At 36.6% G+C, this 70,000-nt stretch overlaps 1 protein-coding gene across 1 annotated transcript; it reads left to right on the top strand.

Annotated features, from left to right (window-relative positions):
* The first annotated feature begins 18,574 nt into the window (after nucleotides 1–18,574).
* On the top strand, nucleotides 18,575–60,974 carry LOC135222546 (uncharacterized). The gene is made up of 5 exons (XM_064260633.1): nucleotides 18,575–18,676; nucleotides 57,924–57,930; nucleotides 58,457–58,593; nucleotides 59,347–59,560; nucleotides 60,849–60,974. Exons 1-5 carry the CDS (start codon nucleotides 18,575–18,577, stop codon nucleotides 60,863–60,865), a joined length of 477 nt encoding a protein of 158 aa, XP_064116703.1. The 3' UTR covers nucleotides 60,866–60,974.
* Nucleotides 60,975–70,000: the final 9,026 nt, after the last annotated feature.

Genomic DNA, 70,000 nt, shown 5'->3' with positions numbered 1-70,000 from the left:
ACTGACTATGAGATTGGGTATATTAGTTGATGACAGATTCGTGTATTAAAGCAAGACTTTACTTATTCTAAGATCATGTAGACTTTTCAAATATGGACACACAATGACTTTAGAGAATTCCCAACTTCACGTGAGGGTGACGAAGTAAACAACTTAGGATCTTCAACGCCAGAGGTCAGATCTTCACATGGGCGACGATGTTACGGATCGCCTTTGCATGGACGAGATGTCGTCAGTGGATCGTCTCACGATACATTCTGGGAAAAAACAAACCAGGAATCTACAATCTTCTACGAGGTGGGTGCAAGACACACTTGCATGGGAGTCACGGGATATTTCAAGTTGACAACGAGGGGGCGGTTACGATTCCTTCATTGGAAGATGTCGAATCATACATTTCAGCAACGAGGGTGTTATGGTTACACCTACAAGGGGTCACAGACGCTTAATAATGGTGCATGCTGAGTCGTTTCGAGATGGTTCACAGGCTCAGCCGGGATCTACAATTATTAAAACAAAGTATTCGTGAAACACTTACATGTGACCACGAGGTGGTTCAAGTTCCGCTACACAGGAGACGGTTACGGTTCCACCGCTTGAGGATAACGATGGGAATGAATCCTTTTTCGACGAACGCTACACAGTTCCAGTGACCGCAGTTATAATAGCTATAATGATAGTCAAAATATGTGTTATAGGGGGTATCTTGCAAATATTATGAACTAGTATATACCAGTAGCCAATGTGGTGTGCGAGAGGGGTGCACGAAAGACATAGGTAGTTGAGCCATCTTAAAGGTACAGTAATCGGGTTGTTAACCTTAGCTCTTGCTGGTTAGTTAAGACAAGTGCAAAACGCTGGATTCCTCGAAGATGCTGAAATGAAAAAAACACACAGGATAGCTTACCAGTGCACCTTGTTTGTGGTCAGAGACACGCTTCGAAGATCATGAGTTTTCATGCTGAAGCATGCATACCTATTGTGTGCCAATCGGTGTGTGTATGTGTGTTCGTAACAAACTGAAAATGACATATTATCTGAAGAACAGTTGCAAAGGGGGGACTCACTGATTTTTGATTGACAGAGTGTGGAACACGCCTGGAAGAGGTGTTGCAGGTCCATCGGACAAGGTGGATTCGAAGTCACCAATGGGTTTATTCTTTGACTGGTTTTTGACTATTAATAAACTATTAATGTTTGGACACTTTGGGAAGAATGGTACTTACTTAAATATATTTTGAGAGGAATATGAGAGTTTAACGTTTCTTTTGAGTCAGAGTTTAATTAATTTTCTTCCATTTTAATGTGAGGTATTTTCGGGAAATAAGAAGTCTATTTTTGTAACCATGAGTTTATCTTTGCCTAGTTTGACTTTCAACCAACTCCAAAGACGGCATGCAACGGAACAAGGGTAGGTTAAGTTGCCAGTTAAATGTTTTGCTTCATTTGTTTGAACGAGTGTCATTTGACCTCAAATCCCTAATATATATATATATATATATATATATATATATATATATATATATTATATATATATATATATATAGCATAATATTGTCTATCTAAATCATTCTATTAGCCTGGGGTTGTTTTTTTTTATAGTTAGGGGCACCGGGTTGCATCCTGTCTCCTTATGAGCATATCACATCACTTTTCCTACTATGTGCTCTGTTTCCAGGAGCGCACTCTTCTGCATGAGTCCATGGAGCTACTTCAGCCTCTAGTTTTTCCAGATTCCTTTTCAGGAAACCTTGGTTGTGCCTAGAGTTCCTGATTATGGGTACAATTTCCACTGTCATATCCCATATCCTTTCTTATTTCTGTTTCAGATCTTGATGCTTATCTATTTTTTTCCCTCCTTTCTCTCAACTCTGTTGTCCCCATGGTTTTGTGACATCGATGAGTGATACTTCATGATTTTGTCAATTATCATCTAGTCCGGTCTATTTGCACGTATCACTCTGTCTGTTCTGATACCATAGTTCTAGAGGATCTTTGGCTGATCATTTTCTATCACTACCTCAGGTTGGTGCTCGTACCACTTATTAGTGCAGGTAGCAGGTGTTTCTTGCACACATTTGAGTGGAGGGCTTTTTGCTACTGAATCATGCCTCTTTGTACTGGTTTCTGTGCAAGTGCCAGACATTCACTGCTATGTGGTTTATGGACTCGTTTTTCATATTGCACTGCCTGCATATGGGTGAGATGTTATTTCCATCTATCGTTCTTTGAATATATCTGGTTCTTAGGGCCTCATCTTGTTCCACTGTTAGCATTCCTTCTGTTACCTTCTTGAGTTTCTCTCAGTAGCCATTGCCTTGTTTTCATTGCTGGCCAGTTCTTTATCCTGTCTCTGTACTGTCTGTGTATTGGTTTGTTCTGCCATTCTTCCATGCTGTTTGTCATTCTCCTGTGTCTGTATATTTTCTGGTTCGTTGTCTACTTTTATCAGTCCTACTTCCCATGCACTGCTGGGCCACTTGTTTTTCACTGGTTTCAGATATTGCCCCAGTGCTCAGTTCTCGATGTTGACGCAGTCTTCTATGCTTAGTAGCTCTCTCCCCCGCTTCCTTTTCATGCTATGTATAATCTATCTGCATTTGCTCTGCTCTTGGGTTGTAGTGCTTTGTTTTATTGTCAGTGTTTCCTTGTTTTCTGGTCTATGCTGCGGTGTTCAGCTTTCTTCCTCTCCACTACTCCTGTGCTGTATCTGATTACTGGTAACTGCCTATGTGTTTACGGCATTGTTTATGACTTGAGTATCAGCTTAAGTCTCTGCATATATTCTTCCCTGATTGTTTTCTAACATCTTGGTGTTTTATATCCTCTCCTATTATTCCCAGGTATTTGTATCCTGTTTTGTCATCTGTTGTGTGTGTGATGTTATTCCATCTGGTAGCTTTATCCCTTCAGTCCTTGTCGCTTTGCCTGTTTGTATGTTGACCAAGACACATATTCTATTCCAAACTCCATCCTGATGTCCCCCAGATACCATCCTTACAGTCTGGATTAGGGTATCTACTTCCTTGATGCTCTTACCACACAGCTTGATGTCGTCCATGAACATCCATCTTCTGTAGTGCTTTTGTCATGGGAATCATGACTACCACGAAGAGTAGGGGGTTGTAAGAATTGCATTCCAGTTGCACATTTTATTTTTTAGGAAGCTGATGGTGTTTGCCTCTGCCCCATACATTTTCAAGGCATTCTATTAGTCGTATGTGGTATCATGTCGAAGGCTTTCTTATAGTCAACTCATTTCATGCTTAAGTTAGTTTTCCTTCTCTTACTGTGTCCTTCATTACCATTTTGTCTAAACAGGAGCTAGTCTTTTGTGCACCCCATACACTTCCACCTGCAGCTTTCTGTTGGAGGGGAATGGTGTTGTATCCTCTAGGTAGTTGCATAGCCTTTCACTGAAGATACCTGTTAGTAACTTCCACATAATAGGTAGGCAGGTGATAGGCCTGTAGTTGCTTGCTATAATCCCTTGTTCTTGTCTTTCTGTACTAAGGATGTTTCCCTGTGGTCAATCATTTGGGTATATGGTAGTTTGTGATACAATGCTGGAGTTTGCTCTGCTATTCGTGGGTGTAGGGCCTTGAAGTTTTTGAGCCAGTATACATGGACTTCTTCGGTACCTGGGCTTTCCAGTTGGGCATTTTCTTTTTAGTTAGTGTCTGATTGTGGCTGTCGTGATCTCGGTGAATCTTCGTTTTATTCTCCCAATTTCTTCTGCCTTGACTTCCTGGAGCCATGTTGCATGTTTGTTGTATGATACCAGTTTGCTCCATATGTTTTCCCAGTCTCTAACTTGGTTCAGATTCATGAATTCCCTGGTGGTTGTCTTCCCTTCTTAGTTGGTTGTATAGTCTTTTCTGGTTGGTTCTGAATAGTTTGTTCCTTTGGTATTCTTAATTCCTGTTTCATGTACCGTTATACGACTATTATAGCCTGTACTTGATATTTTTTAGATACTATATTGCAGCTATCAGCAGTCTTATTATGCATTAACCTGAAGTAACCTGTACATAATACTTAATGTTTAACTTAAGAAATTTACCTAAAGATGCATCCGTCTGAAGTGGTGCATGTCAAAGTGTATTGTTTTTCTATGAAGCAAGATTAATTTTATCAATTATTACGCTGGTTTTCTTCTTTTAGATCCATACCTTATCTTGTTCCTGTCCAGAAGAATGTATCTGCAGACGTCACTTAGACAAGGGAAGTGGATGCTGTAAGTAATTAGTAATGAATTTGTGTGGAAAAATTACTTTTTCTAATTGTAATTTACTTTTATTATTTATGAGAGTTCGAGACTGTATTACATTCGTCAACTTCTCCTTTGGTTGTTAATATTCAAAAAAATTGTTCAGTTATATGAGGACTTTGTTTTTCTCAAAGATTTTTCACTTTTTAAATTCTGAACAACAATTTTTAGTTTTCTGTTAAAGAAAACTATTGATTGCCTTTCTTTGTCCGTCCGCACTTTTTCTGTCTGCCCTCAGATCTTGAAAACTACTGAGACTAGAGAGCTGTAAATTGGTATGTTGACCATACACCCTCCAATCATAAACGTACCAAATTGCAACCCTTTAGCTTCAGAAGCTTTTATTTTATTTAAAGTTAAATTTAGCCATGATCGTGCATGTGGCACCACTATAGGTGCCAGCTCATCGGTTACAGCTGTGAATTTCATAGAGTGTAGCTGAAAAATCTTTTATAGCATTATACGCTGTACAGAAAACTCAACTGTGCTGGAGACACCAGCACTCTTTTTACTTGTTTATATATGTATGTATCTGGATGACTAAGTTGTTACTATTTCGTTTATTGTTTCACCTGTAAAGGCTTAATTTGAGATGGACCCCTCATGATTGGCATTAATTAAGCTTAATGGCCTCCTAAGTAAGGATTTGTCCCCATAGAGGTGTAGTGCCATCAGTGCACCTCAATGTATTACTCGTAGGCATTTCTTAAGGTTATTTGCAGTAATCCCTTCTGCCCTTCTCTGCTGCAATGCCTTTTCGTTCCTTTTATTGTACCTCCATTCATACTCTCTTCCTTCGTTCTTCATTTCCTTCACCTCCTTGAAAACCTTCTCGTTCCTCACAGGTTTCCTTTCAGTGCTGAATGACCTCACAGATCCTAGCACATCGGGCCTTTTAGCCTCAAATCTATATTACCATTCCATTCCTAAGGAATAGTCGGAAGAGCTGTTGGTTAAGGGTGTTCAAAGAGAAAGCCACAGGAGGACTTACGCTGAGAGAGTGAGATCCACAAGCTGCTCTGTAACTCTTGTTGTCCCTGAGGATGAGCTGTTTGGGTCCCAGGAGGACCTTTGACCTGTCTCGTCATAAGAGAAAGAATCGCAGTTGGCAATTCAGAAGGCCTTCATATCAAATGATATTTTCCACACCCTGACGCATTCTGGGGCTGTTCTGGAAAAGATGGCGCTCATTCTCCAGACTGTGAATTTCTCCGGAAAAAGTGCTGAGATCAGAGGAACTTAATGTGCAGTCAGTGTGCTTCCCTGTGGAACTTCTCCAAAGCTCCAGAGGTCCTTAGTTCCTCACACCATTGCCTGTGGAACAGTCTCCCGACTGATACGTAGTCCATGGGAAATAAGTGAAAAAAGTGGGTATAAAAATAGATTGCAGTAATAGTTGTTTTATGCATGAAAATGTTATATAGACACATAGTAACATCATATCCAAAATGGGACAAATTCTGCCTTTTTAATTCTGCCCTTTTAAAATTGTGTAATTCCCACTTTTCTAACATTTTCGGTGGTGGATTTTTTCATATTTTTTTTTACCAGTGTTAAAATATAATTTTGTCTATCATTTGCTTCACTACCTTATAAACTACTAATTTCACACTAGAGTGTTTATAGAATTTTGGCATTTTTTTCTTTACATGCTAATATTTCTTTCGTAAAAGAGATGCTAAAACGAGAAAATATAGTACACAATTTCACTACCATGCAAAGTAGGAGAAAGTGTGGGTCTATCAAATCATATTACGTAGTTTGTTCTATTGCTTGAATGTGTTATTGCGTTCCCCACTTGAAAACGGAGGACAGTTTTCATTGTTCATTGTAGGGGCTGGAATCTCCTAAAAATTCAATTTTTTAATATTTGAATATACTGATTGCATATTAATAGTAACATATTTAGAATTGGTCCATTTCAAACACCTGCATTCACCTGGATCAAATGGAGCTGCACTTAATATTTAGAAAAAAAAAAATCCTGAAATTGACTTGTGGATTACATGTCTGTAAAAGATACAAGATAACCTAAAATGACAAACAGCTCCTTGCAGTGATTTATCAGCTCCTTGCAATAATAGAAATATAAAAGAAAAATAAAAGATGCAATTATTTGGCTCAAAGTGCCTCCACAAACTAAATTAGTAAAGTGCAGTGTCTTCATCTATTGATATGTTAACACAAGTGCCAGCTTGACACTCCTCACAAAAATCTGTCCTGGGTATAGCCCATCCTTTACAGAAGCCTTTAAAGGCATTTGCATCTGATTATACTTTCAGTAAGACATCAGGAGCAGGCTGTTATCCATTCCATCGTGCAAGGAACCGAGTTTTTTTTCCATTTCTCTTCCATCGTAATCATCGGGTTTAAAATCCGTATTTCCTAGCCAATTTGTGTTTGATAATAAACACGAAATGAGTAATATTAGCTGTTCACGTCCTAGGCGGCAAGTCCTTTTAACATCAACAGTTCTCGAACTCTTGATGACTTTGCCCCAGAACTTTTTCTCAGTTCATCAAGAGACGCACAATCCGTGCTAGAACTGAAGATCTGAATAATTGCTATTTTCTTACCTTTTTGATTTCTCAGGAATGGCACTGCATTCTTGAAGAGAACACTTTGTTTTTTCAAGACAACTCCTTTCCTGTGGTATTTAATCTTGATGTGGTAATCTCATCCACACAGAGCATGCGTAAATGCCAAACGCCTGCCACTTCTTCAGAGTCGCATACTAGTTTTTCTCCAATGTTCCAAATGGGGTGCATCATATTGGATTTCTGTGATACTAGCAACAGGGCTGCCTGTAAGGCCTCGTGTGATGACAGAGAGAACCAATGTCAGATCCTCTGCTGTGACATATGTTATTTGAATAAGAAAAACCCACAAAATTACTGTGATAATGTGTTTAATTACAAATATTTACATTTTATTTTACTCCACACTCGAGTACTTTCAGGCCCTATCTGTGGCTCTTTTTCAAGAGATGTGTAGGTTATTAGCCTGGAACTTCTTGTTGAGCCATCATTTTATATTGATGGCTGTTCTGATTTCCTTGAGAGTTGCTAATCCCCTCTTGTCGCTCTGATATCCTGAGCTTGATTGTCAATTGGATTAACCTTTGTGTAAGGGAGAGGTCACCACAGTCTGCAGGACATAAAACCTAATCTCCATGTCACAAGGGTCAGTCATATCTTCCTTTGGTATCAAAGCTCGGCTTATGGGATCATCTGAGGTAAAACCTTAGTTTCCTTCCATCACTTTTAATCTCTCTGATGCGTGCTTCTTCTACTACTCTCCTGTGACTAATTTCTATGGGATGTGTTTGAGTCCGTGTTTTTTAGGGGGGCTGGGACTTTATTTTGGGGTGGATCAGCCCCATAGCTCCCCCTTGATACGCCACTGCTTAGGCTATTTGGTCTGCTATATAAGACAATAACTTTCTTCTGAGGTGAAACCTTTGTTTCCTTCTATCACTTTAATCTCTCTGATGCGTGCTCCTTCTTCTACCCTGCTATGACTGATTTTTTATTGCTTTTGTATATAAGCCTACTGATTTTGAAATCTATCCCATGGTCATTTTCCCAACATTGCCTAACTACAGCACTCCCTCCCCTGAGAGTTGAGCTGTGCTGCCTTTCTGTGTTCTTGGATTTTAGTCCTTATTCCCTTACCTGATTCCCCCACATATGTGTCTCCACAATTACTGCAACTGATTATGTATAACCACTTACTACATCATTTGTATTACTATCTTCTCCTTCCAATTCATTTTTAGATACTTTGTTTTTGAGGTCTTTTTTTATATTATAAATGAAATATTTCGTACAATCTAAAGAAAAATTAGTTTCTATCCTTTCCAAAGAAGAAGAATACAGGTCGCGCCTTGCTTCAGACACCGAAACAGAATACACTTTTAAGATTTAAATAATCTTACTTTTATTTTTAAGAGACTAAAATCTTATCGAAACTAACTCACTGACCTAGAATATTTAACATTTTTTTTTTATCTTATCATACATTCCAGGTAATAATTATTTCTTGGCCCAAAAAATCACTCCATTATCTGAATGCTTCTGTATGAAATGAACTTACCGTTTTTTATTTTTTTTTAAACCAAAGAATGCTCTTTTTTTTACACACACACACACACAACACACACTTAAGACATCTTGCAGACACATCTATAAACGCACGAAAAATAATGTATAAAGTATCTGTTGTGTGGGGATATTCGCCTTAAAACCATCCCTTTTTCGTAACCAATTCCGGACAGACTATACAGACAGCATAAATAAGTCTCCTTGCAGACAATACATCTCTTCGACTCTTGAGAAATGTCTCTTCGACGACGACACAAATATCCGAATTTCCATTATCAGTCCGTTCGAGGATCCTGACAACACTATGTTTTGCTTCTGGCTTGTTGGTATGAAGCTTCTAGGTGTCATCCTGAAATTTTACTATGAATTTTTATGTAGTCTGTCCTAAATTGGATACGAAAAAGAGATTGTTTTTTTAAGGCAAACATTCCCCACAACAGATATCTATGCATTATTTGCCTTTTGTTTATATATATAATATATATATATATATATATATATATATATATATATATATATATATATATATGTATGTATATATTTATATATATTGGTGCCATAGGTCTTATTTCTTACTTTGACTTCTATCAGTGCTTTCACAGAAGCGCAATCTACTTGGATATATAAAAGGTCCTTCAATGATGGAAAATTTGCCTTAGACAGAATATCCAGACCACTTCTGTTTTGGCCACTGGAAAGGTTTTCAGTTAGGACAGTCGTTTGAATGTGGATTGGACTGTAAACAGAATAATTATCAAAATTTCTGTCACTTCAGTAAACTGGAGACCTCTTCATATTATCATGTACACAAAGCTAAAACAAATTATGTAAAATCTAGTATAAATAAAAGTGTGAAGAGATGCCTCGTGAAACAGTTACTTGAAGTCTAAAGAATAGGGATGAAATCACAAAGAGCTGCTTTGCATGCTAAATTTATTTGCAGAATATTCATGAAAACATATTTCAGAAATAACAAGTCTTCAATTTGCGATTATGATGAAAAAGAATAGTTCACTCAATTTGGAATCAGTCCTCTCGTTGCAAAGTTAGCCATTGAAGTTTGGCGGTCGGTCTGATCATCTCGATTCCTCTCCTGAAAAGATAGATCAAAGGCTTCAAAAACATGAAGTTAAAGAACGAGAAAAATTGAGGTAGTATTCTCAAAATAGGCATCATTCATCACCACTGTATGATTCTTTGATTGGGACTCTTAGAGGGATTTCTATATGATGATACTTACCTATCAAGTTTGATAACAATCAGCTGAAAAAAGGAAAAGAGATTATAAAAAGTATGGCAATAACAACAATACAAATGACCTAGCGTCCCAAGCATATGGTAACGACCCAAGAGGGGATCTCAGATGAACAGCCATGAGAAGAAAGGTCCCATGACCAGCAGCTGAATAAAGTATTGCTTCTTTTCATTTCAAGGCCTAATGGAAAGAGCAGAATAAAAGGGGAGGGATAAAGACTGGGATTTAAACCTGGAGGAAGTGGGGAAGAAAGGATAGAAGCCTAACGGGTGGGGAAAATGGGAAGCAGTATTAAATACCTAGGATATTAAAAAAAAAAAAAAAAAAGTTCCCTTCCCCAAATATGCATTCCAAGTTCTGTTCATTTACACCCAGTAAACGTGTGTAGCGGAGGTTTGTTGAGAAGAGGGTGATACTCTCGAGTCTAAGAGAATGGATGCTGCCAATGAGTTTACTTTATAGACAAACTGAAAATAAGGCCACTCTGCAATAAAGGAGAGCAAGATTTGGAGAAAGGCTGACCCAAGGTAGAAAGTAGGGCCTAGAGGACGGATGACAAGGATAATAGGTCCTTCAGAAAAAGTCGCAAAAGAAAGCGGGTACTATAGAAGATGTAACAAATGAAAGTTTTCCTCAAGAAGAGGTGACAATGGAAAATAAAGCCTAGAAACGACCTGAGGTAAGACCAGTAATCAGATGAGCTACCTTTCATTCAATCACGTTGAGAGGAGGAACTAAAGGATGAAGTTCTTGAAAGAAGGTACCATGACGATGACCGCTAACAGCGATTAGAGTGGAGATGTTGCATTTTCAATCTCAATAAAATAGTAAATTGTTAAGTAACTATCAACAGAACATGGAGTGTCTCTATTATTATTCAAAAGATGAAGAAGACCGCTATTCAAATGGAACAAGCCCCCACCACAAGGTCCATTGACTTGAAATTCAAGCTTGTAATATTCTGGTGTTTATTAGGAAGAAGTAAGAGGTAAATCAAGGGGAATATGGATAAAAGGAGATCCTATTTACTAAAAAAATGAATAAAGATGAAATTAAACAGGTAAACAGACAAAAACCCTATGCAGTCACACAGATGAACAGCATCAAATCAAGGAAATGAAACTCTTTCTTACCATTACCGACCGTTCCCGTTCCCGTTCCCGTTACCGTTGCCATTGCCGTTGCCGTTACCATACCCGTTACCGTTGCCATGCCCGTGAGGATCCACGCAACAGAGACAGTCCCTCTGACCACAGAATTTGAAGACCTTCCCGGGACACACGTGGGGACCACCGTCTTTTCGGAAGCAGTAGCCTCCAGCACCTGTGCACCTGACCGTCTCGTCGCAACCTTTGATCGTCGACGAAAAAAACAATATTCGCCAGTATTATTATCATTATTATTATTATTATTATTATTATATTATTATATTATTATTATTATATTATTATTATTATTAAAAAGATGAAGAACCCTGTACAAGGCAGTTAAAGGGGCCAGTGACTTGAAATTTAAGCTTCCAAAGAATATGGTCCTCATTAGGAAGTAAAGGGAAGTACAGGAAGAGGGGATCTCACTTATTAAGAGAAAAAATACATAAATACATTAATGAATAGATAAAAAGGCATTGAAATTCAAGGAAAATAACATTAGGGTAATGATGCATGCATCTTCTTGGCTGGAACTTCTGAAGAAGTTCCAATTGCACGACATCCTCAGTAAGGAGAACTGTTCCTCTGTCCAGTGGTGAGGAATAAAAGACCTCTACAATTGTCATAGGTATATTATATATATATATAATAAATATATATATATATATATATATATATATATATATATATATATATATATATTGGAGGGTGACTAATGTAAAGAGCAATATGGTATCCCATCTTAGCCAGGTCGGAAGAAAAAGGAAAGGAATGGAAGAAGAGGTTGAGTGTTCTATCAGTCAGGAAAAACAGAAGCAGGGGAGAATCCTAAAGTTTGGCGGTAGAAAGTAGTAAATGGAAAATATTCCACAAACAGATTTTGGGATCTAATCTTACCATTGAAGAAGAGGATTATTCACTCACCTCCCTTGCAACAGGAGCAGCTGTCTCCTACGCAACCATTGGGGTCGAGAACACCTGTGCAGTTGCCTGATTCAGAAGAAGCAATGCACAACCCTCCAACATCTCCGCAGGCAGGTAATGTGTCACAAGTAGAAGTATCTGAAAAGATGAATGACTTAATATTAGTTGTTGTAGTACTCAGAGGATGAAGACAAAGAACCTATTCGTATGGAACAAGCCCAACAAAGGGGTCGTTGACTCGGAATTCCAGCTTCCCCAAAGAATATTAAGGTGTTCATTAGGAAAACAGTTAAGAGCAGGTAGAGGGAAATAGACAAAAAGAGGAAAGATCTTACTTACTAATGAAGAAATAATAGATATCAGATGATACAGACAGACACCAATAGGAGCAACCTTTAAGAGCCGATGACATCATCATAACTAGACCTCACAGTGCTGGGACTGGGCCGGAATTAAATGTTTCACTTAATATATTCATTATTCTAAGCACTATGAGCATTGAATGAAACTTCACCTGTGTTCCTACAATAATCAAAAGAAACGTGATTTGAAGAGAAGGCCTCATCATAAGGACGAAGAGAGTCGGCCACACCAGAGAGAGACTGAAAAGTTTCATTGATTCAACTTACAATTTTGTCTTCGGGTTTTAGTGATGTCCTTAACACCAGATGTACTTACCTGTAGTCTGAAATAGAAGCAAAAATAAAACTAATAAAAAACATTAACATCACCTGGTATTGAGAGTTATTGCCTCAAACTAAATGGACAGGAAAATAAAGGTACAAATTATATACAATATTGGACACAATTATATTGTCAGCATCTTTTGATATGAAACTAAAAAATGATACAGAAGATGAGGAAACCTCTTCATATGGAAAAACCTACCAAAGAATATTAACGTGTTCAGTAGGAAGAATTAAGAGGTAAGGGGAAATACAGAAGGAAGAAATCTCGCTTATTAAAAAAGAAGAGAAAAAATGAATTAATTAATAGATGAAAGAGTATTACCAAACAAGGAGAATAGTATTAGGCTAATAATGCCAATTAAAGTGTGACAAAGACAGAGGAGAAGAAACTGGACGTATCAAAGATGTCTGACGTAACAAGGGAGGATGCTACGATTAGGAATGATGGTATCAGAGGGTCAACAAAGGTGGTTGGTTGAAATATCGAAGAGACAAGTGCAGGAAGGAGGAACTCACTGAGAAGGTACGACGGACACCTTCAACTGAGGGAGGGAGGATGACCATTCTGGAACGCATAGATCCTATGGAGATGGAAGTAATACAGGGCAAAGAAGGAAGGCGAGGAGGAAGAACCAAGCAAGAGATGGATGGAGAGATTGTGTGTGTGTGTGGAGAGAGAGAGAGAGAGTGTGTGAGAGAAGGGACTTGATGAAGCAGAAGAGCACTACAGAGGTCGAAGAAAAGAACGAGGCGTATCCAAAACAGCGAACCCCACTGGTCTAAACTGAGAAGAAGGAGAATAAGAAGAAGAACAAGAAGAAGAAGAAGAAGAAGAACAAGAATAAAAAGTGAAGAAGAGGTGAAAGCTTTTTGCTTGTTTAAAGTGAATGAGTAACCCATATTCAGTTATACATTATATAAAGACAATATCATATTATATTTTTAAACACAGCAAATGTAAACAATATCTACATTTCTTTCATAATGGTCGAAGTATGGAGTGTCTGTGAAAAAAATCTTATGCTTAAAAGCAACGCTTTCAAGATTGAGAGAGAGAGAGAGAGAGAGCGAGAGAGAGAGAGAGAGAGCGAGAGAGAGAGAGAGAGAGAGAGAGAAGAGAGAAGAGAGGAGAGAGAGGGTTGCTTTCGCTATCCGCTAGATCTTATTTCTTGTGTTTTGTGGTCTAAAGTAAAGATATTTGCCTCAATTTTATTTTCCTCTCATTAAAATTCGAGCTAAGTCGCAGGGAAAGATCTGAAAATGGAAATAAATCGTTGATGAAAAAATTATTCATACGACAAATTATTTTCTCTTTAGAATTTTTCCATCGACTGAGTTAAACTTTAACTGGGAGAAACATTAAAGGCCAATTTCCTCAGCTTTCTTAAACTACGCAGACAAGAATAAGTAGAGTTCATTGAGAAATAAGTTATTCAAGTCTCTCTCTCTCTCTCTCTCTCTCTCTCTCTCTCTCTCTTCAAAGTGTTAATTTAGAGCTTAAGATTATTCCACAAAAGCTTATTTTGGCCTGTTATCAAAACAAACGTAGTAAGCATCTTATGAATTTACACATTTTAGAATCAACATTTTTTGTGGTTTTCTGGATACAGAACTGAACATTAAGCGAGAAGAAGAAGAGTTCTTGACTAAAACTGACAGACAGACAAACAAAAATACTACCTGGCAGACACAGCAAGAAATGAGCAGGGTCGCAAAGACCACACAAACGCTCGAAATATTCATCGTTGGACCGGAAAAGAAGAAGAAGAAGAAATGCTTGGATGATCCGGTTGAACTCAGAGAGAACTTCGGTTCTTCGTCGATTCTTCTTCGGCTCTTTGGTTCTCTGGAGAAGGCGAGAAATCACTCTCGACTGACGACGGTGTGCCCTCTCCTCTAGTTTTTTATAGCCCCTCTGCACCGTCCCGCCTGGGTTGGTTGACATACAGAATTGTGGCCCTGGTGAAGCCACGTGTGACGTGTGATGGCTGATTAGCATTACATTTTTAGGTCGCGTGAGGGCGTTGGGGGAAACTTGTGGGCGTTATAAGTACAGAATCATTATTTTGAGCGAGTACCATTAGGCTTGAAACGAACACCAAAAACTCCCCTCCCTCCAAAGCTGAAAAAGTTTAAAGCAAACAGAATTACAGACTTATTTGTTGGTATTTTTAAACTTACTATTTCATACTACCATATTTAACGAATACAAACGGAACACGTTAACTTTAAAAAAAAATTTAAATGCTTCTATTGAGTTTTTGAGATATCCCAAAAATAAGTATTTTGCACTCAAAATGGAATCAACTCAAAAAAAATAAAAAATAAAAAAAATGTAGTTTTATCTAAATTTCAAAGAATTTTAAGATCAAGGGTCAACTGAGCCATTTTGAGATGATTTTTGTACGGTTGTAACCTTGAGTATAACCGTAAAATCTGTTAGGGCGACCTAGTTGGAACTTAGGATTGGGCTAAACGTATCAGGGCGTCTGAAAAGACTCAGGGTGTCTCAGAAGACTCAGTGTCTGAAAAGACTCAGATTTGTCCATGTAACATATTTTTTCTTTGTCCCTAAAGAAATTTGGACGAACCACAACCTACTGGTTTACATCGAGCGCATGAAAGGAAATAACTAGAGAATTTTACGTTGGGCTCTACAATTGCAAGAATTCTCTCATGTGATAGAACACGTTAAGGATCAGAGAATCGAATTCCCAATCCCCTTTCTCGGATAAAGACTTGATCACTTTCTCCTCTCCCCTCGCCCTTGTCGTCTCTTCAATGGGTTTGCATGGATTTTTTTTTCCTGTAGGAAGTTGTAGTTTAAAGAGATGTGAGGATGAGTATGATGTGTATTTAGCTTGGAGTTTGGTTTATTAGCTGCTAGGTAGTCTTCTTAGTTTGGAATTTAAGGTTTTTGTCGATTATTTTCTTTTGACCCAGGGATAACCTGTAGTGACCTAAATACGAGCGGTCAAAACAAGTAGGCGATATGGTAGGGTCCTGTTTTGTCTAGATTCACTGTTATTGGCTGAATTGGAGACATTCATTGTCTCTGGTGATAACTATTTTGTGTACCAGTGTGAGTTCTGGTTTATTTTGGTTTGGTCTTCTCTGTTGGGTAGACTGGCAAGGTATCTTTGTGTGACAATTCGGTTTTTGATATTAGTATGCTTGCTTTATGTGGTGTTAATTAGAAATTTTATTTCAGGTTTCAGGATCGATACTTTCCTTTTTCCTACCTATGTATATGTTTGGTGTTGACTTTAGAGTAATGTGTTAATCCTTTTTTTACAGGATTCCTATTTTGCATAGTTTTTTAAAGAAAATGAATTTTATTGGAATATTTTTGTTTGTTTTTGGGGGAGGAAGGTATTAAAAAGGCTTAACTATTTTTATTTACCTTTTGTAAATTAGATCAGCCTTGTTTTCTAGGTTCAATAACTACTTTTAACAAAAGCCATTGGGTGGCAGGATAGCCATCGTTTGTTGCCAGTGTTTAACTAAATCAAGTTGTCTTTGTCCGTAGATTAAATTTTGAGTAAGTGAAAAAAGCTTTGTCTAATTCATTTTATATACGTTTATTTTATGCTCCTTAGACTTCAAAGTTTTGGTTTCATCTTCATTTTACTTACTCATTGTCATTTGCGCAAAATACGACAATGGCTTGTGCAATACTGTGTTGACGCTATTTATACTTCAAACCTTAGAAGATGAAGTCTTCCTTATCTTCTGAATAGAAAACGATCGAGCAATTTTCCAGAAGTTGTATTTCAACAGAGATCTTTCACATTCTCAGTTGATCCCTGATCCCCTCCTGCCGAGAGAGAAAGAGAGAGACGAGAGAGAGAGAGAGAGAGAGAGCAGCCAGATTTGCTGAACAGCAGAAGCACCACATATGCTGTCAATGTTTTACCTCCTTCGCTGTCGAACTTCTTCAAAGTTCCGAGGTCCTTTACTCCTCCTCCTCCTCCTGACACCGTTGCATGGGGGGGGGGGGGGGGGGGGGGGGGGGGGGGGGGCTGTGGAGGAACAGTCTGTCTCCTCTGAGGAAGTTGAGGAGTTGCTTCCTCAACAGTTCAAGCGAAGATGCATTGCATTACTACCCTAACACTATTCTCCTTGTCGTTTGATATTTTTGTATCTATTTATTTATCTATTATTATTATTATTATTATTATTATTATTATTATTATTATTATTATTATTATTATTATTATTTTATATAAACGAGATTTCTTTCTGCATTTCCCTTTACTTCGTCTAACTCCAACTTTTTCCTCGTGAACACCATATTCTTTTGTAGCTAAAATATTTGTGTTGGACTTGTTCCATACGAATAGGGTTCTTCATCTCTGAATAATAAAAATTATGATGATGATGATGATGATGATGATGATAAAGACTTCAGTCATGAATTACGTTGATGTAAACTAACTCATTAAAAATGTTCTACACTCTAAATCACATGCCTGTGAACTTCCGTGATCAGTCATTTCCAGTTATAATTATTTCGTCGAGGTTAGAGCTGGCAAGCTTTCATAAGCGCACACATCTATACAAATTTGAATGCATATGTTTTTCAAACCATTTCCCGGCACGTCCGTCGAATGTGATTAAAATCCAAAGACTGACATTAGCAGGACATCTGTGGAATACATCAAGTAGATCCGCTTCTTCCCACACACCTACATTACATTCACGTCCAATAACTAGGACTCAATCCGTTTTATATATATATATATATATATATATATTAATAAATATATATATATAATATATATATATATATATATATGTATATGTATATAAGGAGGCTACAGGATAGTCAGAAGACGTGGTAATATTCCAGACATATATATACATACATACATATACATGTATACAAATATGTGTATATATACATTTTTGTGTGTGAGTATCCAAATGGATACAAATACAAACACAGTTGAATATGTTACATACCGTGAAACTTGCAAGCATCTTAGATCAAAATCTGAAACACGAGGAATTTCCTCATTTTCAGTGTTGGTTTTAATATCATTTACAGACGAATCAGTAAAAATCTGTCAATGTTTAAAGGTCTTGAAAAACCAATTTGACAAATAAGGAGATGTATGTGACATGAGCTTTATTCCTCGGTAATTTTCACAACACTGAATGTCCTCTTTCTCTTTGAATATTGGGATTAATATACTTTCTCTCCATTTTTCGGCTATCGTCTCACTTTCCATAATCTGTTTTCATTAACTGCCACAGTATGTCAATTCCTTCCTCATCAAGAGCCTTCCAGGCTTCTGCAGGTATGCCATCCGATTCCATCGCTTTACTATTTTTCATCTTTCCCAGTGCCATTCTAACCTCAGCTTTTGTTATTCTATGACTGGTCCACAATTTGTGTGTCCATCTCCTCTTAAAAATATTTAATTTTCTTCATTGAGTAAGGCATCAAAATATTCTTCCTATCTCCTTATTATGTCTCTCTCATTTCTCAGTACATATCCATCCTTATCCTTAATCTGTCTTATGTGTATTATATATTTGGTACTCTTATTTTTCATTTGAGCTAGTTTAACGATCTTTCCTTGCCCTTCCTTGGTATCTAGCTATTCGTAAAGCTGATCATATGCTCTATCCTCAGCAATTGCTACAGTTTTCTTTGCTAATTTATTTGCTTCCTTATAAGCCATCCAGTCCTCTTCCATTTGGGTCCTCTCCCACCTTTTCTTTGCTTCTCTCTTTGGCTTTGTTTCATCCTTCACTTCTTCATTGAAACCACCACGCTTCCCTTATTTTCTAACATCTGTCATTACTTTCACCCGATATTTCTCTAGCAACTCTTAGTATATTTCCATCGTTCCGTTCCTCCCTTGATCGACATCTTCAATTTCATGTGTTATTTCTGCTAAAACGTTTTCTTTAAACTGCCTACAAAGTTCAATCTCTTTCAGCTTAAACCATTTAATCCTTTTTGGCCCCTGCATTTTTCTCTTTCTTATTTGTTCAATTTCCATAACCAGTCCATCAGTACCAAACGATGATGCGGACTCACATGGTCTCCTGGTATGACCTTACAATCTTTTACCTTACGCAAATCTTTCCTCTTATACATAAAGTAATCTATCTGGTTGGACCTTCCACCGCTTTTGTACTTAACTAGATGTTCTTGCAGCTTGGTGAAAATGTGTTCACAGCAGCATGCAGGTCGAGGACAAATCGACGACTCATTCGAGGCCGCTCCAACATGCGCTTCTTCATACGATTGTCGAGAATTTACCCTATGGGTTAGTTCTTTACATACGGTCGCTGACTTGTTTTCTACATGTTCGTGATATGTATGAGATAAGTGGCCGACGTGTATCTGACATGTTTCTATGCAATGTGGACGCTCCCTTCCAATTATGTCAATAGTTAGAATAAGATGAAAACAATTCTCCGTTACGCATTTGCGGTCGGTCGTTGTCTTGTTACCAACCTGTTGGTGATATTTATGTGATAAGTGCAGACATCCATTTTACATGTTTCAATGTAAGGTTGCTGAAAAAAAAAAAAAAATTTTTTCTACCTGAATAAAACAGCGTATGTTCTTCCCAGACTTCTTCTGCCAGTGACAGAGCGTCTTCGCTTTGGAATTTAATTGGACCAAAGTTTGTCTATGATAAGGCTTCCTTCGGCTCTTTGGTGCAGCAGACAGTAAAGCCTAAATCGGGAAACTTCTTTCCAGTTCACATTTCGCTTTGGCTCGTGTTATTCTTTCTGCTTTATTTGCTCATTCATTTCTTTATTCAGTTGCCCAATCATTACCACTGGGACAAAAATACTGTTCTCTTGAATGAAATAAACTGTTGTTGAAAGACAAGTGCCAATGTTGCAGACGAATCTGATGCGATTATGTGGGAATATTTCCTTGTAAGTCTTCCTCGTAAATCAGCAACTTGATGTTTGCATGCGCAATCGTCTGTCTGTCTGTTTGTCTGTCTTTCGTGTCCGAGAATGTTATTCGGTAAAAACGGATTTCAATCTCATGTTTTTGTTTTTGGAGAGAGAGAGAGAGGAGCAAGCGAGAGAGAGTGAGAGAGAGAGCGAGAGATCGAGAGAGAGAGAGAGAAAGAGAGACAGAGAGACAGAGACGAGAGCGAGAGCGAGAGATCGAGAGAGAGAGAGAGAGCGAGAGCGAGAGAGAGAGAGAGCAAGAGAGAGGGGACAGATTGAGAGAGGCAGAGAGAGAGAGAGAACGAGAGAGAGAGCGAAGGAGAGAGAGAGAGTGAGAACGAGAGCGAGAGCGAGAGAGTGAGAGCGAGAGGTCGCGAGAGAGAGAGAGAGAGAGAGACAGAGAGACAGACAGACAGACAGACCAGACAGAGACAGAGAGAGAGAGTGAGAGCGAGAGCGAGAGAGAGAGAGAGAGAGAGAGAGAGAGAGAGAGAGAGAGAGGCAAAGAGAGAGAGAGTGAGAGCGAGAGCGAGTGATCGAGAGAGAGAGAGCGAGAGAGAGAGTGACAGAGAGAGAGAGAGAGAGAGAGAGAGAGAGAGAGACAGGCAGACCTTACAGACCTTACAGACCTTAAATTCGTTCGGGTTTGCCCCAGGTCCCTCAGTATGAGGCACCTCTAATGTCTACCAGAGAGTTGCTAGTACATCTTCTTTTTCCGGTATATTTTGCATCTTCCAATCTTGGATGGTCTGGGATGCAGTTTAGATATTTGTCGAGCTTATTCTTAACACATCTATGCTCACTCCTGATATATTCCTCAGATGAACTGGCAACGCATTGAATAGACACTGCATTATCGATGCTGGTGCGTAGTGGCATTAATGTCCTGTGTGCTTTCCTTATTTTTCTTGGTATAGTTTTGGGCACTATTAATCTACCTCTGCTTTCTCTTTCTGATATTTTTAGTTCCATGATATTTTCTGTTATTCCTTCTATCTGTTTCCATGCCTGAATTATCATGTAGCGTTCTCTTCTCCTTTCTAGACTATAATTTTAATTTTAAATGATTGTAGTCTTTCCCAGTAGTCAAGGTCCTTAACTTCTTCTCTCTAGCTGTAAAGGACCTTTGTACACTCTCTATTTGTGCAATATCCTTTTGACGTGTGGGTACCATATCATATTGCAATATTCAAGTGGACTACGAACATATGTTTTATAAAGCATATCATGTGTTCAGCTTTTCTTGTTTTGAAGTGCCGTAACAACATTCCCACTTTTGCTTTACATTGCCATTAGAATTGCTATTTGATCATTGCATAACATATTCCTATTCATCATCACACCAAGGTCTTTAACTGCTTCCTTATTTGTGATTGTCTCATTATTAGGTCCCCTATATGCATATAGCTTTCCTTCTCGGTCTTCATAATTTATTGATTCAAATTTATCAGAGTTAAATACCATCCTATTTACCTCTGCCCAATCATATACTTTGTTAAGGTCTCTTCGTAGCGCGTTCCTATCTTCATCACAAGTAATTTCTCTACTTATTCTTGTGTCATCGGCGAAACTACTCACTACCGAGTCCTTAACATTACTGTCCTATTCTGCAATCAATAATAACAAGCAGTAAAGCAGCTAACACTGTACCTTGTGGCACACCGGATATTACCTTAGCTTCATCCGATTTCTCATCGTTTGCAATAACTATCTGTTTTCTGTTGTGTAAAAATTCTTTAACCATCTTCCTACTTTATCCACTATATTAGGTTTTCTAATTTTCTTCGAATCTAAATATTATGGTCTACCTTGTCAAAAGCTTTTGCAAAGTCTAAATAAACCACATCTGTTTCATTTCCGCTTTTCATATTCTTTTATATGTTCTCACGGAGGACTAACAGTTGGGTTTGTGTACTTTTTCCAGGTACAAAACCATGTTGTCCTATATTAAACAAATTATTTTTTATTAAATATTTCATAATATTTTTCTTCATTAACCCTTTCATGCCACTTTCATAACATGTGATGTTAGACTCACAGGCCTATAGTTACTTGCCTCTAGTCTTGATCCACTTTTGAAAGTAGGGGTAATATATGCAAATTTGTGCTCATCATAAATCTTGCCAGTATCGACACTTTGTCTTAATAATATTGCAAGTGGCTTTGCGATAGAATGAAGTACTTTCTTTAACAAAATAGCGGAGGGACAGCATCAGGACCTGCAGCAGCTCCATTTTTAATTTCATTAATAGGCTGCACATATCAGCTTCATTAATATCTATGTCAGCTAAATATTCTCTATTTTCGTCCCTTACTTCTATATCATTATCTTCATTATCAATTCTGGGGTGAATTCTCTCTTATATCGTTCTGCCAATATGTTGCATATTTCCTTTTTTTCATTCGGTAATCTCCCTTCCATTCTTAGAGGCCCTATTTCTATTCTTCTTTTATTCATCTTTTTTGCGTACGAGTATAATAGTTGGGGTTTTGCTTGATATTTACTAGGGTTTTTTTCTTCCAAGTCTCGTTTTTCATTTTCTTTTGATTGCATAATCTTTTGTTCTGCATTTTTCTATCTTACTTTTTTAGTTCTATAACTTTCCATGCATTTTTTTCTTTTGCAAGACCTTTTTTCCACTTCTGATTTTCTGGAACAAGATCCTTCTGTCTCTTGGTATGCATGACTGATGTTTACTTTTCTTCTTCAGTATATATTTTATCCACTATTTTGTTTCTCTAATATTTTATATATCTCCGTATTTACCCTTATGTCATCACTTACGAAAATGTTATCCCAATCTTTGTTTAATTCTTAATTTATTTCTGACCATTTTATATTTTTAACTGTAGAAGTTGTATTTTCCATATCCTTCCCACTTTTTTATTTCTTGCTTATCTCTGTTTTCACTTGCTTTGGAATGGACTGTTAATTCTACGACATTATGGTCTGAAATATTCGCATTATAAACTATTATTTCTTTAACATAATTCACCTCGTTCACAAATACTAGGTCTAAAGTATTTTCCTTTCTTGTTGGCAGGTGATTTATTTGTTGAATGTTGTATTCTAGTAGCCTATCTAATAGCTTTTTCGAATTGCCTCTTATCTTCTGCACTACTATTACTCTCTTTTTTATATGTATAAATACAACCACAATCTCCTATTCGTTCTTTCCAGTCTACGAAAGGAAAGTTTAAAGTCTCCAGATAGGAGAATAGTCCAGTCCACCTTGTGATTTCTACATATATCATCCAATTTTTCTATTATTATGTCAAACTTTTTAGTACTAGGGGGTCTATATTATTACTATGTTCATTAATATTTCAGATTCAAATTCTACCGCTATTAGTTCACATTCTGAGTTACTATATTTCTCATATATTTTTCCTTGTTTTTGTCTTTCCCATATATTGCGGTTCCCCCTTGATTCCTATTTTTTCTATCTGATCTATAAGTTTGGAACCCTTTTATTTGATCATCATTCCCAGTCTCTTGGGAATACCAGGTTTCACTTATATTCATTATATCTATTTCCTTTTTCATTTGGGTTAGTTCTTCTAAGTACTCTATTTTTCTTTTTGAGTTACTCATAACTAAACCCTGCGCATTCATCACTATGATGGTTTGCGTGTTTTCTCCTTCATTTAATATGGGTAATAATAAGGATTTTCCCATGTCTCTATCCTGTTCTGGTATGTTGTTCTTTTCTTCATTTCCAGAAATTCTGACATTAAAAAATCCAACTTTTCCATAATATTTGATCTTCCTTCATCATAATTATTCATTTTGTGTCTGAATCTGCAGTTTTCTCCATATCAGCAATATCCTCTTGCATCATAAATACAGTTTTTATCTCTTGAGTTGTATCTTGGAGCTGATGGTTGGAAATATTTTGGTGACCCACAATATCGCGGTGATGGCTTGGTTTTTTCTTTCACCTGATATTCTTTGTTCCTCTCTTTATTTGTTTTATTTCTTATTTTGGATTTTATTATTTGATTGATTATTTATTTGATTTTGATTCATGGCTACAGGGTGCATATATTTACCTTTTTTGTCGAACTTACATCCTTTTCCTTCTTCTAGGTTTTTGCATATTTTTTGGATGTAGATCTCTGCAATCATCCTCATAGCCGTCTAGGTATGCACATTTACCATATATTTCATAGTTGTGACATACCTTAGGATGTTTGTAGTAACATCTTTCTCCGAATCTGCAATTGCCTCTTTTCAAAAGGTTTGCAGACTTTGTCTTTCTTGTCTATTTTTTCCTCTTTCCCATCAATTGTTCAAATCTGGGTTGAGAATCTTTGCGGGATTTTCTTTTGTGTTGTCATGACGTAATTTATTTCTTCGTATGTACACTGCTTGATTGCCTCATATGTAGTATCAATGAGTATATCTGCATCCAATACTTTATCTTGTTCTTTGTTTCCATTCCTTATTTTTTTTCTGTCCATTTCAGTTTTTGTTTATTTCTCTTCCGTTTTCCTCTTCTTCTTCTTCCTTTTCCTCTTCTTCTTCATCCTCAATTATTTGTACATTTAATCTTGATTCAATAACATTGTCTATCCATGATAGACATGTTGAGCAAAATATTCTGGTATCTTTTCTCATATCTTGCATTACCTCAGCACATTGCGGATGCGTCGGAATGTTGCATACAGCACATTTTCTGATCAGGTTTTGTGGATTAACTATGCTATACCACACCTCACACAGTTTGCATGCATTTGGCATTCTTTTTCCTATGCATCAATTAGGATGTTCACAATGTTCACCTTATTCATTTTCTTTGTCGGAATATGTTGATTTATGTATATTTTCTTTATGAGTCTCTTGACCACTTGGATTTTATTTGGAACTTCTTCAATTATTTTCAAGATGTTTTCTGTTGGTTTGTTCCGGTTTGAAGGATCATATCCTTCTAATATATCTATGAATGCTTTTGTATCTTTTTGGTTAGGGCTGTTGCTGATTCTCATAGATGAGAAATGCTAGCTCCCTTCCTGCTACCATCATCGTATTGCGAATCGCTAAACACGCTAAATTTCGCCATTTCTTACCACAGTTGGAACTTACTGCCATCTTGATCTGATTTACAGTATTTCACTTGATAAACTAACTTAGTAGACGCTTTTATCCTACTATTTTTACGCTAACCTTATCACCGACAGTTCACGAACACTTCTAGATACTTCTCAAATTCTAGACGTATGTTAAACGCGTGATATCTGTTGATTAATCAGACTGTGCGCACGGGAACGTCTCACCAAGCAAAATGGCTACTGAGAGTGAGAGTGAGAGCGAGAGAGAGCGAGAGCGAGAGAGAGCGAGAGCAGAGAGAGAAAGTGAGAGCGAGAGTGAGAGAGAGAGAGAGAGCGAGAGTGAGAGAGAGGGAGAGAGTGAGAGAGAGAGCGAGTGAGAGAGAGTGAGAAAGAGAGAGACAGAAAGAGAGAGACAGCAAGAGAGAGAGAGAGAAAGAGATCGAGAGAGAGAGAGAGAAAGTGAGAGAGAGAGAGAGAAAGTGAGAGATCGAGAGAGTGAGAGAGAGAGAGAGAGGGAAAGTGAGAGAGAGAGAGAGAGAGTGAGAGAGAGAGAAGAGAGAGAGAGGAGAGAGTTTCAATTAGTTTTTTTTATAGCAAAATAGTTGATGGTAAGTAGAATAATTTTGATAAAAAATCAAATGGGAATAATGAGGAAATAATAAAGATATATGAGTCGAAATAGATCAGAATCATAGATAAAAATATTTGAAATAATGTCAATTCCATTTTTTCCAGGAATTTCCTGGTGGACTATTTTAAATTTTATTCCAATAACTTTATGTTTAATAAAATCAAGTGAGTAAAAAAAAAATAAGTATAATTCTAAAATTAATAAAAATGAAGGAAATTAAAATCAAAATTCAAAAAAAATATAAAAGAGACGTCCATAATAAAAACAGAATTATAATTCTTATATTGAGATGAAAACAGAAATAGAAATAATTCTAATAAAATAATATTCTAGAAATAAGTAATAATAATAATAATAATAATAATAATAATAATAATAATAATAATAATAATAATAATAATTGTGGTGATCAGTTGCTGGATGACGAACCTCCAAGTACCTGACCTTCAATTGGGTTGAATACCAGGTTGCCGGACGAAGCTCCTCTGTTGCCATAGGTTCCATTTACGTCGTTGTCGTTTATTCCTTCATTTCTTTCCATCATTGCTGAGTTTTGCTATTTAAACCCATAGCTGGACCCTACCCCATTCAGGGATAGGTACTCATACAGCTGCGTAGACTGAGTAGACTGGAGGAAAAAAAAAAAAAAATTATGGTAAAGATCCTTTCCAAGGAATCAACGCCGAGGAGAGCGGTCACCCATCCAACGACTGACCAGCCACTATGTTGCTTAACTTGACTTTAGTCTGTTGACGACCTACCCACTCCTCCACGGCTCCACATTCATCCTAGAACGGCACACATAGTAAGAAAAGTGGAGGGACTCCTAAGGAGGCAGGATGCAACCCGGAACCCCACACTATAAATACCACCCAGTCGAATTGGAGGACTGTGATAGAGCAAAAAAATAAATAAATAATAATAATAATAATACTTTTCGTCTCAGAAACATCATCCGGTTCACAAAGAACAAATCGTTGGGGACTCCATCATCCATTATTCACACAGAGTTCCATGATGAACCAAAGGGCTTCTTTCAGGAACGCTGATATAGTGCCATTGTTCTTCACAGCAGAGTCTCTCTCGTTGGACCTGAAGTCTGCGTCGCAATATAGAAAACCACAGGTGATGATTATTCGGTGATCGAAAGGGGGTTTTGTGGGGGTCGGGGGGGAGTTATAGGGGGTTAGTATAACGACTGTTTGTCATGCGATTTGGGCATACTGCAGCTTATGGAAACGAGTTAGATTAGCCACAAAGTACGAAGGTTAAATTGACGTCAATATTTCGGTAAAGCTAGCGAAAGTTTCATTAATTACTCCGGCTCAGGTAGACCTAAGCCTGAGAGACCCCACAACCGCCCCCCCCCCCCCCCCCCCCCCCCCCCCCCCACCTCCCTTGTAAAATTTCTAGGTCAGTAACTTCTAGATGTCTGGGAGCCCTGGTCTTCCCAGTACCTTCCGAACTTTGTGTAGTCATGCAGGGGGTGAGGGAGTTACTTCAAGGCCTCTCTCCATTTTGTCAGTAGAAGGGTGTTTGGGTCCGTGAGACTCCCCACCTCCGCGTGTTACCTTTATGTGAAAATATATATCAATGTTGTGTATATGAGTATTAGTGGATGATCATAATTCTAGTGCAATAGTTGTCATTCCAACTAATCTAAATACATTCAGGTATAAAATTATATCACTGAAAATAATTGCATTTTCACATATCCAGAGTGGGTTCATTTACATTCATATTGATTGTTTTCATTGTCCGTCTACTTAGCTTTTTTAAATTTTTTCCCAAGGCATATAAAAATGTGAAAAATATCTACAAATTTGTTACACAAACTTTGTCGTCTCTGATTTCTGAGTAGAATGCAGGATCTGGCATCCCATAGCCAAGTCCTATCCAAGACTGAGGTTTAGGACCTCTCAAAGCATTATTGATGATTTATTTTGTTTGTTCATAATACCTTGAAAATAATTCCTATTTTTCATTTTTATTTTTTCACAAACATTCGTTTGTAGGAGAAAAAAAGGGGGTAATAAGAAGAAGCATAGAATTACTAGAGTCAAAAGATAATCAACCCCTCTTTCCCCTATTTTTATGGCCTCCCAAAACTCATAAAGATGGGATTCCTCTACACCCCATGATATCTAGCAGGGACTCTTTCATGTATATAATATCCAAATGGCTTGCAGACCTGTTATCACCCTTTTTCTAGGAACATTCCCATCCTCCTACGTTAAACATAGCGAGGATTTTATACAAAAATTTAATAATTACAATTCATTATCTTGGTAAAATTAATTATGATTTATATATTTATTAAGACATCGCCTTCCTTAGCTTTTCCCCCGCCAAGTGATACCACGTTAATGTAATGATTACAAGTTATTTCATTTCAACAGACCAGAACCAATTTTCTTCCTAATTCCAATTCAAAATCATAGTTAACAAATTTAACAGTTGAAATATCCCAGCAAATAATATCAAATTGCTCAGCCTTGACGTCGAATCATTATTTACCAAAGTCCCGATCGTCGACGTGTTGTCCTCTCTAAAGAGGAAGTTACAACCATATGAAGAACATTTTCCTCTTGGAATTGACAAAACAATAAAACTAATCAACCTCTGTGTAACTAACAACATGTTCTCTCTTTCAACGGTAATTTTTATAAACACAAAAATTTGGTTGTAGCATGGGCAGTCCCCTATCCCCCCTTCTAGCAAACCTATACATGGAATATTTCGAAACAGAAATTTTGTCCTCTATCAAAACCCGCAAAATGGTCTGGCTTAGATACGTAGATGATATTTTTACTTACTGGGATGATAGCTGGTGAGATTTCAATTAATTTTTCAATCAACTAAATTCGCCAGTTCAGACTATAAGATTTAAAACAGAATGGGAAAACGGATGGAAATTGCTGTTCCCAGAAATACTAATCATAAGAGAGCAGTATAGATGTGCGTTCACAGTATACAGGAAACTCACTTTCGCTGTTGCATATATTCATTTCCTAAGTTACCACAATGTATCCGTAAATATCATAAATGGATACGTATATAAAAAAAATTCGTGACGATCCGCCAACTCCTAATGCAACTGCTTTACCCACCACCATCCATTATCGAGAAGGCTATAAATAAATGAATATACATTATACTATAGAGGTCCCACTCACAATAGACAAATAGACTTTAGCAAAAAATAAAAATTCCATACGATGAAAACATCCAAAAAGCCACGGAACACCTCAGCTCTAATAATCCTTAATATTTCCATTATCCCAAATCCATCGGGAGTTCGTTCATTAACGTATACCTAAATAAAAGAGGAAAAGAAGCATGAGTTTACAAATTACCGTGTAGCAGTTGTGATGAGATTTACGTGGGGAAACCGGTAGATCCATCTCGCAAAGATTAGCAAAACATAAAAGGTCAGTGTGATATGCATCAGAGAACTCGGGGATTTTCCTACATATTGGGACAAAGGCCATACTATGAACTAAGAGTGGGGCGGAGCTGACTTTCAAAAGTAGCTTTCCTTACAAAAAGAGAATGCTGGCATCTGCTTTCATCATTCAAACCATCAATATGAACCTGTCAGGAGAACATTGGAGATCGGACGATATTGACATACTAAATCCTAAGGCCGCTCCTCAAGCAGGTGTCCAAGAACATCCGACCACCGGAAGAGTCGCCAGACGGCATTAAGTTAATGAGGCCAGAAATCACCAGGGAATAGTTTAATTTCCACCCTTCCTGGGTCATCAACAGAGACTTATTGCCACACTATACATATGTTTTTGTATATATACTCTTGTAAGACATCCTAGGTCCATATTTTACCAGTGATCAAGGAGCACAGTAAATAAATGGTTGCAATGTTAAAATAGGGTTTTATTGGCCTTTTATCTTCATATGCATATATATATATATATATATATATATATATATATATATATATATATATATATATACACATATATATATATATATATATATATATATATATATATATATATATATATATATATATATATATGTGTATATATATATATATATATATAGTATATATATATATATATATATATATATATATATATATATATATATATATATATATGTATATATATGTAATTGTAAATATATATATATATATATATATATATATATATATATATACTATATATATATATATATATATATATATGCGTGTGTGTATATGTATAATTATTATCAAATGGAGGATTTATATGAAATATATTTTGAGACACTGACGCATGACTCCCACACACAAATAATTAGTTTAAATATTTTGGTTAAATTTCGATAAATTTATTTGAATTCAATCTGATGAAAAAACATCTAGACGTGGACACTTTCGGCTAATCGACGACTTCTGGAATATATATGTAAATAAAGAGCAGCTTTTCTTACCGAGGGAACACCTGAAAATATGGACTGAAACGCAATTTATTCAGCCACGCTCACCATTTACTGGGGCCATTTTCTCATGATTGCTCTGATCCCGTTTTATAGCTCGTGATTATTGAACACTCTGTTATAATTTGTCACAAATGACAGTGATTTTTCTCGTAGAGATAGGAAAGTCTCGTACTAGTTGAGAGTCAATGATTTTTTTGTGATTTCAGCAGCTTTCTCGTAAAGGTTGTTTTTCACTTTTTGAAATTTCTCGACACCAATTTTTCTCTCTAGATGGTTGCCGGTGCGTAGGAAGGCAAATACAAATGATAGGCATTATTTCCAAAGTCTACAACTTAGTCTTCATATCTCGATTTGTACCTTGCTTAACTCACTCTTCAGTACAAATGTTTTTTTTAATGCTCCGACACAAGAATTTTATTTTCAGCCATAAAAAAAAAAAAACAAAAAAAATTAAATTGGTGAACAATGACATTACCTTCAATAGAAATTGCTTATGAGACGAAATATGCCTGCATACCAAACAATAGAAAATGATACAAGTCAGAACTAAGATTAAAATTTCAATTGGAAGTAACGCTGTATAATGGCAGATCTAAAACATTCCATGGCTAGATATATTTTGATCTTGCAACTGCTAAACTGCTGATCCAATTTATCCGGCGGTCATTTTCACTTAAATGAGTAAATTTTGCATTGGATGTTTGCCCAGTTTTTTTTCAGAATACTAATGCTGCTTAATTTTTACTTCTAAATCCTTGCTTGAGTGGCCGATTATAAAACGAGGGCAAATGAAACATGGAATTTTAAATGTTATGTTGATGCTTTCCTTGGCCCATTTTTTATTAGCATTCCATTAAGTGTGTTAATTAGGTGAAAAAACTAGGTTGACCTAAAAAAAATTGAACTATGATTTATTGGTTTCAAAACTGCTAGAATAAGGCAAGCTGAGAATGTTCTTAGAAATATCTTTCTCCGTGTTACTTATGCTTGAAAACTTTTTGAGGGGTTGATGATAACATAATCTGTCCGTTTTTTCTTATGTATTCGATTTCTTGATCCAAAAGCTAGGGACTGACAATGCACAATGCTCATAAAAAAAACAAAAAAAAAATTGTTATATTTGGATGTTAAGATGGTGGCCTAAATAAAAATGGATATAAGTTAAGTTGTTGGTTGTTTCCTATAGATACTGAATTTACATTGATGTATTGAGACATTTTAAAAAAGGGAGGCAATTGCCTTTTTCTAATTCTAAAGTAAACTTAATTGATGGCACCTAGTTATTCAAATTAGAGAGCAAATCATTTACATCAAACCAGTAGGCAAAAACAGCTAAAATATTACCAAACATATCTATACCACTTTAAAGGATTATAAATATTAAGTAAATATCATTTTTTAAAAAAAATTCCTTATACAAGTTTGTGAGGATTTGTGATAAAGGGCTGCCCATTGTCATAACAAATATTTGTTGATAAAATAAACCATTGAATATAAACTTACAATAACAAATACACAACCATAGTGAGTGAAATAATATGACTTACAGGTAGAAGGTAATTCAATTGATGGATTAGTTCGTTACCTAAGGAGTACTCTAAATAAAACTCTATAGTGACTTTAGTAAAAAAGAGAACAAACATCAATACTAACGAATCTATCAGTAGCAAAATTGATTTTGTTTAATTTATCAACTAAATCTAGTGAATTAAAAAATATGTGAGAATCGGGAGATAGTTCCAAGCAATTTGGAGGACATGAGCTTGGTAATATATTTCGAAAGTGCTGATTGGTATAGGCCGCATAGGATTAATTTTTTTTTATCGGTTTTGGCTAATCCGTACAAGTAAGGTAATATGAAATTTTACTGACAACTGACCTGTTTGTTCTTCTTATGTTTAGGGATTTATTTCACTGTGCAATTGAAATTTCTTATGACCTGAAGAGGGGGATTTTTGTTTGTTTTTATAAGTTTTATCATCATCAGTATAAGACTTGCATGTGCGATCTGTAATCAGATTTATCTAAAAATTCGAGTGATCAGCTTTTGTGATGTGGACTGTATTGTCTTTGTCAAGCCTGGTCACTTATTAGCGATTTCAGACTCGAATGCCCTATAGGCTGGGTTTGCCGATCACTCTCCTATAGCCTCGGCGAGTGGGATCCCCCAGAGATAGAAATATCAGCTGATATCGACTCCATGACTACGTATTTACGTAGTCGTAGGAGCAAGACACCGATAATTTAAACCACGTCCAGTTAACGGTTTTTACAGGACAGCGAGTTCAAGAAGGCATGACGATTTTTGGCGATTTATTTGCGATTCAGTTATGAAATTATTCCGACTTACGTAACGGGATTGTACTGAGTCGTGAACATGGATACCACTTATATATATATATATATATATATATATATATATATATATATATATATATATATATATATATATATATATATATATATATATGTGCAGAAGCTATGTACTATGTCTGCCTCTAAGTAAATGGGGATGCAATCCATAACGATGTCAATTCCTCCTGTAGTTTTACAATATATATTCTTATAGCTTTCGACCATCAGCTGTGGTCTTGTTCACTGAAAGGTGATTGAGAAGACTCAGTGACACTTGAGGTCGTCTTCGTGACGATGTAAACTCCCCCTGCCAGGCTTCGTTCAATGGCAGGAATCAATGATATAATAAACGGATAAAAAATGCTTTTTTCATACTTCAGAATATCATGTTGAAAAACTATATAAATTTCCTGAATAAAACTTAAAATCAAAAATATTTATATAAAATACCAAATATATTTTCTTTCCAGTAGTATTCAGTGTATTTATTTATAAGCACTTTTAGCCTTTTTGTAAGGGGATCTTTGGTGTTTGAATTATTAAAATAGACAGCTATAAGTGTATTTCGAGGGTGCTAAGTGTTCACGGATGTTAGCGATTCGCAGGGGGGGTTGTGGTACGGATCCCCAAGAATCACATCCTTTGAGAATGAGAGCTGAAAACTTAGTTTTGCCTTTAATAAACAAGAAAATGACAATTTGTGGGATGAACATACCAAGTCACAGTTGATTGATCTTTAGTTGTAGATTCTTCTATAGAAGTCAAGGGGGAGCCAGAATATATATTGATTGTGGTGAAGTTGATGTAAATATACATGCCAGCATATAGAGACTGAAGAAGACCAAATCACCCCAAGTTTTGACATGGAATGTAGAAAGGAGGGCATTAGAGAAGAAAATATACCACTGCCTACTGCAATAGCTTATGAATCTCACATATTACTTACGTTCTGCAGAAAAGTGTTTCGTGAGAAATCGTCTTGTATTATTGATGAAGGTAATGACAAAAATGTGGATTTTTTTTTTTTCTTTACAGAAAAATAACTGGTGGGGGAAAACCAGTAACTGTGCAGAATGTCAAAGTACTTCCTCTCACTTGAGTCATCATCTCCGAAGCCAAATGCGAACTCCATACTGGAGAGAGCCCATATCCTCACACAGGAATATAACTTTGCATCATAAATAGATAATTACCTATGACGTTTTGGTATTTATTTTTTACTTGACAGTCTCTTATTGTGGTAGGAAGGACTTATAATTTCAAAGAGGGCTTGTTTACTTGAATGCTTGGTACTCTTTAAGTGTCCTTCCTGCGGCTGTCAAAGGTTGTTTAACCATTTGACTGACTCCTTCTCCTCCTTTTATTCTTCTAAACCTACGCGGTGCGAGTAACGACAGAGGAGGACAGAGTCGGAACCAGACTTTGCTGGTACCCGAACCTCAAGAAAAATTAAGCCTTTGTTAACCAAGAGGAGCGTATTCTTGGTTTCCCATTTATATTGAGGAGGTCTTCATCTTATGCATTGTTAAAAGATACTGGTGGTCCGGATCCCAGGCATTTCTCATCATTATGGATACAAGGAAATGATTCTGCATCGCCATCATCACAGTCTTCTTGCTTGGAGTGATACGGGGAGTCCCAAGCATATGTAGGGTGTAGTTATGTTTATGATAACTGTATTCAGGCTCTAAAGCCTTTGTGTTGCCTTTATATCAATAATCCTTCCTCCCTGCCATACTTCAATATTAATTAGTTTTTATTTGACAAGTTAAGCTGGAAGTGTTTTTCTTCTCCTTATTTCAGTGATTTGCCGTTAAACTCTTTCTTGTGGGGCACTTTGTACATTGATCATCATTACCGGATTGGTAAGAACTCTTAAACTGTTTAAATCTAACGTGTTTATTTCACTGGTTATAAATTTGACATAGTTTTATATATTTCATTGCATTGATAATTTAAGGCTAAAACACTTCTTTCAGGATATGATATTGGGTCCCAAAGACTCTAATAGGGTTTCCGTAGTCTGACGGTTTTTTCCTTCCAGAACGGATTGGTTATATTAGCACTCGTTTTACTCACAGCAGATAACTTGCATTAATGTTTATTGTTTCATAGTTTTTTTTATATAGTATACTTTAATTTTCTATATTGTTATTATTAAGATAGTAGTATTCTTCTATGAAATAAACTCCATACCCGATGTTCAGTAAAAACATTTATATCTTCAGTGTCATAATTTAAAACTGGTGTTTTTTTCATAACATCTTTATTGCGTGCAGACGAGGAAGAAGAGCTGATATTGAGCCAGGAAGATACCCTCAGATTTGGAAATCTTCAAATTACATTTACTGTAAAGATGTCATCTTGATTACTTGTAAGTTAATATACATAGTGTTCTGTTACATTAATAATTATAATTACACAATAGCATGTTCTTTGATAAATAAAATTTTGTTTTTATGAATTGTATAATTTTGTATTCCTGGTATTTTTCTTATTTATTTAAAACAAGAAAGTGATGTAAAAGCATCGCAATTTTCATTTACACTAACTTTTTACAGTAAATATTGGTTTATATACAAAATAATTACAGTTTAACTCGAGTTTAAAGAATTTTAGGATCCATCTGCAACAGTTTATTTTCACCTTTGAGAAAATTAAAGGTTTCTATTTCATTAAAGTTTTTCACTCTACTTATCCATATATAATAAAGATAGTTACATACCAATAAGATTGCTGTGTTTTTATCTTTGTTTTTTTACATAATCAAAGTCAAACATTAAAAGTTTTAGCCAATCTCTGTTCATAATAGAGCACATTAATGTCAATTATTTTTGAACCACCTAAATACATTATACACCTTACTGCAAAAGTAAAAAATATGCATTTTATGTTCTGGTTCTTTATAAAAAATCACAATTTCCGTCTTTCCTTGTTTTCAAATAGCAAGTGTCATATTGTAGGCAACACCTCATGCACCTCTCTATATAAAAATTCCTTTTCCTTAACACTGTCATTGGGTTGGTAATGTTCTTCCCCCAAATCCCTTTCCCAACGCAACAAGTATAATTACTTTCAACAATGGCAGGAACTTTAACAAATAAAACAATATACAAAATTTTGCTTGTTACATTTGGAAAATTTAGATGTTCACAAACTAAACTTGTACTTTCCGTTGTCCTAGAATAGAACAGGGGAGAAACAAAGGGTACATCAACACTTGGTTCTGATTTAATTAAATAAGTCAATCTGATTGTTATAATACACATTCATAGTCCTTCCAAATAAGGCTTCTTTTAGATTTGTGGCTGCAAGTATGTTAGAAGCTTTATGTTAAACACTATATTCAAGCCAACTTCATATTTGGGTAAAAACAAAGTTGCCCTACGTATTGGCTGATATTTCCGTACGCACGTTTTGTTAAGTGCCAATGGGTTGGGATATTAACACCAGACGTTTGACAACAGCAGTGAATTTACAATAATAGTTTTTTGAAAAATTGTAAGGTATCTGTCTGACAGCATGTTTATTGTTCTCTCAAGCTTACCAATGACCAAGTCCCAGTTCTTTTGTACAGTACTCGTTTCTGGTTAACAGTAAAAAATTCCCAAAAAATTTTCAGTTTTCAGTTCTCTGCTCTTAACGATGGTATTAGCCACTCATGTTTGTCCACCCAGTTACCTATTCATGTGGCACTACTTTTATCTCTGTTCAATTTGGCACCTGTTGCTTTTTCAAAATCACTTATTACACTACAGACGTTTACCAATGAACTGATCAAGGGCAACAAAAACTGATGTGTCATCAGCAAATACTTGGAAGCACATTTCAATTCATTTGAAAGCTGAGGTGGTATAATGTTTTCATTCAGTTTAATTTTCAAATACAGAGTCTCCTGATAAATAACATATAGAGGCATGGAGAGAGGGATAACATTGCCTTACAGACCTCTCAATAGGAGAGGGACTACTAAAATGCCCATTGATACATAATCAACTTCTACAATTTTTATAAAAAAAGAAATTCTCACCCCACTCTACGTACAAGTTTGGTATTCCTAATTTACACATAATATTGAACAAAAAATTGTGGTAAACTGCATCAAAGGCCTTTGTCCAATCCAGTTTTACAACAGCTCCATTTAGTCTGTTTTCATTTACATAATTAGTTATATCACAGATGTTATTATTACAGTTGATGATGGATTTCTCTTTGACACTGCAGCACTGTTCTTCAGATATTAGTTTAGGAATAACATTTTTAAGCCAGTTTCCTAATATCTTGGATATTATTTTACCATCAACATTCAAAAGTGAAATAGGTCTCCAGTCACTTAATATCTGACCCTTAGTCCCCTTATAAGTAGTTTTATCAAATCAGTGTTTTGTGATGAAGTCAGGCGTCTACATTCAAGACCTTTCTTAACAACCATTAATAACTCATCTTTTATAATAGACCGAACTTCCTTATAGAATTCAGCCGGTATACCATCAATATCTGGTGCTTTCCCATTATTCAGGCTCTTAATAACATCCATTAACTCCTTCTCATTATCATTTGCATTTTTACCATGGCACAGTCATCTCCGGCATGTTTATTATTACATGATCCAGATACTCCTCCGGAAGATACATATCAACATTCATTTTCCCATAAAAACTTTGTAAAAGTCTGTAGCATCCTGTAATATGGTATCTGAATTATACAATACTTGTCCTCTGGTCCCTTGATATTAGATAATGTGTGGGCATTTTGTGTTCTTTTCTCTTCCCTTAGCAAATGACACGACAACCTTTAAGCTTCAACTTTGTCCCTAATTCTCGCCCTAATTTTCACCCCTTCGCAAATGCCATTTTTCAAACTCTCAGCCTTAGTTTGTATTCAAGTTATTGTTGCAAATTCCACCTTGTCCTCATTTGCTTCCATGTTTAATCCTTTTAACCTGTACTGCAAGAAATTTATTAGCACCATATTCTCGATGCTACCCTTTTAGCAAGCTTGATAAATAATGCTTTAATCTTAACCTTAAAATATTACCACCATTCTAGTATATCAGAGAAATTACACTTTTCTCTTTTTAAACTCTCCCATAAGGCCCTGAAGTTTTCTTTTACCTCATCATTTGCCAGTAAATTTACATTTAATTTCCATATGCCCATACCAGTTACAATAGTTTGAAATTTTATTTTGACAAAACCATGGTTAGGATATGAAAAGGATATGGCACCGTCTCACATAAATTAATATCTGAATATAGTTTTTTACATATAGTCTTTCAATGCGTGAAGCATAGTTCTCTTGTACATACGTGTATTCTTTGGTTAACATTTTTATTTGAGACATCCTTCAAACCAATTCCCATGCATAAATTAATAAATTTCCTAGACATTAATTTTGCATCCCTTGTGCATATATCCCCTGGCTTGTTACAGAGTTCAAATCTCCCCCACATATTACGTTGTCAACATATTCCCTAAATTATAAACCAGGTTGTCAAAAACTCTTCCCTTTCCGTTCTTTCTACTGGTACCTGATGGAGCAGACACATTCAATAAAACGAACATCTGTTCGCCAATGCTTACGCTCAAACTCAATACTCTACCTTCATCGTCTTCCTCTTGGTGAAATTACCTTTAAAGGTGACAATCGTTTAGTAATTAAAATTGCAACAACTCCTTTTAAACAAGATATATAATTTATAAAGATTTCACAATGTTTTTTTTAACCATTTAACTTATCAACATTTAACATTATGTTCTTATAACATTATTATATCTAATTTATAGTAATTAGCCATCACTATGAGTTTCCTCTGCTTGCTTTCTTCATTCAGACCATTAATATTAATTGTAGCAACAATCAGTGCCATGGTTCAGATCAAAATGTAAGCTACAAATGTGACCAATAAGGAAACTTATTAACCCTACACACTAACGTTATTGTACTATTTTCATCTTTTTCGCATTATCTGGCCTCCGGCCGTTCTTGTTCTTTTTCAACTTGAGTTTTCCTCCTTGCTTCATTTTGACTGCCGTTCATTTATCTCGGTTTGCTCACCAACGCTATTTCTAGGTATACCTTCCCCTTCGCTATCCAAAGGGTCATCATTAGATTCATCGTCTGAACAGTTACGCATTCTCGCTATCAGGACTGCACTCGAAAATATCATCCATAGAATGTTCAACTGTTGTCATTTTCCCCAAATTCACAACGGGTTTTAATGAACTTTTATCAACAGTGTTTTCAGCTACGACCTCTATCACCCTGAGTTCTTCTTGGCTTTGGCTTTGACCTAGCCTGTTATCCTCTTCGTCTACACCATGTTCATCTTCTTTGTCAATATTTCCGTTAACTGTATCAATTGCTTCAATTGTAACCACATTACCAATTCCTTGATTTGAACTCTGAGTCCCATCCGTTATTCATCCCTTCCTCATTTTCATGTTCCATTGCTTGTTCCTTCCCTTCTGATGCAATGCTGGAAATCTGAGGTGCTGAATACGTTGATTATGTCTATATCGTAGGTACAATCAACTACCATATGCTCATCCCTCCGACATGTATACAAGGTTTATTTTGGCTGCTGTAAATAAACAGAAGTGTGTCCTTGAATATTCATTCATGAAGGGATATTACACTTCAGTTTCATTCTTGCTGTCCTGATACCATTTAAAAGACCTCCTGCTTTACCTTGGATAAATCTATGCAACCTAATTCCATTACCCGACCAAACCTTCCAAAACATTTTTAGAATATATTGTTATCCATGTCGAAAGGAGCATACCGAATTGATACGTAAGTATATATCCTGCAAAAATTAATCACACGCACTGTCCTTCCAGTCTCTTAATTTGAATTCTTTCTTTTCGGAGCGAATAGCGATCACAGAAGGACTGAAACACTATATTGTTACTGAACTTCATAACAACCTTGTTTCCACTTAACTGCTGAAATCCGATGATGTCATTGTGATCAACCTTCAATACATCAAAAACTACATCACACACACACACATGCTGTATTCGGGGTTAAAAGAAAACTGTGATCCTTCAGAGTCCTGTCTCCGCACTGCTTTCAAAGAAACCATGCTTACGTCACCGATGCCGCTACAGTGGACGTCATAATCACGTGACCCTCTCAGGGCATGGTGGACCCCCGACCCCCCGGTCGTCACCAGAGGGTGGTCCACTTGGCAGATGTAAAATGCTAATAATCCTAAGTCTCTCAAAAGTAGCACCAACACTTTTTATCTCTAAAGTACGTAGTTACAGAATATTACATTCTGTTCAAGCAGATTCCTCTAGGTTACTTAGGGCGTCCAGAATTGAGAAATAAGGTGGAGTTCAAAAACGGCCTCGTCTGTTACGTTTCGGGTTCTTCTTCTTCCCTCTCTAGTTTCTTTGATAAATATTTTTTTTTTTTTATAAATTGTAAAATTTTGTATTCCTGGTATTATGCCAAGTACTTCACTTTATGAATTTTCAGTGTACCTTTACTAACTTAAATCATCTCAAACACTGGCATAAAAAATTCATACCGGAGAAAAAACCATTCACTTGCAATGAATGCCAAAAAAGTTTTGAACATTCCTCTCCTCTCCTGTCCAAATACCCATAGTCCCCATACTGGATAGAAGCAGCCATTCACGTAGCCGAAGGAGTTTTTCTCTATCCCATGTTCTCAGAAGGCACAAGGAAACTCATACTAGATAGTGATCATTTATTATGGCCTGGGTGTCCAAGGAGCCCTCTTCTATCTCAGAATGTTTAAGAACAAGGCGTGATCCGACCTCCAACTTACTCGGACGCACCGCAAAGTTTTCACCTCACGTGTAAGTTGTAAACATTATTTTTTTTTTGTTCCTAAACTTAACGTGAAGTGGTCGTCGTAATTGACATTCATACTTAGTACAGCTCATACTAACAACAAGAATTAAATGAAAGGATACAAATTAAACACGTTCATATATTTATTCTTATGTATAAGAGAAATCACAAATAGCTGAACTGAAACATAGCCTAATTCAGACCATCAAATATAAATTTATACATACTAAATCTAAGGTCAAATAGAGCCCTGTTTTCACCAACGAAAAATAACATGAAAATGTTATATTTAGTATAGATAATTCATCTGTATATTTAACATGCGCATTATATATTTTTTACATTTTTATTGAAATAAATAATTATAAATCTCCTATCCTCAAATTCCTGTAACTTTAACTCAACACGAAAAACTTTTTTTAAGATCTTTTGTGGCTTCTTCTTTTTTTTACTCGAACCCTCCTAACAAGAACAACAATAAAATAGTTTGTAGGTTTACTCCCTATGTAGAAAAAAAGACTTCTTCTGTAAATAGATGTATAATACTTCCAACTCTTGAAGGAAGATGCTGTTCATTTGATTGTCTGGAATATGTGGTAAAACAGATACTCTTTTATTTCTTTTCAGAAAAAATTGTGTCCAGATGTTTATTGCATTGTGGTATTTATTTTTAATGGGATGCTTATTTTAGAGTTGTTATGAAAAGTGCCATTCGGAACATGTTTTTCTAAGATTGTTTATTTTATTTCAGATTATTCCAAACAGAGGAAATTTTATCAGATCCTAACTAGGATTGAGTATCGTACATAGACCATCCTGTGAGAATGGAAGCTGAAAAATCGTCTTCATTGCTGTTAATCAAAGAAGAGAAGGAGAATCTGGAGGAGGATCTTACTGAAAACACAGTTAAGGCTCTTCGTTTGCAGACCCCTTCTTAGAAGTTAAGGCAGAACCAGAATTTTTGACAGTAATGAATTTCATGTGAACTGTTTCAGCCCAACCCATTAAGTACGAGGAGGACATCTCTCCAAGCTGTGATGATGAAAGTGGAAAGATGCTGTATTGCAGAAGAACATAGACATTTGGGAAGAAGCAACACAGAAGTGAAGCGATTAACTTTTGCTGGACTGCAAAAGGACATTTTCATGCATAAGACGCCTGAAGTCCCACATGAGAACTCATACAGAAGAGAAACCATATACTTGCTCTATACGTCAAAGATAGTTTTCTAATTCAAGTTATTTCAATACACGCGAGAACTCATACAAGAAAAAAACCACATACTTGCTCTATATATATCAAAGAAGTTGTTCTCGTCATTGGTCTCTCAAAATACACATGAAAAATCATACATGAGAGACACAATATATTTGCTCTATATGTCAAAGAAGTTTTCTCATGAAATTAATCTCAAAAGTCACGAGAATTCACACTAGACAGAAACTGTATAATTGATCTCTGTCCAAGAAGTTTTATTACATGCTCTTATTTAAATTGACTTGATTCCTGTTTGTCCTCAAATCTTGTAACTCCGTTTCGACATGTTCCCCTTCGTCGGTGGACTTGAAGGTTTGCTAGTTGCTCAATCCCAGTGACAATACAACCTTACATAACCAGTAGGTCAGGCAGTGACCTTTAGTGACCTCTCCAAGTACCTCAGGATTTGTGTGAACTCTTCTATATAACCGTCGCCCCCTTCCTCTCATCGCCCCCCCCCCTCCCTCGCCCCAGCACACGTTCAGGTGTGTTAATTAAGCTGCGTCCTCCCGCTCCCTTCTTCCTTCCATCCCCTTCCCCATAAGCTTCCCCCTCCCGCTACCAAAGCTGTTTTGTCCCCCTACCCTCTTCCCTTTTCCCTCTTCCATCCCCCTACCCATCTTACAAGAAATATATAATGTAGTGGAACCTTGTTTTCATAATCCGTTCTGAGATTGTAAGGGAAAACCGAAAAAATAAATTCCCATAAGGAATAATAATAAACAATTAATGAGTTCCAGATCCCCAAAATAATATATGCATATATATATACATACATATATATATATATATATATAGATATATATATATATATATATATATTATATGAATATATATATATATATATATATATTATATATATATATATATATATATATATATATGCTTAAAAATCACAGTAGATGCACGTGACTTCATAAATAAGCGAATACCACGGGAAAATGATAGTCAGAAATCCAAGCGCTTTCGTCTTTATTGAGACATCGTCAAGGAGCTACTAAAGTACAATTGGAGAGGAAGGCCTCAGATACAAACAAGATCAGGAATACCAGATGGTCAATTATCAAAAGGGTGGTAAAAATTAAAAGGGATAATCCAGGATTATCGTATCACACGGTCACAAACTTAAACAGATTCTGACCCTAACCGAAATTACAAAGTATCTTTACAGTCCAAAAAACATGTAAAAACTGAATATATTAATTTTGTTGCTTATATTTATCTACAACTTTTTTCATTACGAAAGCATCAAGTTTAAATAAACCAAGACTTAAATTTAGAACATTTCTATTATTTGATTTGATAAAACAAGATTCAATTATATTCCTTTTAACTGTGTCATTACATGGGACTAAGGCTCTCGCTTGACTCAGTTAATAGGATGGTCTAAATCTCTCATATGTACATATAATGCATTCGATATTTGCCCAGTTCTCACAGAATATTGATGGTTGCTTGAGACGCTGTGAAAGAGATTTGCCGGTCTGTCCGTAATAGACTTTATCACACTTTTTGTTTGCAAGGAATTTCATATATGCAGCCTGGAAGATCTTTAGGAGAATTTTTGATTACTAAACTCTTGACATTAATATTACTGAAAACAACATTTATGTTAAAAAGCTTTAAAATTCTAGGAATATCTAAAAACTTTTCATCATAAAGGTAATTTTAGATGTTATGCTTACTAAATTCAAGTTTGTCATTAGTTGAATAAAATGTTTTTCTAGCTCTTTTCCATGCCACATCTACAAAAGTCCTTGGGTATTTAAGTTTCAATGCAATATCATAAATAGTTTTAATTTCAGCGTCAATAAACTGCGGGCTACAGACACGTAAAGCCCTTAGGAACATCCCAGAAAAAACAGAGAATTTAACATTTTGATGGTGATTGGAGTAGTATGAACAAAAGAGGCAATATTAGTTGATTTTCGAAATACTGAAAAGGTGAAATTTCTATCATTTCTATGGACAGTTACATCAAGAAAATTCAAATTCAAATTTCTTTCTTTCTCTACAGTAAATTTTATAGAAGGGACTAAATTATTGAGATTATTAAGGAATTCCTGGAGGTTTTGTGAACTGGCCAAATACAGAAGATGTCATCCACGTACCTAAACCAAATAACTTTTTGGGCAAAAATTCTTGGTAAGAGTTTTTTGTCCTCAAAAAATTCCATGTAAATATTGCTAAGGACAGGAGATAAGGGATTACCCATAGCCATGCCAAACTTTGTTTTGTACACAAAAAATTCCCCATTGAAACAAAATTTACTATCTTTGATACATAACCTTATGAGACTAATGAGATTTGCTACACTTAAGGGAATGTCATGACGCTCTAATTCCTCTTCCAAATATTCAAGTAAGTCATCTACAGGCACTTTGTAAATAAAGAGACAACATCAAAACTAACCATATTAAAATCATAATTCAAATTTAAACTATTCAATTTGTTTATAAAATCAACATTGTTTTTTTTTTTTAACATTCGTGTTAGAAATATTTCCTACCAAAGGAGTAAGAATTTTTACAAGCCATTTAGATAAATTATACGTAACTGAGCCCACTGAACTAATGATTGGTCTGATAGGGTTATTGATTTTATGTGTCTTGACTAAACCATACATGTAAGGTAGGGAGGCGCATCGCGGTGTGTAAACTGTTTAATTAAATGGTCCAAGCCCTTCAAAATGGATTTAATTTGTTTATTAAAATGGGAGTTAACTGTCTGTGTAGGGTCAGACCTCAGTTTCGTATAAGTATCAGTGTCATTTAGCAATGTCATTATTTTACTTATATAGTCACTTTTTATTCATTTTATTACCACTGCATAGCTTTATCTGCTTTTTGTCACCTTCACTGTTTCGTCTTCTTTAATTTTCTTAAAAGCCTGGAGAAATCTCACGGGTACATTAGGGGGAGAAGGTTTACCTTTCATTAGCACCTATTTACAATACCTTTACAAATATTGATATCATCAGGGCATAGGTTTTTGATTCAATTTTTCTAAATAACAAAAGGATTTTGAGATGTCGACACAGTCCAGGTTACCATTAAATAGGCCTTCCTCTCCAATTGTACTTTAGTAGCTCCTTGACGATGTCTGAATAAAGACGAAAGCGCTTGGATTTCTGACTATCATTTTCCCGTGGTATTCGCTTATATATATATATATATGCATGTATGTATGTTAGTGTGTATATATGTGTGTATAGTATGTATATATATATAATATATATATATATATATATATATATATATATATATATATATATATATATATATACATTATAGGGAGTAACCGTTCTTCATTTAGAAAACAATGAAAAATAAATGTAAATGACTAATGAAATGAGTAAATGAACATTTAACATCACTCTTACCTTTATGGAAGACACTTGTTAGCGTACAGAAGACGCGGAGAGAAGGGAGAGGGAGGGCGAAGAGGGTTTTTTTGTTTGGAAGGGGGGAATCTCCCTCCAGAAGGACTTCAGCTATTAAGGACTTATCTGGTGTTATTCTCTTCTATTTTTACTGCACTAGGACCAGCTTGAGAATTACTGGACCCCTGTCGCACAACAAAACCTGTCCATAAACATTTGCTTCTGGCGTTTCTTTAAAGTGTTTGCCTAAGTTAAGCATGTCATTGTCCTTTCACATGTTGGAGACACAGCTTACAATTTCTTTGTTTGGATGATAATTCTCCACAAATTGTTTACATCACTCCTTCTTTGCAAAACAGTGTCCTTAATCCCTGAAGTAGGCACATTATGTATGCTCATTCCTTTTTTTAATGTTTCAAACCAGCCTTTACAGGCCTCAAATTCAGTAACATCAGCGCTTGTGTTGTAGACTTTTTATCACTGAGATTGGTAGGCAACTTCCTCCAACAGTTTGCTATGAATTCTTTCTAAATTCTATAGTGTTTCTCGCCATTTTTACTGAAGAGCTAACACTTTGGAACTTTCTTTGTCCCTATGAGGGGTTATATAGCAATTGCACTCGAATAAAATAAGCACAAAAAGCATAAAAACAATGGACACAAAAGCAGAAAGGGTCAGATGGGAAGCTTTGTTGGGGGGTGCTCGATACGAGGCCCAGTCCACTCGCTAGGCCCCGGATGCATATTTCCCGAGTCTGGAAGAGTTTAGGGATGGGGAAAATTATGACCAATCAAAGCGCGTGAAGCGATCCATGACGTCACAAGCCACGCCTTTTAGCTCTCTCCTCAGTCCTATATCCATTGCTGTCGCATCACGATGCCGAAGAAATACTTTCTTCTCATTTTCACAGCTTACGGCTTGTATAACAATATACATTTTAGTCAGATATATCTAAACATAATGCCAACACTAATTTAACAGCAATATATTCTTCAAATTAGATACACCGTGAAATATATTATGCGTTATTGGCTTCTCCCTCTTGGTGAATAATATTCTCACATCGCGAATTTCTAAATCATATACTTGAAAATGCATGTTTAAAGCATTTATAAAGGAAAGGGTGCGATAACTCAATGGATGAATCAAACAACATACAAGATGGTAAAAATGATGGTATCTGACCTGTTTGTAGGGGAAAATAGAGAGAGGGAGTAGGCTTACAATAAGGATTTCTATTGACATGACATATGCTATTTCGTAGTATGCACATTACTGTGCATTGTATAAAAGCAATATACTGGTCATAACTAGGCCATGAACAGGAATCAGACTGATATAGTCCTACTATTTACATGGACACAGTTTCAGCTTCATTCATTAAAAATTATTTCAAGAGTTGGTGTGCCCTTAAGGAAACTACGGTATTGTTGTTTTTGGTGATCTAAGTTAGCCTAATGTAACCAAAATATAGTTACATGACAAACTCATCCTCCGTCAGTAGCTAATCTGAATACGGTTGTTTTTCAAGGTGTACTTGATAAACTGTAGTAACAAATTGCCTTTTTGAGGTGGATTCCGTTTTCATAAAACCTTCCAGATGTTTTTACCTGATTGGTCCTTGTCATTCATTGTGTACAACTATATAAAAAAATTTCTTTTAAATTTTTTGCTTTTGATTTTTTACTTTCCGTACATTGTGTACAAACAACTAAAAAGTGATAAACAAATTCAGCATTGAATATTTTTTAGCAAGCCCTTACGGGATTTTTGCTTAAAATTATTGTGTACAAAAAAAAGAAAACACTGATTATTTAATCTATTTAATATTCTTAGCAAACCTTTCGTACTTGTCATTCATTTTGTGCAAAGAATCAAAATGAGTATTTCATTTGTGTGTTAATACTTTTAGCAATTATAGGAGTACAGAATACTACCTATTTACGGAGTTTCAGTAGACTTTTTACGAAGCTGAACTAGAGCAGAATTAAAGCTAGGGATAACGGTAGTATATAAGTATATGAGCTAGGGATAACGGTAGTATAAGAGCTAGGGATAACGGTATATGAGCTAGGGATAACGGTAGTATATGAGTATACGACTATTTTCATCCAAGCTCACACCTAATGGCAAATGTATGCCCTTTAATTAAGTGCATGATCTTTTTTTACATAGATTTTTGGCATTATGCTAAGCACTGGGGCAACTAAGGCCATTCAGCGCTGAAACGGATATTGACAGTAAAAGGTTTGAAAGATGTTACAGGAGGAAAACCTCAAAGCAGTTGCACTATGAAGCAACTGTTGGGAGAGGGTGGACAATAAGATGAAGATAGAGAATATGAACGGAGTGTAACAGTAAAATGAATGAAATTAGTTGCAGCTAGGCGCCGAAGGGACGCTAAAAAGAACCTTCAGTAATGCCTACATTTCACAAATGAGGTGTACTGTCGGCATTATCCCACTAGGGGTACGTAAATTTGTCATCAAAACTGTATCCTCCACATTTCTTTTAACGCATAAGGCAATTGTTATTTTAGTTCTGTAAATAATACCTTTTTATAGCCTGAAACAACAGGCAGTAACACCTGAAAAACGTTCCATGTTCCATGCTTTTAAAACCGTCACTTTCAAAGTCCAAGATTCTTGATGGGAGTCGAAGTGCTGCGAGTTCTTAGCCTCCTGTCTGTAGTCTGCAGTGCTAATTACAGGTCATATACCTTCATTTTTACCATACCATCAATTTTACAATCTTGTATATTTTTTATTCATCCAATGGTGTATCGCCAAATCTTTCTCTAAATGGCTTTTTAAACACACAGTTAAGTATATCTAATTTTAGCAACAGCAACTTGCCATGAAAATATTATTTATGCAGTAAATATCGACTTTGTGAGCAGGAATTAAAGAGGGACTGAGCACTATTACCAACAGGGAGAAGCCAATAACGCATAATATATTTTCAAGGTGTATCTCATTTGAAGGATATATTGTTTCGTCGAATAGGTGTTGCATTTTGTTTCGATATATCTGACTAAAATGTATAGGTCATACAAGCCGTAAATTGTGAAATGGGGAAAGTGAATCTTCGGCATTGTGACTGGCAGTAATGACTATGAGACCGAGTGTAGCTAAAAGGCGTGGCTTGTGACGTCAAGGATGAGCTCCATGCGCTTTGATTGGTCCTAATTTTCCCCATCCCTAAATTCTTCCAAACCTGGGAAATATGCGCCCCTGATGGAGCGTTTCCGAGTGCACGAAAACTGAGGAAACATATAATAACCAAGACAAAATTTTGCAGAAAGTAAGTCTACGAAAACTGAAACGTACAAAAAGAGAGGCGTATAAAAACCAAGTTTTGACAGCATTTTATTTCTTGAAAGCTGAATACATAATTTCAAGTTAATTTAAAAAGTTTTAGTTGACTGGATTAAGGATAAGTTTAAGGACAATGCCAATTTTCGTATATGGGCCTAGCCATACCTAAGTTTACACCAAAGACCTAAGAATTAGATATAAGGCTACAGACATTTTATTTTTTTATTTTTTTAGCCTGTATGCTTATTATTGTCTTAACACTGTAGGCTATCATGTGCATACCTTAAAAGGGAATTAAATAATTAGACTGATTAGACAATAACCTAACCTAGGTGATAGGCTAGCCTAGCTATAGTAGACATAAACAGTTAATCAGGACTAGACTATAACCTATACTGGGTGACAGCCTAACTATAAAGTTTCATTGAAAACGAAACCCACAAAATCACTGTGTAACTTGTTTACTACTTCTAAGTATTTAATTTAAATTATAATTTTACTCCCACACTCGAGGACTTTCAGGCCCTATCTTTGGCCCATTTTCAAGAGATGTTTAGGTTGTCAGCCTAGGTCAAGGCTAGCAGTCTTCTGGAAACTTCGTTTTTCGTTGAGCTGTCATTTATGTGATGGCTGTTCTGGTTTCCTCCTTGAGAGTTGGCTAATCCCCTCTTGTCGCTCTGATCATCCTGGAGCTTGAATGGTCAATGGGATTAACCCTTGTGGTAAGGGAGTGGTCACCAAAAGTCTGTTGGCAGAAAACCTAATCTCCAGGTCAACAGTGTCAATCTTAGCTTCTTTTAATATCAAGCTCGGCTTATGGGATTTTCTGAGGTAAAACCTTTGTTTCCTTCTATTACTTTAATCTCTCTGATGAGTGCTCCTTCTACTACCCTCCTGGTGGCTAATTGTATTGCTTTTGATGTATATAAGCCTATACTGTTTATAAAATCTATCCTATGGTCATTTTCCCAACAATGCCTAGCTATAGCACTCCCCTGAGAATTAAACTGTACTGCCTTCTATGTTCTTGGATTCTAGTCCTTATTCCCCTACCTGATTCCCCCACATATTTGTCTCCACAATTGTTGCAATTGATTATGCATTATCCCCGCTACATCATCGTATTACTGTCTTCTCTTCCCATTTATTTTTACATACTTGTTTTTTACAGTATTATCAAAGGTATACACAAATTTATATTTACTTTCTTTCATTTTTGAAATTATTTGTTTCATGATAAAACAACCGTATGTTGTTAATCTAGTTTTCACCATTTTAAAGGAAATTTGTCCGTATACTATATATCCAAACGTTATGGCATTATTATGTTATGCTTAAGCTATAGCATAAAATGTAAGGTAAAAGTACAGAGCGCAGTCTTGTTATTTTTCTTGATTATTACGATAGTTGCAGTTTAATCTAATTTCTTCGACCATATCTCAGTTATTAAACACCTCAGCACAGTTGTCAGAAAAAAGCACAGTCTTTGTTGTCACATGATTATTATCAATGTAATGGTTAACACAACTCATTATCTCGGATGACCGTTACTGTCCCGTAACCTCGTCCCACAGGTCATGGTCGATTTACGTGTTTTTACGATAAAACGCGCAAGTTGTATGTCCACGATTTTCCTATAAAAGCAACACTAGGGTGTCGGTAGTGTTTGTTACAGATCGAGACAACATCCTTAAGATCATCTCTGTCCTGAACTACTAAAGCTATCAAGTGCAGCTCTAGCTTGTGTTGCAAGCACTTTATTATGTGCATCCAATTTCCGCTGCATTTCATCAAACTGAGCCTTTTCACAACTCATTTTATTGTGTTGTATTTTGCAATATGTGATGTCAGTAAATCAAAGGTATTGCATATATCAACAACTGAAGGCATAAAACCAACATTAAACTCGGTCCTAAATACGTTACTATAATAATTAAAGAAATGTGTTACATTTGGATGTTCATCTTTAATAAACTTCACATACATATACAGCTTCACAACCCCAAGATTCGATTCCATGTAGGGCACGAGGCTAAAAGATTTCGTGGGAGGATGAGATGTCATTGGTCGGTAGCTTCTTAATGTGTTCACACACTAAATATGAAAAAGAGTAAAGAATAATAAATAAACGAGAAAGATAAATAAAATTAAGAAATGAGTAAGAAAAATAGAACTTTCTTAATCAGTAATTTGTTTGTGTACTTAACTTTCCTCAGCAGGTATACTGAGACGTTTTACTGGCACCGGCACCATTCATTTCTGCAAAAAACGACGTCTGGCCATTGTCTTCCATGCCCCAATAGTCTTTAAACAATGCCTGTATCATGGACATAGTAGCTTTCTCAAAACACCCATCAGCACTAGCAGGTTCCAATTTTACGTGCTTATACTTCTTAAAGTTAAGGAGTCTATCAGCAAGCATAAATCTTACCTTCATTACATAATTTTTTTTAGCGATAATTATTTTCCCAGCTCAACAATAACTTCTCTTGTATCGCTATTAATAGATTCACCTTCACTAATAACCATCTCTTTTTTTATCATTATTATTAACACTATCAGCCCTAGTAATTAAAATATTTAATTGCTACGAAAATACTCGTAAAAGTGAAAACAATAACAAAGCATGATAGAATAGAAAAAGTTGGGACACACAGAAAGAACGGGATGAAGTCTGTGTCCTGTCATACAAGATGAGAGCAGCGTCAAGCCAAGTTAGCCAATAGAAACGCGAGCCCAGTCTGTGAGCATTTTCATTGGTCGCTGAGATTGAGCGGGAGATAGGAGAGAGAGACGACGAATGCTCCATTCCCCCATACCCCTGGAAAGCATCACCCCTGTTGTAAAGGGACGGTGGAGAAGCGCCCTAGTGCAAGCGAGTCTCTCATCAGAAGTTTCAATGTCGCATAAGGGTGGAAAAGTACTCGTGTTTAATGGCATATTAGACCATACTGTTTCAAGCCTAAGTTCCCATATGAAGTACTGACGGGTAGAGGAAAGCTTGAGGAAAAATGTTGTACTGCTACTCTATTTTAGCTGCGGTGGCGCTTGCGCCCTTGCTCCGCTGGGCGCCTCATATATGGATGATAACAAGACGGGGGAAAGAAACAAAATAATGCAACTGTGTGACATTGAAGTTATGTTGTCGGATTATGGAATAGTAGTAGCATGTAACAGTGCATGTACATTTCCCTTGATTAATCTATGGATACCCTAAATCGTAGTTCTCTGGTGTTAGTACATAGGATTCATTTCTTTGAAGAATCTTTATGCTACTTCTGTAGCTATGCGTTGTTAGAGAAGCTCTGTAATCTTGGCCTGAATATTAATCAACTAATAGCACAGTGCTACGTCACAGCATCTGTAATGAGTGGCAAAATCATTGGAGTACAAGCACAAAATCCAAGAAACTGTGAAGAATCCATGCTTGTAAATAAGAAATTTACTACGATATGACTATTCAGTGTGCAAAAAATGCATTCTTTTCTATTGTCTGTCTATGTAAATAAAATATTTGCTACCCTTATTTTACACTTTCTTTCTCTTTGTATGAATAGTGTCATCATCGGAAACCTTTGAGATGCAAGTAATTTTTTTTCTCCGCAGAAGCAGTAGATCTATTCGCATATCTGTCCCGAATTATCATAGCAGGGTAGTACAGCAGCAACTCGGGAAAGAGTGTGATTTGCCAGGAAATAATTGAAGAGTATGAAGAGAAATTCATAATATAGTAATCTACTGCAGGGTGAATGAACATCCATTAGAGAAGTACTCGTCTATAGGAGAAGATCAGGGTTAGTAAATAATTATTGAAACCCCTTTGAATTTATAGATCGAGGGACGACTGACATGGGACTGTTATACATTCTCGATGACTGCTTTCTAGAAGCGAGGAGTGATAATAAACACATCACAGACGCGTTTACTGCTGGACAGCATTCGTCAATGTCAGTCATGTTCATAACGCAGAATGTATTCCATTCGTGTAAATTCAGTAGAAACATCAGTCTCAACTGCTCCCATCACATTCTAATGTAGAATAGAGACATGGTTCAAATTGAAACTTTGGTTCATCAGTTATTCGGACGTCAGAAGGGTGGCAAATTCTCCGAGATATATAAGAAGGCATTATCTCGTATCCAGTAATACAGTTATCTACTGGTTCACCTCACAGCTAGCGCACCTACTGATAGCTTACAGCTCAGGACTAATATGACTGTGTAACCGAATATCAAATTATCTATCAACAGTGGGGGTGACTGAGGAAGAATATATGATGTGTTGAATACCCCGGCAGTTTTAGCAGCATAAATACATTATTCAGAGATGTGAGGAAGGTTGAGAAGAATATAATTGAGATGATGTCAAAAATGTCCTACAGAGTCAACCCTCTTATACTTGACATAAAGTCACTGAAGAAATTCCGAAGAAGAAAGGTCGTATCTCCGAAACATCGTGTCGCCGTTAGCAGTGATCTGACTGACATGTCTAAACTGGCTCCTTATAACGAAGATAATAAATATCCTTTAATAGTCATAGGTCAGTTTTCGAGGTATTTACAGGTTATTCCTCTAAAGAAAAAGATGGGAAATACTATGCAATGGACGTTAAAGAAGGTTCCTGAATCAGAAGCTTTTTTCATGGGATAGCATATCACGTTTGAATACTGGTAAATGTAAGGACGCATTTGTCAACGGAATAAGTAACACTTTTCAGATCCGTATCCATATTTTTTGAATGAGGAAGTTGGTGGAATCTTGTCCAATATTTCACTATCTCAATCATATATAAAACTTTTAAAGAAAATTAAACCCAGTGCGATGACTGCTATGACGGAGTGGATTTTTTAATATCGATTATGATGGGACATTTGGTAAATTAGAGCATTCACAGCTAATACCTTCCAGGACGCTGCAAGGTGGGAAACGAGTTTCATGGCGACTCCTAAATCGGTTGGTAGACATGTCTACTTCCCCTTGTTCCTTGAATCTAGCAAGTATTGACATGTATTTACTAGATTCGGTGGACTTGAGAATTAAGTTAGAAATGGCTAATAACAGCTGGATTTTGGGTATAGATATAAATGAAGAGTTGAACCATTTGGATGTGGAGAAGGCAAAAATTATGGATTAATAGGGTTACCCCACACTATAACGCCATGTCCACTTTGAATGAGGCTTTATCAGTTTAAAACATATATCATCGGAACGAATAAAGCATCTATATTAATCGATCAGGCATTTTGAACGTGTATTCCCGAGAAGTTAACAGTCGCCTTGGTTGATATGAAGAATTTTTCGGGAAAATATGCTAGGAATGGGTTATATTTCGAACACTGCGAGTTAAGTAAGTATACGTATCAATATTAACAGGAACATTATATATGATATTCAAAGTTCATTCCCCGGGAGAATACGCAATTATCATATGAAAAGCAATCGGGGCCAGGCATGAAAACATGATCCCTTACAATGCTTTTAAAAGGGGGAGACATGTTTTCATTTTTAGTTTCACGACCGAGGATATGGAGGATTCGCTACCGGTCGAAATTTCCGCTAGTATGAGGATAACGATTAGATTGGCAGGGCCAGTGCTAAAGCCTCACATAATGTTTTTTGGGGATACGGAAGGTATTTTATCAATCGATTAAGCTAGGATAAATCAGTGTGACATTAGAGGGTGAAATGGATGGATACTAGAGAATTAGAAATGTCTTTAAAAGGCACGTTAGGGCCGTTAATTAGATATTTAGGAATATTCGCCTCAGCTGATGTAGGAGGATTTATATTACCGTTAATAGTAGAAATAAACCTTTAGTCTTTACATCTAACACTTTAGAGTCCTCTTTGGGTATGTTTCTACGTGGGAAAACGTAACACAGAAATTTGATTATCTTCTTTGACAGCTAATAAGGAATATACTGTCGGGAATGAAAGAGGTTTTATCAGTACACCATTTACACAGGACGTGATCAGTGAGCAACGAGATACTATTTCAAATATTCCAAAGAAATGACGAAATGTTTTCAGATTGGAAGTCGGGTGTGATAAGAAGAGTCATAACTGATAACGAATGTTTAAAGCAGAGGGGATAGACGCTCCGACGATAGATGACACCCTCTGTACCTATTCTTCTCGTTTCGACCGGGTTAACTGTCAGCTCTGGTGTGAAAGGTAAAATACACCTGGATTGTTCTAGTGCACATATCAGCATTGTTCCCATACTTCATATATCCTTTGTGAATATTCTTCTAATAGTCTATCATTCCGAAATTGACATTCTTCAAATTTCTGTTCCAGCGTGTTAGTTATCAACCGTACTGTAACATTGGGTAGGTTAGGTTGGGCTAGGTTAGGTTGGGTTAGATTAGGTTAAGGGACTTAGAATTTTTTCACTACATATTCATATTTGTGCAGAAATGTTTTTTTTTCATCCGTAGAGTATATCTTGAGCCAAAATGGGGGTCGGATGTTGAGGTTGAGCCGAAATGGGGTCTTTTTCCCTACTCATATTTAACTATGTATGTATTGTATCCATTTGTAGACTCCACACACTATAAAGGAAACGGTGGTTCCGAGTGTGTAGTGGCTTTTCGATATAATAACCACCAATTTAACTACCACTTTCAGCAGAGATTAGTATAACCATTAAAATGCATAAATCAAAATGTAGAAATAAAATAACAATATAATAACACAATAAACATTAAGGTTCTGATTTGCTGTAGCAGTACACAATAATCAATTTGTAAGCATTTTTCGGGCGTAGTTTGATATCACAGAAGTTTTCCGGATAACTGAAGTGGATACGTAGTTGGGCTCCTGCTGTAAACTGGCGTATGTTTGTGGCGACGAGACTAGTTTCAGCGTTCTATTAATGGCGGTCATCAACTGCTGTCAACATTCACACATGTCCGTACAGCCCCTATGGTGATTTGAAGCAGCTGTCTTGAATATCATCCAAGTGTCCAACTTACAACAAATGGGATGCAGACTTGCATCAATTAAGACACCAACGTCGGTAGGGGAAATGGTGCACTACCTCTGTGTGGCTAAAGAAACACATGAATTAGCAATTTAAAAAAAAGGATTCAACACATTACTCTAAAGTCAACACCAAACATATACATCGGTAGGAAAAAGGAAAGTATCGATCCTGAAACCTGAAAAAAAATAAAATTTACTAATTAATACCACCATTACACAAACAAACTAATATCAAAAACTGAATTGTCACACAATGAAAACTTGCAGTCTACCCAACAGAGAAGACCAAACCAAAATAAACCAGAACTCACACTGGTACACAAAATAGTTATCACCAGAGACAATGAATGTCTCCAATTCAGCCAATAACAGTGAATCTACACAAAACAGACCCTCCCATATCGGCCTACTTGTTATGACCGCTCGTATTTAGGTCACTACAGGTTATCCCTTGGGTCAAAAGACAAAAACCTTAAATTCCAAACTAAGAAGACTACCTAGGAGCTAATAAACCAAACTCCAAGCTAAATACACATCATACTCATCCTCACATCTCTTTAATGTACAACTTACTACAAAAAAAAAAAAAAAAAAATCCATGCAAAAAACCCATTGAAGAGACGACAAGGGCGAGGGGAGGGGAGCAAGGTTGTGATCAAGTCTATAGCCGAGAAAGGGCATCGGGAATTCGATTCTCTGATCCCTTAACGTGTTCTATCACATGAGAGAATTCTTGCAATTGTAGAGCCCAACGTAAAATTCTCTAGTTATTTCCTTTCATGCGCTCGATGTAAACCAGTAGGTTGTGGTTCGTCCAAATTTCTTTAGGAAAAGAAAAAAAAATTGTTACATAGACAAATCTGAGTCTTTCCAGACACTGAGTCTTCTGAGACACCCTGAGTCTTTTCAGACGCCCTGATTCGTTTAGCACAATCCTAAGTTCCAACTAGGTCGCCCTAACAGATCTTACGGTTATACTCAAGGGTTACAACCGTACAAAAATCATCTCAAAACAAATGGCTCAGTTGACCCTTGATCTTAAAATTCTTTGAAATTTGATAAAAACTACATTTTATTTATTTATTTATTTATTTTTGTGAGTTGATTCCATTTTGAGTGCAAAATACTTATTTTTGGGATATCTTAAAAACTCAATAAAAGCATTTCAATTTTTTTAAGTTAACGTGTTCCGTTTGTATTCGTTAGATATGGTAGTATGAAATAGTAATTTTGTTTAAAAATACCAACGAATAAGTCTGTAATTCTGTTTGCTATAAACTTTTCAGTTTAGGAAGGGAGTTTTGGTGTTCGTTTCAAGCCTAATGGTACTCGCTCAAAATAATGATTCTGTACTCATAACGCCCACAAGTTTCACCAACGCCCTCACGCGACCTAAAAATCTAATGCTAATCAGCCATCACACGTCACACGTGGCTTCACCAGTGCCACAATTCGAAGGTCAACCAACCCTGACGGACGGTGCAGAGGGGCTATAAAAACCAGAGGAGAGGGCACACCGTCGTCAGTCGAGAGTGATTTCTCGCCTTCTCCGGAGAACCAAAGAGCTGAAGAAGAACCGACGAAGAACCGAAGTTCTCTCCGAGTTCAACCGGATCAATCAAGCATCCTTCTTCTTCTTTTCCGGTCCAACGATGGATATTTTCAAGCGTTTGTGTGGTCTTCGCGACCCTGCTCATTTCTTACTGGCGTCTGCCAGGTAGTATTTTTGTTTGTCTGTCTGTCTGTCTGTCAGTTTTAGTAGTGTCTCGAACTCTTCTTCTTCTCGCTTAATGTTCAGTTCTGTATCCAGAAAACCACAAAAAAGTTGATTCTAAAATGTGTAAATTTAAAAGATGCTTACGTTTGTTTTATAACAGGTCAAAATAAGCTTTTGTGGAATAATCTTAAGCTTTAAATTAATACTTTGGAGAGAGAGAGAGAGAGAGAGAGAGACTTGAAATAGCTTATTTCTCAATGAACTCTACTTTATTCTTGTTTGCGTAGTTAAGAAAGCTGAGGAAATTGGCCATTAATGTTTCTCCCAGATAAAGGTTTAACTCAGTCGATGGAAAAAATCTAAAGAGAAAATAATTTGTTGATGAATAATTTTTTTCATCAACGATTTATTTTCCATTTCAGATCTTTCCCTGCGACTTAGCTCGAATTTTAATGGGAGGCAAAATTGAAGGCACAATATCTGTACTTTAGACCACAAATACAAGAATAAGATATAGTGGATAGCGAAAGCAGCTCTCTCTCTCTCTCTCTCTCTCTCTCTCTCTCTCTCTCTCAATCTTGAAAGCGTTGCTTTTTTTTCACAGACACTCCATACTTCGACCCATTATGAAAGAAATGTAGATATTGTTTACATTTGCAGTGTTTAAAAATATAATAGGATATTGTCTTGATATAATGTATAACTGAATATGGGTTACTCATTCACTTTAAACAAGCAAAAAGCTTTCACCTCTTCTTCACGTTTTCTTCTTCCTTCTTCTTCTTCTTCTTCTTATTCTTCTTCTTATTCTCCTTCTTCTCATTTTAGACCAGTGGGGTTCGCTGTTTTGGATACGCCTCGTTCTTTCTTCGACCTCTGTAGTGCTCTTCTGCTTCATCAAGTCCCTTCTCTCAACACAACTACTCTCTCTCTCTCTCTCTCTCTCTCTCACACACACACAAAAAAAACAATCTCTCCATCCATCTCTTTCTTGGTCTTCCTCCTCGCCTTCTTCGTCTGCCCTGTAGTACTTCCATCTCCATAGGATCTATGCGTTCCAGTATGGTCATCCTCCCTCCTCAGTTGAAGGTGTCCGTCGTACCTTCTCAGTGAGTTCCCTCCTTCCTGCACTTGTCTCTTCGATATTTCAACCACCTTTGTTGACCCTCTGATACCATCATTCCTAATCGTAGCCATCCATCCCTTGTTACGTCAGACATCTTTGATACATCCCAGATTTTTTCTCTTCTCTGTCTTGTCACACTTTAATTGGCATTATTAGCTAATACTATCCTCCTTGTATGATAATACTCTTTCATCTATTAATTGATTTATTTTTCCTCTTCTTTTTTAATAAGCGAGATTTCTTCTTTCTGTATTTCCCCTTACCTCCTCTTAAATCTTCCTACTGAACACATTAATATTCTTTGGTTGGTTTTTTCCATATGAAGAGGGTTTCCTCATCTTCTGTATCATTTTTTAGTTTCATATCAAAAGATGCTGACAATATAATTGTGCCCAATATTGTTATAATTTGTACCTTTATTTTCCTGTCCATTTAGTTTGAGGCAATAACTCTCAATACCAGGTGATGTTAATTTTTTATTAGTTTTATTTTTGCTTCTATTTCAGACTACAGGTAAGTACATCTGGTGTTAAGGACATCACTAAAACCCGAAGACAAAATTGTAAGTTGAATCAAGGAAACTTTTCAGTCTCTCTCTGGTGTGACCGACTCTCTTCGTCTTATGATGAGGCCTTCTCTTCAAATCACGTTTCTTTTGATTATTGTAGGAACACAGGTGAAGTTATCAATGCTCATAGTGCTTAGAATAATGAATATATAAGAATGAAACATTTAATTCCGGCCCAAGTCCCAGCTCTGGGAGCTAGTATGATGATGTCATTCGGCTCTTAAAGGTGCTCTTATTGTGTCTGTCTGTATCATCTGATATCTATTATTTCTTCATTAGTAAGTAAGATCTCCTCTTTTTGTCTATTTCCCTCTACCTGCTCTTAACTGTTCCTAATGAACACCTTAATATTCTTTGGAAGCTGGATTCCGAGTCAACGACCCCTTTGGTGGGCTTGTTCCATACGATAGGTTCTTTGTCTTCATCCTCTGAGTACTACAACAACTAATATTAAGTCATTCATCTTTTCAGATACTTCTACTTGTGACACATTACCTGCATGCGGAGATGTTGGAGGGTTGTGCATTGCTTCTTCTGAATCAGGCAACTGCACAGGTGTTCTCGACCCCAATGGTTGCGTAGAGACAGCTGCTCCTGTTGCAAGGGAGGTGAGTGAATAATCCTCTTCTTCAATGGTAAGATTAGATCCCAAATCTGTTGTGGAATAATTTCCATTTACTACTTTCTACCGCCAAACTTTAGGATTCTCCCCTGCTTCTGTTTTTCCTGACTGATAGAACACTCAACCTCTTCCTTCCATTCCTTTCCTTTTTACTTCCGACCTGGGCTAAGATGGGATACCAGATTGCTCTTTACATTAGTCACCCCTCCAATATATATATATATATATATATATATATATATATATATATATATATATATACCTATGACAGTTGTAGAGGTCTTTTATTCCTCACCACTGGACAGAGGAACAGTCTCCTTACTGAGGATGTCGTGCAATTGGAACTTCTTCAGAAGTTCCAGCCAAGGAGATGCATGCATCATTACCTTATGTTATTTTCCTTGAATTTCAATGCATTTTTTATCGATTCATTAATGTATTTATGTATTTTATTTTTCTTAATAAGTGAGATCCCCTCTTTCTGTATTTCCCTTTACTTCCTAATGAGGACCATATTCTTTGGAAGCTTAAATTTCAAGCCATTGGCCCCTTTAACTGCCTTGTATATGGTTCTTCATCTTTTGAATAATAATAATAATAATAATAATAATAATAATAATAATAATAATAATAATAATAATAATAATAATAATAATAATAATAATAATAATAACAATAATAATAATAATAATAATGATAATAATACTGGCGAATATTGTTTTTTCGTCGACGATCAAAGGTTGCGACGAGACGGTCAGGTGCACAGGTGCTGGAGGCTACTGCTTCCGAAAAGACGGTCCCCACGTGTGTCCCGGGAAGGTCTTCAAATTCTGTGGTCAGAGGGACTGTCTCTGTTGCGTGGATCCTCACGGGCATGGCAACGGTAACGGGTATGGTAACGGCAACGGCAATGGCAACGGTAACGGGAACGGGAACGGGAACGGTCGGTAATGGTAAGAAAGAGTTTCATTTCCTTGATTTGATGCTGTTCATCTGTGTGACTGCATAGGGTTTGCCTGTTTACCTGTTTAATTTCATCTTTATTCATTTTTTTTAGTAAATAGGATCTCCTTTTATCCATATTCCCCTTGATTTCCTCTTACTTCTTCCTAATAAACACCAGAATATTTACAAGCTTGAATTTCAAGTCAATGGACCTTGTGGTGGGCTTGTTCCATTTGAATAGCGGTCTTCTTCATCTTTTGAATAATAATAGAGACACTCCATTGTTCTGTTTGATAGTTACTTAACAATTTACTATTTTTATTGAGATTGAAAATGCAACATCTCCACTCTAATCGCTGTTAGCGGTCATCGTCATGGTACCTTCTTTCAAGAACTTCATCCTTTAGTTCCTCCTCTCAACGTGATTGAATGAAAGGTAGCTCATCTGATTACTGGTCTTACCTCAGGTCGTTTCTAGGCTTTATTTTCCATTGTCACCTCTTCTTGAGGAAAATCTTTCATTTGTTACATCTTCTATAGTACCCGCTTTCTTTTGCGACTTTTTCTGAAGGACCTATTATCCTTGTCATCCGTCCTCTAGGGCCCTACTTTCTTTCTACCTTGGGTCAGCCTTTCTCCAAATCTTGCTCTCCTTTATTGCAGAGTGGCCTTATTTTCAGTTTTCTATAAGTAAACTAATTGGCAGCATCCATTCTCTTAGACTCGAGAGTATCACCCTCTTCTCAACAAACCTCCGCTACACACGTTTACTGGTGTAAATGAACAGAACTTGGAATGCATATTTTGGGGAACTTTTTTTTTTTTTAATATCCTAGGTATTTAATACTGCTTCCATTTTCCCCACCCTTAGGCTTCTATCCTTTCTTCCCCACTTCCTCCAGGTTTAAATCCCAGTCTTTATCCCTCCCCTTTTATTCTGCTCTTTCCATTAGGCCTTGAAATGAAAAGAAGCAATACTTTATTCAGCTGCTGGTCATGGGACCTTTTCTTCTCATGGCTGTTCATCTGAGATCCCCTCTTGGGTCGTACCATATGCTTGGGACGTAGGTCATTTGTATTGTTGTTATTGCCATATTTTTTATAATCTCTTTTCCTTTTTTCAGCTGATTGTTATCAAACTTGATAGGTAAGTATCATCATATAGAAATCCCTCTAAGAGTCCCAATCAAAGAATCATACAGTGGTGATGAATGATGCCTATTTTTGAGAATACTACCTCAATTTTTCTCGTTCTTTAACTTCATGTTTTTGAAGCCTTTGATCTTATCTTTTCAGGAGAGGAATCGAGATGATCAGACCGACCGCCAAACTTCAATGGCTAACTTTGCAACGAGAGGACTGATTCCAAATTGAGTGAAACTATTCTTTTCATCATAATCGCAAATTGAAGACTTGTTATTTCTGAAATATGTTTCATGAATATTCTGCAAATAAATTTAGCATGCAAAGCAGCTCTTTGTGATTTCATCCCTATTCTTTAGACTTCAAGTAACTGTTTCACGAGGCATCTCTTCACACTTTTATTTATACTAGATTTTACATAATTTGTTTTAGCTTTGTGTACATGATAATATGAAGAGGTCTCAGTTCTGACTAAGTGACAGAAATTTTGATAATATTCTGTTTATATCCAATCCACATTCAAAGACTGTCCTAACTGAAACCTTCCAGTTGCAAAACAGAAGTGGTCTGGATATTCTGTCTAAGGCAATTTTCCATCATTGAAGACCTTTTATATATCCAAAGTAGATTGCGCTTCTGTGAAAGCACTGATAGAAGTCAAAGTAAGAAATAAGACCTATGGCACCAATATATATAAATATATACATACATATATATTATATATATATATATATATATATATATATATATATATATATATATATATATATATATATATAAACAAAAGGCAAATAATGCATAGATATCTGTTGTGGGGAATGTTTGCCTTAAAAAAACAATCTCTTTTTCGTATCCAATTTCGGACAGACTACATAAAAATTCATAGTAAAATTTCAGGATGACACCTAGAAGCCTTCATACCAACAAGCCAGAAGCAAACATAGTGTTGTCAGGATCCTCGAACGGACTGATAATGGAAATTCGGATATTTGTGTCGTCGTCGAAGAGACATTTCTCAAGAGTCGAAGAGATGTATTGTCCTGCAAGGAGACTTATTTATGCTGTCTGTATAGTCTGTCCGGAATTGGTTACGAAAAAGGGATGGTTTTTTAAGGCGAATATCCCCACACAACAGATATTTATACATTATTTTTCGTGCGTTTATAGATGTGTCTGCAAGATGTGCTTAAGTGTGTGTGTGTGTGTGTGTGTAAAAAAAGAGCATTCTTTGGTTTAAAAAAAAATAAAACGGTAATGTTCATTTCATACAGAAGCATTCAGATAATGGAGGTGATTTTTTGGGCCAAGAAATAATTATTACCTGAATGTATGATAAGATAAAAAAAATGTTAAATATTCTAGGTCAGTGAGTTAGTTTCGATAAGATTTTAGTCTCTTAAAAATAAAAGTAAGATTATTTAAATCTTAAAAGTGTATTCTGTTTCGGTGTCTGAAGCAAGGCGCGACCTGTATTCTTCTTCTTTGGAAAGGATAGAAACTAATTTCAGATTGTACGAATATCTTTCGTATAATATAAAAAAAGACCTTAAAAAACAAGTATCTAAAAATGAATTGGAAGGAGAAGATAGTAATACAAATGATGTAAGTGGTTATACATAATCAGTTGCAGTAATTGTGGAGACACATATGTGGGGGTGGAATCAGGTAAGGGAATAAGGACTAGAATCCAAGAACACAGAAAGGCAGCACAGCTCAACTCTCAGGGGAGGGAGTGCTGTAGTTAGGCAATGTTGGGAAAATGACCATGGGATAGATTTCAAAATCAGTAGGCTTATATACAAAAGCAATAAAATCAGTCATAGCAGGGTAGAAGAAGGAGCACGCATCAGAGAGATTAAAGTGATAGAAGGAAACAAAGGTTTCACCTCAGAAGAAAGTTATTGTCTTATATAGCAGACCAAATAGCCTAAGCAGTGGCGTTATCAAGGGGGAGCTATTGGGGCTGATCCACCCCACCAAAATAAAGTCCCAGCCCCCCTAAAAACACGGACTCAACACATCCCATAGAAATTAGTCACAGGAGAGTAGTAGAAGAAGCACGCATCAGAGAGATTAAAAGTGATGGAAGGAAACTAAGGTTTTACCTCAGATGATCCCATAAGCCGAGCTTGATACCAAAGGAAGATATGACTGACCCCCCTTGTGACATGGAGATTAGGTTTTATGTCTGCAGACTGTGGTGACCTCTCCCTTACACAAAGGTTAATCCAATTGACAATCAGCTCAGGATATCAGAGCGACAAGAGGGGATTAGCAACTCTCAAGGAAATCAGAACAGCCATCATATAAATGATGGCTCAACAAGAAGTTCCAGGCTAATAACCTACGCATCTCTTGAAAAAGAGCCACAGATAGGGCCTGAAAGTACTCGAGTGTGGAGTAAAATAAAATGTAAATATTTATAATTAAACACATTATACACAGTAATTTTTTGTGGGTTTCTTATTCAAATAACATATGTCACAGCAGAGGATACTGACATTGGTTCTCTTCTGTCCATCACACGAGGCCTTACAGGCAGCCCCTGTTGCTAGTATCACAGAAATCCAATTATGATGCACCCCATTTGGAACATTGGAGAAACTAGTATGCGACTCTGAAGAAACGTGGCAGGCGTTTGGCATTTACGCATGCTCTGTGTGGATGAGATACCACATCAAGATTAAATACCACAGGAAAGAGAGTTGTCTTGAAAAAACAAAGAGTTCTCTTCAAGAATGCAGTGCCATTCCTGAGACATCAAAAAGGTAAGAAAAATAGCAATTATTCAGATCTTCAGTTCTAGCACGGATTGTGCGTCTCTTGATGAACTGACAAAAAGTTCTGGGGCAAAGTCATCAAGAGTTCGAGAACTGTTGATGTTAAAAGGACTTGCCGCCTAGGAGTGAACAGCTAAATATTACTCATTTCGTGTTTATTATCAAACACAAATCTGGCTAGGAAATACGGATTTTAAACCCGATGATTACGATGGAAGAGAAATGGAAAAAAACTCGGTTCCTTGCACGATGGAATGGATAACAGCCTGCTCCTGATGTCTTACTGAAAGTATAATCAGATGCAAATGCCTTTTAAAGGCTTCTGTAAAGGATGGGCTATACCCAGACAGATTTTTGTGAGGAGTGTCAAGCTGGCACTTGTGTTAACATATCAATAGATGAAGACACTGCACTTTACTAATTTAGTTTGTGGAGGCACTTTGAGCCAAATAATTGATCTCTTTTATTTTTTCTTTTATATTTCTATTATTGCAAGGAGCTGATAAATCACTGCAAGGAGCTGTTTGTCATTTTAGGTTATCTTGTATCTTTTACAGACATGTAATCCACAAGTCAATTTTCAGGATTTTTTTTTTTCTAAATATTAAGTGCAGCTCCATTTGATCCAGGTGAATGCAGGTGTTTGAAATGGACCAATTCTAAATATGTTACTATTAATATGCAATCAGTATATTCAAATATTAAAATTGAATTTTTAGGAGATTCCAGCCCTAACAATGAAAATGTCCTCCGTTTTCAATGTGGACGTAATATGATTTGATAGAACCCACACCTTTCACCTACTTTGCATGGTAGTGAAATTGTGTACTATATTTTCTCTTAGCATCTCTTTTACGAAATATTAGCATGTAAAGAAAAAAATGCCAAAATAAAGCAAAACCTCCATTCTAAAAGACCAATTCTATAACACTCTAGTGTGAAATTAGTAGTTTATAAGGTATTGAAGCAAATGATAGACAAATTATATTTTAACACTTGTAAAAAAAATATGAAAAAATCCACCACCGAAAAGGTTAAAAGTGGGAATTACACAATTTTAAAAGGGCAGAATTTGTCCCATTTTGGATATGATGTTACTATGTGTCTATATAACATTTTCATGCAATAAAACAAATATTACTGCAATCTATTTTTATACCCACCTTTTTTCACTTATTTCCCATGGACTACGTATCAGTCGGGAGACTGTTCCACAGGCTAATGGTGTGAGGAACTAAGGACCTCTGGAGCTTTGGAGAAGTTCCACAGGGAAGCACACTGACTGCACATTAACGTTCCTCTGATCTCAGCACTTTTTCCGAGAATTCACAGTCTGGAGAATGAGCGCCATCTTTCCAGAACAGCCCAGAATGCGTCAGGGTGTGGAAAATATCATTTGATATGAAGGTCCGCCTGAATTGTCAACTGCGATTCTTTCTCTTATGACGAGACAGGTCAAAGGTCCTCCTGGGACCCAAACAGCTCATCCTCAGGACAACAAGAGTTACAGAGGCAGCTTGTGGATCTCACTCTCTCAGCGTAAGTCCTCCTGTGGCTTTCTCTTTGAACACCCTTAACCAACAGCTCTTCCGACTATTCCTTAGGAATGGAATGTATATAGATTTGAGGCTAAAAAGGCCGAGTGCTAGGATCTGTGAGGTCATTCAGCACTGAAAGGAAACCTGTGAGGAACGAGAAGGTTTCAAGGAGGTGAAGGAAATGAAGACGGAAGAAAGAGAGTATGAATGGAGGTACAATAAAAGGAACGAAAGGCATTGCAGCAGAGAAGGGCAGAAGGGATACTGCAAATAACCTTAAGAAATGCCTACGAGTAATACATTGAGGTGCACTGATGGCACTACACCTCTATGGGGACAAATCCTTACTTAGGCCAATTAAGCTTAATTAATGCCAATCATGAGGGGTCCATCTCAAATTAACCGCCTTTACAGGTGAAACAATAAACGAAATAGTAACAACTTAGTCATCCAGATACATACATATATAAACAAGTAAAAAGAGTGCTGGTGTCTCCAGCACAGTTGAGTTTTCTGTACAGCGTATAATGACTATAAAAGATTTTTCAGCTACACTCTATGAAATTCACAGCTGTAAACCGATGAGCTGGCACCTATATGGTGCCACATGCACGATCATGGCTAAATTTAACTTTAAATAAAAATAAAAGCTTCTGAAGCTAAAGGGTTGCAATTTGGTACGTTTATGATTGGAGGGTGTATGGTCAACATACCAATTTACAGCTCTCTAGTCTCAGTAGTTTTCAAGATCTGAGGGCAGACAGAAAAAGTGCGGACGGACAAAGAAAGGCAACTCAATAGTTTTCTTTAACAGAAAACTAAAAAATTGTTGTTCAGAATTTTTAAAAGTGAAAAATCTAGAGAAAAAGAAAGTCCTCATATAACTGAACAATTTTTTTGAATATTAACAAAAGGAGAAGTTGACGAATGTAATACAGTCTCGAACTCTCATAAATAATAAAAGTAAATTACAATTAGAAAAAGGTAATTTTTCCACACAAATTCATTACTAATTACTTACAGCATCCACTTCCCTTGTCTAGTGACGTCTGCAGACTACATTCTTCTGGACAGTAACAAGATAAGGTATGGATCTAAAAGAAGAAAACCAGCGTAATAATTGATAAAATTAATCTTGCTTCATAGAAAACAATACACTTGACATGCACCAACTTCAGACAGATGCATCTTTAGGTAAATTTCTTAAGTTAAACATTAAGTATTATGTACAGGTTACTTCAGGTAATGCATAATAAGACTGCTGATAGCTGCAATATAGTATCTAAAAAATATTCAAGTACAGGCTATAATAGTCGTATAACGGTACATGAACAGGAATAAAGAATACCAAAGGAACAAACTATTCAGAACCAACCAGAAAAGACTATACAGCCAACTAAGAAGGGAAGACAACCACCAGGGAATTCATGAATCTGAACCAAGTTAGAGACTGGGAAACATATGGAGCAAACTGGTATCATACAACAAACATGCAACATGGCTCCAGGAAGTCAAGGCAGAAGAAAATTGGGAGAATAAAACGAAGATTCACCGAGATCACGACAGCCACAATCAGACACTAACTAAAGAAAATGCCCACCCAACTGGAAAGCCCCAGGTACCGAAGAAGTCCATGTATACTGGCTCAAAAACTTCAAGGCCTACACCCACGAATAGCAGAGCAACTCCAGCATTGTATCACAAACTACCATATACCCAAATGATTGACCACAGGGAAACATCCTTAGTACAGAAAGACAAGAACAAGGGATTATAGCAAGCAACTACAGGCCTATCACCTGCCTACCTATTATGTGGAAGTTACTAACAGGTATCTTCAGTGAAAGGCTATGCAACTACCTAGAGGTATACAAACACCATTCCCCTCCAACAGAAAGCTGCAGGTGGAAGTGTATGGGGCACAAAAGACTAGCTCCTGTTAGACAAAATGGTAATGAAGGACAGTAAGAGAAGGAAAAAACTAACTTAAGCATGAAATGAGTTGACTATAAGAAGCCTTCGACATGATACCACATACGACTAATAGAATGCCTGAAAAGTATGGGGCAGAGGAAAACACCATCAGCTTCCTAAAAAATAAAATGTGCAACTGGAATGCAATTCTTACAACCCCCTACTCTTCGTGGTAGTCATGATTCCCATGACAAAAGCACTACAGAAGATGGATGTTCATGGACGACATCAAGCTGTGTGGTAAGAGCATCAAGGAAGTAGATACCCTAATCCAGACTGTAAGGATGGTATCTGGGGACATCAGGATGGAGTTTGGAATAGAATATGTGTCTTGGTCAACATACAAACAGGCAAAGCGACAAGGACTGAAGGGATAAAGCTACCAGATGGGAATAACATCACACACACACAGATGAAACAGGATACAAATACCTGGGAATAATAGGAGAGGATATAAAACACCAGATGTTAGAAAACAATCAGGGAAGAATATATGCAGAGACTTAAGCTGATACTCAAGTCATAACTCAATGCCGTAAACACATAGGCAGTACCAGTAATCAGATACAGCACAGGAGTAGTGGAGAGGAAGAAAGCTGAACACCGCAGCATAGACCAGAAAACAAGGAAACACATGACAATAAAACAAAGCACTACACCCAAGAGCAGAGCAAATGCAGATAGATTATACATAGCATGAAAGGAAGCGGGGAGAGAGTTATCTAAGCATAGAAGACTGCGTCAACATCGAGAACTGAGCACTGGGGCAATATCTGAAACCCAGTGAAAACAAGTGGCCCAGCAGTGCATGGGAAGTAGGACTGATAAAAGTAGACAACGAACCAGAGAAATATACAGACACGGAGAATGACAAACAGCATGGAAGAATGGCAGAACAAACCAATACACAGACAGTACATGAGACAGGATAAAGAACTGGCCAGCAATGAAACAAGGCAATGGCTACTGAGGGGAGAACTCAAGAAGGTAACAGAAGGAATGCTAACAGTGGAACAAGATGAGGCCCTAAGAACCAGATATATTCAAAGAACGATAGATGGAAATAACATCTCACCCATATGCAGGCAGTGCAATATGAAAAACGAGACCATAAACCACATAGCAAGTGAATGTCTGGCACTTGCACAGAACCAGTACAAAAAGAGGCATGATTCAGTAGCAAAAGCCCTCCACTCAATGTGTGCAAGAAACACCTGCTACCTGCACTAATAAGTGGTACGAGCACCAACCTGAGGTAGTGATGAGAAAATGATCAGCCAAAGATCCTCTAGAACTATGGTATCAGAACAGACAGAGTGATACGTGCAAATAGACCGGACTAGATGTTAATTGACAAAATCATGAAGTATCACTCATCGATGTCACAAAACCATGGGACAACAGAGTTGAAGAGAAAGGAAGGGAAAAAAAAAATAGATAAGCATCAAGATCTGAAAACAGAAATAAGAAGGATATGGGATATGACAGTGGAAATTGTACCCATAATCAGGAACTCTAGGCACAACCCAAGGTTTCCTGAAAAGGAATCTGGAAAAAACTAGAGGCTGAAGTAGCTCCAGGACTCATGCAGAAGAGTGCGCTCCTGGAAACAGAGCACATAGTAGGAAAAGTGATGTGATATGCTCATAAGGAGACAGGGATGCAACCCGGTGCCCCCTAACTATAAAAAAAAAAACCAAGGCTAATAGAATGATTTAGATGGACAATATTATGCATATATATATATATATATATATATATATAATATATATATATATATATATAATATATATATATATATATATATTAGGGATTTTGAGGTCAAATGACACTCGTTCAAACAAATGAAGCAAAACATTTAACTGGCAACTTAACCTACCCTTGTTCCGTTGCATGCCGTCTTTGGAGTTGGTTGAAAGTCAAACTAGGCAAAGATAAACTCTCATGGTTACAAAAATAGACTTCTTATTTCCCGAAAATACCTCACATTAAAATGGAAGAAAATTAATTAAACTCTGACTCAAAAGAAACGTTAAACTCTCATATTCCTCTCAAAATCATATTTAAGTAAGTACCCATTCTTCCCCAAAGTGTCCTATAGTTTCATTAATAGTTTATTAATAGTCAAAACCAGTCCGAGAATAAACCCATTGGTGACTTCGAATCCACCTTGTCCGATGGACCTGCAACACCTCTTCCAGGCGTGTTCCACTCTGTCAATCAAAATCAGTGAGTCCCCCCTTTGCAACTGTTCTTCAGATAATATGTCTATTCAGTTTGTTACGACACACATACACACACCGACTGGCACACAATAGGTATGCATGCTTCATGCATGAAACTCATGATCTTCGAAGCGTGTCTCTGACCACAAAGGTGCACTGGTAAGCTATCCTGTGTTTTTTTGTTTTTTCATTTCAGCATCTTCGAGGAATCCAGCGTTTTGTGCACTTGTCTCTAACTAACCAGCAAGAGCTAAGGTTAACAACCCGATTACTGTACCTTTAAGATGGCTCAACTACCTATGTCTTTCGTGCACCCCTCTCGCACACCACATTGGCTACTGGTATATACTAGTTCATAATATTTGCAAGATACCCCCATATTAACACATATTTTGACTATCATTATAGCTATTATAACTGCGGTCACTGGAACTGTGTAGCGTTCGTCGAAAAGGATTCATTCCCATCGTTATCCTCAAGCGGTGGAACCGTAACCGTCTCCTGTGTAGGCGGAACTTGAACCACCTCGTGGTCCCATGTAAGTGTTTCACGAATACTTTTGTTTAATAATTGTAGATCCCGGCTGAGCCTGTGAACCATCTCGAAACGACTCAGCATGCACCATTATTAAGCGTCTGTGACCCCTGTAGGTGTAACCTAACTCCCTCGTTGCTGAATGAAGATTCGACATCTTCCAATGAAGGAATCGTAACCGCCCCCTCGTTGTCAACTTGAAATATCCCGTGACTCCCATGCAAGTGGGTCTTGCACCCACCTCGTAGAAGATT

Source organism: Macrobrachium nipponense, chromosome 3, assembly GCF_015104395.2.
Source record: "Macrobrachium nipponense isolate FS-2020 chromosome 3, ASM1510439v2, whole genome shotgun sequence".
In the NCBI taxonomy this organism is placed as follows: domain Eukaryota; kingdom Metazoa; phylum Arthropoda; class Malacostraca; order Decapoda; family Palaemonidae; genus Macrobrachium; species Macrobrachium nipponense.
This window is presented reverse-complemented; position numbering and strand designations above follow the sequence as displayed.

Bases quoted from the DNA above. Each gene is read 5' to 3' on its own strand.
- LOC135222546 (XM_064260633.1), top strand. From the start codon at position 18,575: ATGTGTTCACAGCAGCATGCAGGTCGAGGACAAATCGACGACTCATTC. The intron at 58,594-59,346 runs GTGAGTGAATAA...CGACGATCAAAG, and splicing joins CTGCTCCTGTTGCAAGGGAG to GTTGCGACGAGACGGTCAGG.